This window comes from Lactuca serriola, chromosome 3 (genome assembly GCF_051521515.1).
Source record: "Lactuca serriola cultivar US96UC23 chromosome 3, Lser_US96UC23_V15, whole genome shotgun sequence".
NCBI lineage: Eukaryota > Viridiplantae > Streptophyta > Magnoliopsida > Asterales > Asteraceae > Lactuca > Lactuca serriola.
In genome coordinates this window covers 74,129,594-74,201,682 of record NC_136410.1, presented here as the reverse complement: position 1 = coordinate 74,201,682, position 72,089 = coordinate 74,129,594, and the positions used below count along the sequence as shown (strand labels likewise).

General features: G+C 37.4%; 4 protein-coding genes and 2 non-coding genes across 6 annotated transcripts; 4 read left to right on the top strand and 2 right to left on the bottom strand.

The window, feature by feature from the left end:
• The first annotated feature begins 49,785 nt into the window (after positions 1-49,785).
• Positions 49,786-49,857, top strand: TRNAD-GUC (transfer RNA aspartic acid (anticodon GUC)). The gene has a single exon. It is a non-coding gene; the product is annotated as a tRNA-Asp (tRNA).
• A 1,320-nt stretch (positions 49,858-51,177) lies between these two features.
• Positions 51,178-51,249, top strand: TRNAD-GUC (transfer RNA aspartic acid (anticodon GUC)). The gene has a single exon. It is a non-coding gene; the product is annotated as a tRNA-Asp (tRNA).
• Positions 51,250-60,306: 9,057 nt separating this feature from the next.
• Positions 60,307-61,464, top strand: ATE1 (ATPase E1). The gene is made up of 3 exons (XM_079030597.1): positions 60,307-60,449; positions 60,577-60,840; positions 61,116-61,464. Exons 1-3 carry the CDS (start codon positions 60,413-60,415, stop codon positions 61,319-61,321), a joined length of 507 nt encoding a protein of 168 aa, XP_078886723.1. The 5' UTR covers positions 60,307-60,412; the 3' UTR covers positions 61,322-61,464.
• On the bottom strand, positions 61,439-63,993 carry LOC145092636 (Dihydropterin pyrophosphokinase / Dihydropteroate synthase). The gene is made up of 4 exons (XM_079030595.1): positions 63,856-63,993; positions 63,663-63,756; positions 63,168-63,292; positions 61,439-63,075 (listed from the first exon to the last, which is right to left on the bottom strand). The coding sequence occupies exons 3-4, from the start codon at positions 63,232-63,234 to the stop codon at positions 61,619-61,621; spliced, it is 1,524 nt and encodes a 507-aa protein (XP_078886721.1). The 5' UTR covers positions 63,235-63,292; positions 63,663-63,756; positions 63,856-63,993; the 3' UTR covers positions 61,439-61,618.
• A 152-nt stretch (positions 63,994-64,145) lies between these two features.
• FLN2 (fructokinase-like protein) lies at positions 64,146-67,260 on the top strand. The gene is made up of 6 exons (XM_079030594.1): positions 64,146-64,300; positions 64,719-65,038; positions 65,113-65,747; positions 65,948-66,419; positions 66,509-66,729; positions 66,824-67,260. The coding sequence occupies exons 1-6, from the start codon at positions 64,257-64,259 to the stop codon at positions 67,019-67,021; spliced, it is 1,890 nt and encodes a 629-aa protein (XP_078886720.1). The 5' UTR covers positions 64,146-64,256; the 3' UTR covers positions 67,022-67,260.
• A 525-nt stretch (positions 67,261-67,785) lies between these two features.
• On the bottom strand, positions 67,786-69,482 carry LOC145092637 (uncharacterized). The gene is made up of 5 exons (XM_079030596.1): positions 69,027-69,482; positions 68,770-68,834; positions 68,521-68,696; positions 68,329-68,437; positions 67,786-68,248 (listed from the first exon to the last, which is right to left on the bottom strand). The coding sequence occupies exons 1-5, from the start codon at positions 69,349-69,351 to the stop codon at positions 67,943-67,945; spliced, it is 981 nt and encodes a 326-aa protein (XP_078886722.1). The 5' UTR covers positions 69,352-69,482; the 3' UTR covers positions 67,786-67,942.
• Between the last annotated feature and the right edge of the window lie 2,607 nt (positions 69,483-72,089).

The following is a 72,089-nucleotide window of genomic DNA, read 5'->3' as shown; positions in this document are numbered from 1 at the left end:
TTACACTTTGTACCCTTGCTAAAACATTAATGGAGCGTGTGTGGTTAACCAGTGTGACAACCGCCGATTTTCAGACTAGTCAAACTTAAATAAAGTCAATAAGTTGAACCGATCAACTCATCTAACCTTAGAATATTAGGACTTGCAATATGTTAGCTACTGTACAACTCGTTATTTTAATAAGAAGTTATCACTTGGAAAGTTCGTATGATTGAAACTCTTAAACCCTAAACGGGACAAGTAAGGTGGCAAAACGATAAAACACTATTGCATACCCTTTAAGGGGTGTGTAAGACCCTTAAACATGACTTAAAGAGGTTTACGAACCTTGAGTTGCAAAGCTAAACACTCAGAAAGGTCACAAGTGAAATCTCTCCCAAATCTCTCTATGTATGAGAAATCTCTCCAAGTATGTAAAATCTCTCCCAAATCTCTCCAAGTATGAGAAATCTCTCCAAGTATGTCAAATCTCTCCCAAATCTCTATAAGTATGTGAAATCTCTCCAAATATGACAAATCTCTCCCAAATCTCTCTAAGCATGATAAATCTCTCCAATTATGTCAAATCTCTCTAAGTATGAGAAATCTCTCCAAGTATGTCAAATCTCTCCCAAATCTCTCTAAGTATGAGAAATCTCTCCAAGTATGTGAAATCTCTCTCAACTTTTTATAATCACTCGGGGCATCCCGACCCTTAATTTAGTCGAAAGCCGCACAAAAACGGAAGTTTACGCGAAAAATAGCTTTAAGGAGTCGAACCCTCTTAAGGAGCCGAACCCTCTTAGGAACCGAAACCTCTTGAGAACCGAAACCACCTTCCTGAACCGAACCTGCTACGACACCTTCGGTTCGAGATACAACCTTTTGTTCCGAGATGCGAAACTGCTCAAGACCGAACCCTACTCTCGGTTCCCATCTACTTTCGGTTCTAATGGCTAGGACCGAACCTCCGACCCTGAACTTCGGATATTTGCAACTTTTACCCGGTTTTCAATATTTTTAGCGTTTTGAGCCCGTTTTTCGTGATTTTAACGCGGTATTTTCACCCAAACTTATATTTTGACATATAAGACCCCATATTTCCATAATCTAATCACATTTTGAGGGTAATCATTATCTAAGACTAAAAATATAGTGCGTAAGTTATGGAGTGGAGTGTTGACTTATCCTTTGGGCAAGGACACAAGTTACCTCCCATACCCACTCCAAGACCATCCCCAGTTACTATTCCACCATACCTGGTCATTTCATTGTCCTTTTTCCCACTCTTTTCAGCCAAGTGTCTTGACACAAGGATAGAAAGACCCTCATCTCTCCTCCCATTTCACTCACACTCCTCCAAGAAGCAAAAACTCACTCTCTCTCACTATCCCTCTCTAATCTCGAAATGTCAAGGCTGATCACAAGTTCTTCATCTACTCCTAGTAAGTAATATCACTCCTCACATGATTATTTCTCCTTCTTTCTACTTAAATCATGGATATCTTACACAAACATCGTCATAATTGTGTTAGATCTTCGAATCTTCAAGCATCTTCTAAAGTGTTCTTGAGTTGAACAGTTCCTTTCTTCATCATCCATCTTCTGAAACCAAACAAGGTGAGTTCATGCCCCTATCTTTTCATGTTTTTCTTAAGTTTTAAGGGGGTAATACAAGTTAAAACACTAAGAACACAACTAAACTCATCCATCAGCTTTCATCAAAAAGTTTAACTCCATTCACGGACTGTTTTGAACATCTTAAACTTTTTAGTTTTCAAAAAAGTATTGTATGTAAATAGTTCAGGTTTATACCTTTAAAATGACTACTTGCACATGTTCATACGATTTTTCTACTAATTATGGTGATTTTTACAAAACTGTCTATCATTGTAGCTACGAATTTGGACCAGTCAATGAATATGAACGTTTTCACACCAGTTAGCAACTTCTAAAAATCATAATAAAAATTATGAACAAACTAGACACATTTTATAAACTCTTAGAGGATACGGATCTAGTTTTTGGTTTCATATGAATTTTCTGTGATTTTCTAAATCAGTGCAAAAATGTTAAAAACGAATTTATAGTTTACAACTTTCATAACACTTGTAACATGTTGAGCAAAGTGTTAAACCTTGATGACTTCATATTTTGCATGTGTTTTCTGTTGTGATAAAATTATATAACAGAAAAATAGACATTAAGTTGTAAGAATCCTGATTATTACTAAATGAGGCATAATAAACATAGTTATGTTTTTGCTATAAATCTACTTACACAGAAAAAGGTTCTTTTACATTACAAACACTTATGATAAACTATGGTAAGTATAGTTTATGTTTCTTACATATTAAAAACAATTATTTTAAACTATAATAGTTATAGTTTATGTTTCATTAACCCGTCAAATTCATTACCAAGGGGTTTTCAGTTCAATTCACGTGAATCTGTTAATGAATAAATTTGTGAGACATTCGCTTCGTGTTACCTTCAAAGTAACAAAGTCAAAAGTCCTGTAAATTGTAACCAGAGTATCTTGTAGGGGGATCGTGATAGTTGTGTATAGATCTATATTGGGTCTGACAAACCCACACCTGAGTTGCATGCAACAGCTAGACCGGCAGGTCTGAGGTGACAAGTGTCATTTAACTTGCGACGCCTGAAGAACGTCATATTATGAGGCCGTCTAAGTCTTAGTATGGTTATAATAACTCACATGGGGTATTAACAAAACATAAGATTTATGGGTTTTACTTCTAAATTAAACGAGTTTATGTCGATTTAAACTTGCATTAATTACTTTAAGTATGGAAAAATACTTGTACAATTCGGTTTTGACTTTTAAGACTACAACGCATTTTATAAGAGAAATGTTGGATTTTTCTTGAACAAATATATCTTTTATAGAGAAAAGGATTTTATCATCACCTTAAAAAGCTTATGAACTCACCAACTTAATTTTTGACACTTTTTCAAAACTACTTGTATTCTCAGGAAATCAGTAAACAGGTAATCGGTCGCTTTTGAGGATGGAACGCTAAGGCGTCAAACATTGTATTTTTGTCAAAATAATGTAATTGCTTTAGAAACATGTAAACATATACAATGATGTAACTTTTTCAATTATATTTATGTTGGTTTACTATACTTTGAACACTATTATATTTGTTGTTGTGATACTATACATGAAGTCCTCCACCCTCGGACGTTTCCGCCATCCTAGGTTTGGGGGTGTGACAGATTGGTATCAAAGCAATGTTTATAGTGAACTAAGTATATCGAACCACATAAGATATACAAACTATAAGCACATTTGGGACTAAAAGTCTCTGATTAAACATTTTCAAATGATTGTACTTTCAGAAAGTAAACGGTTTCTTGTTAAAAGTATAAGTACATGCATACATGCTCACATAGTGTCATAACTAGGAAGAACATAAAGTAAAAGGGGAGGAGTTGTACGTTACGAGTATGCCTTGGGATATGTGGTCAAGTCGATGGATATAGCCTGATCAACTATATATGTCCGAGAAGTAGCTTGCATATATTGGGGGATAGTCATAGTGGACAACAAATCTAACAACCTAACATCACCCTATAATGAATGCGCTAAAAACCAAACATAACATTTAAAAATACTATAGGAGTATTTTGTAATTTTATATCTCGACACTTAGATTCATTTCATATCTCTTACACCCCTATTCTCGTACAGACAACATGGCGAGATTCCATCTACCTGGAGACCCTTACTTCCCTAATGAGGGAAACGCTGGATGGCTTAAGGCAGAACTCGAGGAAATGATCGAGGAGGATCCTAAGGAAGACCCCGAAGAGGTTGAGGAAGAAGAAGACCCCGGAGAGGTTGAGGAAGAAGAGGAACTCGAGGAGGAAGAAGAAATGGGGGACGAAGAAGAAGAAGAAGAACCAGAGGAGGAAGTCATCAACCCTCCTTACATCGCCAGGGTGCCTGCGAACCGTTTTGGCTACAACGGGCCCGAACCCCGTTGGGAAACAGTGATCGAGCGATGGAGCCGTCAATAACGACAACGATCATCATTTGGCGACCAACAAGGTTACTACGACCTCAGCCACAGGCGACCGGCTGACAGAGCGCTTCAAGTCACCCAGCCAATATAGAAGCTACCACTACCCGCACCAGAGACCTAGAGAGAGACTCCTACTTCAGGGACCAACTCATCAATTACCTTCTTGCTGCTCGAGCAGAAGCAAAGAAGTATCAAGAAAAATACTTGGCACTCGAGGAAAGAGTGGTTACAGTCGAGCGACGATTGGCCGAACTCCAGGGCGCATCGACCTCGTCCGAAGCACCACCAGGGACTGATCATCATCATGAGTAGAACTCATGCTACTTGCACGTCCTTGTAGAATAGGTTTATGAGTACGCGTTGGTGCTACTCTTTTTGCATGTAAGCTAACCCTGCGATTAAGTGATTACACTACTCAAGGAGCTATGTTATGCCAAAATTTTCCATTACATTGATGTAGACCTGCATAGAGGTCAAATTTTTCCTAAACGATATGTATCAAATTATATCAATGAAATTGTCATGTATTCTATTTCATTGCAAGTTTATGATAAATCTCATAACATGATAGTACAAACAATTTGCTTTCGGTGTTTCTGAGATTCTTAATGTGCACCTCCTGGTTAATTGTAACTGTGAGACGAACGACTTAGAAATGGTGAGTCCGCCTTAGTTCCTGTTCCTTGTTTGTTTGTGGACTTAGAATAGACTCATTAAGTTCAACGGCCTATTCGACCATAATTACAAAAAATTGGTGCGCATCGAGTGATCTTAGGAAAGGACCAGGCATGACCAAAGATTACCAAATTACATTTGGGTCACTACTAAATCCAGGGAGTTCGTGAGCATGAACTTTCATCATAAATCATTTCTAAATGTTTTAAGTCGGGAAATATAACAAATAATCAAATTCAATAAACTCCGACTTGTCATTACAATTGAAGACTTACCGAATTTTCGTCTTTATAACTTTTGACAGAACTATGCCACCAAGGAAAAGACCCAGACCTTTCGGCAGCACAACACCACCTCCTCCACCACCTTCTCCACAGTTTCATTTCGTGATGTTCCCGGCTGCAGTAACAGCAGTCATAGCAGCTGCAATGTCGCAGATAGGTACAAACGGTGCTGGTGGTTCAGGATCTGGTGCTATGCACTTTAACCACGGGGACAGTACGGGGCGTACAAAAGAGTGTTCTTACAAAGACTTCACGAATGGCAAACCTGATTTTTTTCAGTGGAAGCAGGGGAGTGGTCACACTAAGGCAATGGTTCGAGAGGACTGAAGCAGTTTTCGGAATATGTGCTTGTCCCGAAACGAGCAAAGTCAAGTATGCGGCATTCACTTTCACCGGTAAAGCTCTCACTTGGTGGAATGGCCTAGTTAATTCACTTACTCCTGCAGTGGCTAACTGTATAAGCTGGGAGGACTTGAAAGCTTTGATGCTAAAGGAGTATTGCCCGAGGGGCGAAGTGCAAAAACTTGAAGAAGAACTTTGGAACCTCAAGATGTCGGGCACAAACCTTGAAACTTATACTACCCGATTAGATGTCCTCGCACTCCTCTGCCTAGCAATGGTCACTCCAAAAGAGAAGAAGGTGGAACGATACCTCTGGGGGCTATCATCCCAGATTCAAGATAGTGTGTTGGCCTCAAAATCCACTACTTTTGACAGTGCCAAGGAATTGGCACAACAACTTCTCGACCATAGGGCCAGCCATGGTACTGTTACTACCACCCATGATCAGGCTAAGGGGGAGCAATAAAAGAAAATTTTAGAACAACAAAAAGAAGCAGTCGGTGCTAGACTCCACCAAAAAGCAACAGGCAGTTGTTGTCTGTGCTGCCATTACTCCTGTCACTCCAGCACCACAGAAGCAATATGCAGGAACCCTTCCCAAGTGCAATAAATGCAACTTCCACCACACCGGTGATTGTCGGGAAAGGCACTGCAACAAGAAGGGGGACACTGCTCAATTCTGTAAAGCATCAGCGCAACCCATCACTCAATTCACTAACACCGAAGCAAGTCGTGCCTGTTATGGCTGTGGGGAAATGGGGCACTTCAAACGAGACTGCCCAAAGGCACGAAACGCCAATGCTGGGGGTGTAGGAAGAGTCCTAGCTATAGGGCACGGAGAAGCAGTCAAGGACCCCACAGTGGTTACCGGTACGTTCCTCCTTAATAACTCTTATGCATGCATGCTTTTCGATAGTGGGGCAGAGAGGAGTTTCGTGAGCCACCAATACAAACATTTACTTAAACAAAATCCTCAGTCACTAAAAGATTCATACGTCGTAGAAATGGCAAACGGGAAGGCAGAGCGCACTAATGATATTTACGCAGGGCGTACCCTCACTCTAGACAATCATTCATTTAAAATCGACCTAATGCCGGTAACAATAAAAAGTTTTGACATAATCATCGGTATGGATTGGTTAAGTTCTCATCGTTCCGACATTCTATGTTACGCAAGGGCCGTTCGCCTTAATCTGCCAAGTGGCGAAACCCTTGTCATCTACGGTGATAAACCCAATGCAAACTTACAAATCATCTCTTGCGTCAAGGCTCAAAAGTATCTCCAAAAGGAATACCACGCCTTCTTATCCCACGTCATAGATAAGGAACAAGAAGCAAAATACATCAAAGACATTCCGGAGGTATGTAATTTTCCCGACTTGTTCCCAGAAGACCTCCCAGGTGTACCACTTGCATGACAAGTCGAATTCCGAATCAATTTGGTCCCAGGAGCTACCCCCGTAGCTAAAGCTCCATATCGTCTCGCACCGGCGGAAATGAAAGAGCTGTCCAGCCAACTGAATGAGCCGCTGAGCAAAGGGTTTATCAGACCGAGCTTTTCACCTTGGGGAGCACCAGTTCTCTTTGTGAAGAAGAAGGATGGATCCTTTCGTATGTGCATCAACTATCGAGAGTTAAACAAACTTACCATCAAGAATCGATATCCCCTACCCCGAATCGACGACCTCTTCGACTAACTACAAGGAGCAAGCTACTTTTCAAAAATCGATCTGAGGTTGGGTTACCACCAACTACGAGTTCAAGAAGATGATATCCCCAACACAGCCTTCAGAACTCGCTATGGGCACTACGAGTTTGTAGTGATGCCCTTCAGGTTAACAAACGCACCTGCGGTATTCATGGAACTGATGAATCGAGTGTGTTGACCCTACTTAGACAAATTCATGATCGAATCCATCGACGACATTTTGGTCTACTCACAAAGCGAAGAAGAGCATCGCCAACACCTGTGACAAGTGTTAGAGACATTGAGAGTTGAGAAGCTTTATGCTAAATTCTCTAAGTGCAAATTATGGATCCGGGAAGTGGATTTACTTGGTCATGTGGTCAGTAAAAGAGGGATACATGTGGACCTCTCCAAGATCAAGGCAATCAAAAACTGGTCAGCACCTACAACACCGACGGAAATCTGACAATTCTTAAGGCTTGCTGGACACTACCGAGATGCGAAGCTGCTCAAGACCAAAACCTACTCTCGGTTCCCATCTACTTTCGGTTCTAATGGCTAGGACCGAACCTCCGACCCTGAAATTCGGATATTTGCAACTTTTACCCGGTTTTCAATATTTTTAGCGTTTTGAGCCCGTTTTTCGTGATTTTAACGCGGTATTTTCACCCAAACTTATATTTTGACATATAAGACCCCATATTTCCATAATCTAATCACATTTTGAGGGTAATCATTATCTAATACTAAAAATATAGTGGGTAAGTTATGGAGTGGAGTGTTGACTTATCCTTTAGGCAAGGACACAAGTTACCTCCCATAACCACTCCAAGACCATCCCCAGTTACTATTCCACCATACCTGGTCATTTCATTGTCCTTTTCCCACTCTTTTCAGCCAAGTGTCTTGACACAAGGATAGAAAGACCCTCATCTCTCCTCCCATTTCACTCACACTCCTCCAAGAAGCAAAAACTCACTCTCTCTCACTATCCCTCTCTAATCTCGAAATTTCAAGGCTGATCACAAGTTCTTCATCTACTCCTAGTAAGTAATATCACTCCTCACATGATTATTTCTCCTTCTTTCTACTTAAATCATGGATATCTTACACAAAAATCGTCATAATTGTGTTAGATCTTCGAATCTTCAAGCATCTTCTAAAGTGTTCTTGAGTTGAACACTTTCTTTCTTCATCATCCATCTTCTGAAACCAAACAAGGTGAGTTCATGCCCCTATCATTGCATGTTTTTATTAAGTTTTAAGGGGGGGGGGGAATACAAGTTAAAACACCAAGAACACAGCTAAACTCATCCATCAACTTTCATCAAAAAAGTTTAACTCCATTCACGGACTGTTTTGAACATATTAACCTATTTAGTTTTCAAAACTGTATTAGTTGTAAATATCTCACGTTTATACCTTTAAAATGACTACTTGCACACGTTCATACGATTTTTCTACTAATTATGGTGATTTTTACAAAACTGCCTATCACTGTAGCTACGAATTCGGACCAGTCAGTGAATATGAACGTTTTTACACCAGTTAAAAACTTCTAAAAATCATAATAAAATTTATGAACAAACTAGACGTGTGTAAGCTTGAGAAGTCCATTTATGGACTTAAGCAAGCGTCTTGCAGATGGAATCTTTGTTTTGATGAGAAGGTCAAAGAGTTTGGTTTTCTGCGAAGCGAAGATGAATCATGTGTATATGTCAAAGCCAGTGGGATTGTAGTAAGCTTCCTCTTTTTGTATGTCGACGACATACTACTCATAGGAAACGACATCCCAACACTGCAGGAGGTTAAGTCCTGGCTCGGGAAGTGCTTCGCTATGAAGGACCTCGGAGAGGCTTCCTATATTTTGGGAATAAGGATAGTGAGAAACGGAAGTAAGAGACTAATAGGACAAATTCAGAATACTTACTTGGACAAGGTACTAAAACGTTTTAGTATGGAGAATTCAAAGAAAGGGGAGTTACCAATCCAAAGTAATGCCAAGTTAAGTAAGACTCAAAGTCCGAGTACTGAAGTCGAGATAGCAGAGATGAGCCGAGTAACTTACGCTTCCGCAGTTGGCTCAATCATGTATGCTATGTCTTCTACTCGCCCTGATGTGGCCTTTGCTTTGAGCATGGTCAGCAGATATCAAGGGAAACCTGGCAAAGCACATTGGATCGCAGTCAAGAATATTCTTAAGTACCTTCGGAGGACCAAGGAATGTGTCACACCCCCAAACCAAAACGGCAGAAATGTTCGGGGGCGAAGGACTTCAGGTAAGTATCACAACACATGCAAAATAGTAATCAAAGTACAAACAACCATTGCATTAATAAGTATAAGTTTTACATAAGTGTTTAAACATTACATATTCAAACACCAAAGTAGGTACAGTAGATGACAAGATTTGCGGTACGGTACTAGGTAGTCTTCTCAAAAGCTTCGGGAGCATACTTGCCTACTGGATTCCTGAGTATACAAGTTATTTGGAAAGAGTAGATCAACATTTAAGTTGGTGAGTTCATAAGTATTTTAGTTCTGTTAAATATACTCTAAGTTCTTTGGAAAAGTTCACTGGTTCCTCCAGAAAATCCTATGTTTCCTGAAGTGATAGATTGATAACCTCAATATCTTCCCTCTGTATGGTTTATACTAATTATATATAACCCAATATCGAATGGACAGTTAAATGGGTGTATATGCCCTAAGACCACAACCAAACAAGGAACGGGAAGTAAGACGGAAGTCACATATTTCACTGTCAATCAGATATTACTTATGTATAACTCTGATGTAAAAACTAAGGAATTATAGAATTAACCACTAAAGGTCCTTTATGTTATACTAGTTTACAGAAAGTGAATGACTAAGTTCCCATTTGTAAAAGTAGTTTAATCCTATAAACTGTTTCATTTGTAAAAGTGGTTTAATCCTATAAACTGTTTCCTTTGTAAACATGGTTTAATCCCATAAACCGTTTCCGTTGTAAGAGTAGTTTAATTCCATCAACTGTTTCATTTGTAAAAGTGGTTTAATCCCATAAACCGTTTCCTTTGTTTCTTAGTTATATCCGTTCTACAGTAAAAACCTTATTCTTAATCCTAGAAAATATTATATTATCCATAATACTGCCTTGTGGTTTTAAATGTTCAAAACTAGAAGTACAAGTATATTTACCATACTTGATTTCATAATACGTAGTTTTACTATAAGTAAAAAACTAAAAGAAGGTATATTTGGTCATGATGTAATTATCTTTTCTTACTGTTTTAAGAGAAGTATATTACTTAGTAATTTACTCGTTGCTTTATCCATGTGAGTTCTATTAACCATACTAATATGACTGATATGCCTGCTGCGACATTCTTCAGGCGTCGGAAACGATATGATATTGTTAAGTCTGTTAGATTGCGTCATGGGCTCGGTCCTTAGCCTAGTTTGAATGCCGGTATTGGGCCTGTCCAGCCGTGCATAATTTTTGTATTAGGGTTTAGTATGTAAGCTGCATGCATGCAGACTTAGAAGGGACCGCTTTCATTGTTTTTGCTTGATATTTTCTATAAAACCTAGCTCGCCTCTACAGCTGAAGTTCTTTATCGAGCTCTGTTGAGGCGTGACTTAGTTTGAATCATAAGCACATATTTGATTCTGATTTGTGTTCATTCTTATATTGTTCTTAAACTGTTTGATTTCTTTTATCGTACTTGTGAAAGATCTAATCGATCTTAGAGTTTTGAACTCATCAATTGGTATCAGAGCAGGATACTGTGTAATTCATACACACCTCTTCTGTCAAAGAAGTTCATAGGGTTTTAATTCCGCATTGATTGATATTTCTTGAGACGTCACTCTTTATTGACATATCTCATTAATTGTTGATCTAACCCTAACGAAATATAACAAGTCTGATCTTTTACAGGTTATCGATCAAAAGTATTTACAATGTCCATGGACGATTCACAAACCAATCCGCTCAATATCTCCAACAGCATAGACTCTTCAACAAGAATACCAATCATGTATACGCAAGACTATGAAGTTTGGACGCATCACTTTGAAGACTACGTGATTGGATCGGAGGACAATGGGTATCTAATCTGGGAAGCAATTACTGCAGGCTCGTTTGCTCACTCAAGCACATCAAAGATTGTTAAAACACAGAAAGAATACAATCAGCTTGTCAATGATGTCAAAGACATTCCTCGGGATGAAAAAGAGAAGTTTCAATGCAACATCAAAGCTCTGGGGATGATAAGGTTTGCGTTGCAATCGGATTCGTTTCGTTTAGTGAGTTCTTGTGCTACAGCTAAGGAGATCTGGGATAGATTGAAGGAATTATATTCCACACACGAAGATCTGGAACACTCTATCCAAACTCTCTTGTTATCTGAGTTTGGTGACTTTAAGTAGAAGCCTGAAGAAAAACTTGTTCAAACTTTCGATCGCTTTAATCATCTTTTAAGTAAGATGATAAAGCATGGAATTGAAAGGATAGTTATTGAACAAAAGGTTACGTTCATGAATGGTCTCAGACCTGAATGGATGGCTGTTGTGTCAACCGTCAAAGCTCATGAACAGTTCAAGTCTTACTCTCTGGCAAAACTGGTGGGTATTTTAAAATCCCATGAGAATGCTTTATCAAAGGAAACGAATGTGGTCTCGGGTCTGGGTTCTTTATCTCTTGTCTCCAAAGGAAAGAGTTCGGTTGAAGAAGAAGAGGAATTAGATCTTGCAGATTTGAATCTAACCGGCGAAGAATACGCCATGGTGGTGTCAAATCCCAGAAAATTCATTAAGAAGAAATTCCCAGCCAACAAGAACCGAAACTGGCAGGGTAGTTATAGCGCCGAAAGGATCAAGGAGGAACCGAAGATGGGGTCAAAGTCTGAAGAGTCAAAGAAGGAAGCTAAAGTTGGAGGAGACTCAGGATTCGGCTGCCATTACTGTGGAGGCAAAAATCATTTTGCTAAAGACTATATGCTGAGAAAGAAAGAAGAAAAGACAAACGAAGAAGATGAGGAAGCGAGCCTCCTGAGAAGATTGGAGGAAATAAAGAAAAGAAATTCTGCTGTTAATAACTCTACCATGAATGCTTTGATTGTGCATGGTACAAACAACAGTGATGAGTTTGGTGGTGTGGAGGTCTGGTCCATAGATTCTGAGGATGATGAAGTCAGGAAGCCTACTCATGGAAAGGCTATGCTGGCAAAAGCAAAACAGGCAACGGGGAGATGCTGTGTAGTGACCGAGGGTGTGTCCCAAATGAGAGGATACACAACTGACAGAAGTAACCTTAATAGTTTTACTATACAGGGAGCTGAGACTTTTAAACTTTCCGCGGGATCCTCTTTCTATGGGATGCTCTTTTGCGCTACGTTAGAAATGGACTAGTAAGAGACTCCAATGTAACCTAAAACTAAAATTGGAACCCTAGGAGGGACAACTTCCACTCTTTTTTTCACTCTTGGGGGGTTGAAGAAGAAAGAGAGCGAGACGATAGATGTTTTGCTGCCAAGCCTATTAGTGCTCAGATCAACGAATGTGATGAGTTGATCAAAAAGGTACAAAATATTATTGCTTCTCTAAAAATACCTATTAATAGTTATGAAAAGGAATTAAATAATTTAAAGTCAAAATTCTCAAGCACAAGTAGCAGTCTCACCCAAACCCGTGTCACAAATTCTAACCTAACTGATCAAATCAGCAGGATTTCTTCAAAGAATGAGGAACGAAGGATGTGGATCAAGCAGAAGGAAAAGGAGTTAATTAGATCTAAAGATGATTCTATTTATTTACAAAGAGACAATCTTAAACTTCTTAAACAGTGAAATGTTTTTTGTTTAATTGCTAAGAGACTCTATTTTAACATCACTCAGTTGTATCTTGATTGTGAAATAGGGAAGAAGATACATCGTATGATTTTACCTTTCCTTGAATTAAAGGAGGATGAAATCGACGTTGAAGCCTACAACTGTGAAAGTGTTGTATCTTCTGATGAAGTGTCTCCAGCGTATAAAATAGGTATGGACAAAATTGAGTCCTACATAAAGTCCAAGGACCATAAAGACATGCTCAAAAATCTGTTAGACGAAAATGATAGATTGAAATTGAGAGCCGAAACTATACAAAAATTTGACTCCTTGAAAGCCAATTTAAGTTCAGAAAACAAAATTGATGTTGAAAATACATCTGAACTTAATGAGGATGATGATATGAGTGAAATTTATGTAGAAGATTTGGTGGACTGTTCTGAATTAGCCAAAAATGAACCAAAGTCCCATAAGAACCTAATTTCTAAAAACTCTGTTGAGTTTGCTCGTTCCTCTACCGACAAATCCAAAGTTCTCAAAGCTAAAGCTGTTGTATACCAAAAGGTTCAGACTACCCCAAATCAAGTCTACACTGTACCGGGAGTCACTCCACAACAAACTGCAGAGTTAACTGCTATGGTAGAAGAAGACAATGTTGGGGGATGTGATGAATTCTTCTGGTCGGCCCCAATAGACAACGCAGATGAGACGAAGGGTCTTTCTCAGAAAACCTCATGGAGAGTGAAAGGTAGATACATACCTGAACCACTAAATGAGCCTACAAAGTACGATGTGTCGAGCACAAGTGGAACCAAAATCCCTTTGGATGAACCAATGCAAACCACAAGTGATACTTCTTCAACAAAGAGTGAATGTTGTGCACATACTTCGAAAAGAAAGGCTAACATTCATAGAAATCCAAAACAGGTGGTTGATCGAAAGCATCAAAGAAATATGAGATATAAGAAGAATCTCTCAGAAAGAAAACGATTTTGGAATTCTCAAAATCCTGATTTGTAAGGATTGAAAAGAAGAATAAATCAGAAGAAAACTCAAGGAACCAGAAGAGCAGTTTCGTTTCTCATCACAATACCAACCATAAGGGTAGTTTCGGTCCTTCAACTGATAGGAACCGAAAGGGTAGTTTCGGTCCCCCGACCAACAACAACCGAAAGGAGAGTTTCGGTCCCTCATCCTACAACAACCGAAAGGAGAGTTTCGGTCCCTCATCCCATGGCAACCGAAATAGCAATTTCGGTCCTCATGCCTGCAAGTCTGATCAACAAAACTGGGAATCTAATGTCTCTTTTAAATTCAATTCTCTAAATTCCAGTTCCTCAGACAAAAACCCCAGTCCTCCTAAATCAACAAAAATTAAAGTTTTCACCATTAAAAGAAAAGATGAAACAACTTTGATTAAATGTACATATATGGTTGATATTTCTCTTACTATTCCCTATCCCGTAAAAGGCTCACAAGGACCCAAGAAACTTTGGGTTCCTAAATCTGCTTAATACTTTGCAGGTTATACGTGACGAGCAGTTTGACGAAGAATGGTACATCGATAGTGGTTGCTCGCGTCACATGACAGGAAGGAAGGAGGAACTAAGAGAGTTTCGTTCTCTCAAAGATGGTGGTATTGTAAAATATGGCAACAACTCTTTTGGAACTATCAAAGGCTATGGAATGATCACTAATGGCGAGTTCTCCATAAGGAAGGTTGCATATGTTGAAGGGCTCCAACACAATCTCATCAGCATATCACAGCTGGTGGTTGGTACTGGATTAAAAGTATCATTCGACGATGAAGGCTCAGAAATTGTCGAAAAGAGCTCAAACAACATTCTGTTGAAATCAAAGCGAAAAGGGGAAAAGTATCCTTTGAATCTCAATCCTATAAGAGGTAAACCAGCAGTATGCTTACTCACAAAGGCTCACTCTGATGAAAGCTGGTTATGGCATAGAAGACTCTCTCATCTGAACTTCAAGGGCATCAACAAGTTGGTCTTAGGTGATCACGATCGAGGTCTACCAGTTCTAAAATTCGATAAAAAACATCTCTGTGCAGCATGTGAAATGGGAAAGCAGAGTCGGCAGAGTCATCCTTCTATTATCAATACTAAGGTGATAGAACCACTGGAATTACTGAACATTGATCTATGTGGTCCTTCGTCCATCGAAAGCATTGGGGGAAACAAATACATTCTGGTTATTGTGGACGATTTCTCAAGGTTTACATGGATTTTCTTTCTCAAGCAAAAGTCTGAAGCTACTCCAAAGCTCAAGCTTAAACAGATCGAGACGCAACTAAGAAAGGTAGTTCGTAATATAAGGAGAGACAATGACCTGGAATTCAAGAACAAAGATTTTGAAGGTTTTCTTGCTGAAAAAGGGACGACTCACAATTTCTCAGCTCCTTATACTCCGCAGCAGAATGGCATTGTTGAAAGGAGAAATCGGTCCCTATGTGAAGCTGCTCGTACCATGTTATGCTCCGCGTCCCTACCGTTGTATTTCTAGGCTGATGCAATTGCGGCTGCATGTTATACTCAGAATCGATCATACTTGAATAAACGGTTCTCAATTACTCCTTACGAGATCCTGAACAATCGAAAACCAAAAATGAAATTCTTTCATGTGTTCGGTTCAAGATGTTTCATTTTCAACTCAAAAGAGAACCGAAACAAGTTCGATGTCAAGGCAGATGAAGGAATTTTCATAGGCTACTTCCTAAACTCCAAGGTGTATAGAGTTCTCAATAAACGCTCGAAGAAAATTGAAGAAACATACTATGTCACCTTTGAAGATAGTTATGTTAAGAAGTTGAAACCAACAGAAGATGCATCGCAAGACATATTTCCAAAGAATGGTCAGGTTACTATCTCCATCTCGAATCTTTTCGACCAATTCATGCTCCTGTTTGATGAGCCTCAAAAGGTGATTGACTCTGAATCAACTGCAAAAGACAACAAAGTTGATAATCTAAAACAAGTTATAGACGGTGATGCTAAGAAGATGACTGAAGATCAATCTAAAGACACCGAAGGCGCAGACACAACCGAACCTTCTGTTGACCATCCTACTGTCTAGGGGGAGGGTTCCTCTACTCATCATGATCAAGGTTCTTCATTCCAGGGGGAGAACTCATCGCTAAATACATCAAGTTCTACTGAAATTCCAGCCAATGAAGGGGATACAAATGATAGTCCTAAACATCAATTATTCTTCGAGGGGGAGAACACCAATGTTGGTGATGATGACATCTTGTCTGAACTAGAGGAAGAAATCAATGTTGAACTGGATCCTATCTATGATCCAAAGTTTCCTCCACTTATCAAATGGACCAAAGATCATCCTCAAACTCAAATTATTGGGGAATCCTCAGAAAAAGTGTTAACTCGCTCTCAAATCAAAGCGAAACAGACTGCACTTTTTTCAAAAGTAGAGTTCTGCATGTTCAATTCATTCGTTTCTAAAATTGAACCAAAGACTGTTAACTCAGCTCTTGATCATTCAGACGGGGTTCAAGCCATGCAGGATGAGTTAAATGAGTTTGAACGAAACAAGGTATTGCGTCTCATTCCAACTCCTAAGGATGCTTCGGTTGTCGGTCTCAAATGGGTATTTAGAAACAAGATGGACAAAGAGGGGAATGTCATTCATAATAAAGCAAGGTTGGTGGTCAAAGGATATTGTCAGGAAGAGGGAATTGATTATGAAGAAACCTTCGCTCCCGTGGCAAGATTGGAATATGTTCGTATCTTTCTTGCGTACGTTGTTCATAAGAACTTTGAAGTTTATCAAATGGACGTCAAATGTGCTTTCCTCAACGGTGAACTTGAAGAAACCGTATATGTTGAGCAACCGCCAGGATTCGTGAAAGAGAAATATCCCAATCATTGTTATATCCTTGACAAAGATGTTTATGGCCTCAAACAAGCTCCCAGAGCATGGTATGAAACTCTCACACGCTTCTTAAAAATGTCTAAATTCAAACAAGGTTCGGTTGACCCAACCTTCTTTCGTAAGCGAGAAGGTAACCACCTTATGATAGTCCAAATTTATGTTGATGACATCATCTTTGGCTCCACGAATCCTATCTTAACAGCTGAATTCAGAAAGTTGATGGAAACTAAATTTGAGATGAGCTCAATGGGTCCAATTAACTTTTTTCTTGGATTGAACATTAGACAGGGACCCGAAGGCATCTTTATTAATCAGGAAGCATATACCAAGACTTTGCTAACCAAGTTTGGAATGATGGGAGATTCTAAAGTGAAAGTACCTATGGCTTTTGGAACTAAACTCACAGATGATTAGATCTCTGATGTATCTCACAGCCAGTAGACCTGACATCATGTTCTCTGTCTGTTACTGTGCACGATTTCAAGCCAACCCACGAGAACCTCATCTTCAAGCCGTGAAGAACATCTTTCGCTATCTGAAGCGAACCACCTTCTCTCGGCTTATGGTATCCAGCCAACTCAGGATTCTTCATTGAAGCATTTTCAGATGCTGATCTGGGTGGCTGTGGATTGGATCGTAAAAGCACCACCGGAGGATGTCAATTTCTAGATGGTAAATTAGTCAGTTGGCTATCAAAGAAACAGCCATGTGTTTCGTTATCCACTGCAGAAGCCGAATATATTGTTGCAGCATCCTGTACATCTCAAGTTGTATGGATACAAAGTCAACTCCGAGATTATGGGCTAAACATGAAGAAAATCTCACTATATTGTGACTCTGAAAGCGCAATTAGGATTTGTCACAACCCAGTGCAACACTCGAAGACTAAGCATATAGCATTGAGATATCATTTCATCAAGATCACGTCGAAGATGGTAACGTAGAAATTCACTTCGTCAGAACGACTGATCAACTGGCAGACATATTCACAAAGGCCCTACCCAAAGCAAGCTTCAAGAAGATTCTACAAGGCCTAGGAATGATGCAAGCCGAATTTGTACCGAAATTGCCTTTGCTTCCATAAAGGTTACAAGTGAAATAGAGCGAACCGAAATGAACCGAACGTTCGGTCTATTTCGGGTTCGGTCTATTTCGGGTGAAGTTCGATCATGAACCGAAATGAACCGAGCGTTCGGTCTATTTCGGGTTCGGTCCTTCTTAACTCGTTCATTTTTTTAGGCATTTCAAATGTTTTCTTGTGTACAACTTTTCATTACTTCCTTTCTACTTATAAAATTCCAAAAATATTTTTTTATCTTGCCCGCATAAAAATTCTTAAAAAATCCAAAAATATTTTTCTTACTTTATTTTTAATTTTTTTTCTAATGTTTTTTTGTTTTTGTTTAAGTATGATTCTCGATGGCAAAGTTAAGGTAGGATAATGGATTTATTAGTTAGGAGTCCCTAGAAGCATGCTGTTGTATGTTGACCAAAGCCTCGACTGATTTTGAGTGAAGCCTTAATAACATGATTTCCCATCATGTTTTCCCAATACAGGTTATCAAATTCACTCTAATCATGAGCTACCTTACTCTGCTCACATTGAGTTTTGAGTTATCTGCTTGGTCCTTCTTTTCTTTAAAGCAGAGGTACATTCGCTCCTTATACCATCTCTATCAACTTTCTCCATTATAATTCATTTCATCAATATAACCCCTGAGACTTTCAGTTTTAACCACTGAGGTTTATGGTTATACCAAGTCTGTGTTCATGATCTTAGTTTCATGCCACTATGTACTAAGTGAAACCCAAAGTTCAACACCACTAATGAATTGACGGTGAATTCAATAATTCAAGCTCTTACTTGTTACCCAATGAAATCTCTTTTTCTTTTGCGTGATCTTTATGAGCTTGCCTCTCACCAAGGCTTCTCTAACCCTAAAATATCCAGTTTAATTTTTTTTTTTGAGATTTCCATTGTTCTCTCGTCACTCTAAAGTTTATCATACCTACTTGTTCAACAGATCACAATGATCTCACAAGTACTTCACTCAGTTTCGGTCTTATTTCAAGTATCGAAATTATGAATTGAAGCGAAAGCCACCCTCTTTAAACCTTAAAAGTTGCCTTTCAAAACTTCTCAAAAAGTTATTGATCGTTATTCAATGGGAAACCAAGCAAGCACTTTAATGTCTATCTTGACTTTGAAGGAAGTGATTTTTGCCCAGAATCAATTGTTTTATGTCAGATTATGACATCACATACGATCCCTAAAATATCGTTTTATTTCTTTATCTTTTACACCCTATGCACGAAAATTTTTAATTTTCCAAATTCTAGTTCTGTTCAGATTGATCATTAAAGCACTAAAGGCAACAAAGATTCAAACGTCGTATGAAGAAACGATTGGAATAAAGTGGAAGCTGACTCAGCGGCTATCCAAACGGTTTGGCGATTTGAAAAAGTGCATTTTATGGAATGGCATGTAAAAAGGGAAACGTCTTTTCTCTCTCCTGCGTCATCTTCGGCATGCCAACTGTTCCCCCATCAACTCAGGCGCTATTTTTGAGATAATGCAAGATTTCAGCCAGATTTTTCTCTCTCTTCCTTGTACGTATAAAAGGAATTGGAACGGTACTCTCTCAACCTTTATCACCTCCCAAAACTTTCTCAAAGAAACCCGGCGATTTTCTACAACTATTCATCGTCTTCTCCAAGCTACTACAATGGCAGACTCATCATCCGTTCACGATACCTCAGTTCGTCAACCGCTTCTCACCATCAAACCCCAATAGAACCTGATCATTGATCTCACTCCATTCATCTACGAGCCCTATATGCTGTATGTGGTTGAGTGTCTCAAATACTCACCACTCGTCGACGCATTGACAAAGGTTGAAGTGGTTCCAATGTCGTGCTTATCTCTTGTCTACTCTACTGCATTCTATGACAAGATTAATGAACGGATTCTGTAACATCTCGAAATATCAAGAGTAGAGTAGAAGGGCTAAAAGAGTAAATTGGGAAAGAGTGACTCGGCGAGTCCAGGGGTGGACTCGGCGAGTAGAGTCGCGATTGGGTCGCGTGTTAAGTAGCCGACTCGGCGAGTCAGTGAGATGGACTCGGCGAGTAGACGCTGAGTGGAGAAAACCCTAATTCTCAGGGTTGAGCCCTATATAAAGAACATTATGTTTTCCTCCCAGCCTCTTTATCACCCCCTTGAGCCCCAGAAAACCCTAAATCGCGGAGAAGCACCATTGTTGAGTGGATTAGAGCTTGGAGAGGTGGTTATTGAAGAGATCTTAGAGAAGGAGAGGCTTGGAGTAAGGGGCTTTGCTTGGATTCAAGTTTCATTGCAGTTGGGGCGTTCCGTGGAGGTAATATCTCGTTCTTGGGCTGTTGTTATGTTGTTTCTTCATTTTGGGGTTTGTGGGAACTTGTCTATGGATGTAATTGGAAGTCTAGAGGTTAGATCTGAGGTTGCTACCTTAGATCTGGAATGGAGAAGGATCAGAGAGCATGAATGTCCCTGTGTTGAGTGTTGGATGAAGCTATCATGTCCCAAACCTTAGCCCAAATGTGCAAAATGCATAGATCTCTTTGGATTCACGTAAAGTTTGCCACTTTACATGATGGATGAGTTGTAGGAGGCTAGATCTATGTTTTGGATCAATTGCATGGCCTGGAGTGCTTCTGTATGGATTCAGACTGGTGGTACTCGGCGAGTCACATGGGTGGACTCGACGAGTTGCTTGAAGATTGCCTGGAACTCGGCGAGTTGTATGAACAACTCGGCGAGTAGGTTGAAGATAGCCTTAGAATCGGCGAGTCTGTTCTTGGGCTCGGCGAGTCTTGTCGAAGAGTCCCAATATTTTCTGGTCGAGTCGAGAATCGGTGAGTCAAGGGATGACTCGGTGAGTTGTGTGCGAGTGGACTCAGAGTTGTTGAACTCGACGAGTCTCGGGGTGACTCGGCGAGTTAGGTCGCGGATTGAGTGAAGTTCTAATTATGGGAACTCGGCGAGTCATAGGGTTGACTCGGCGAGTAGGGTCAGTCAGGGGTTGACTTTGACCTTGTCTTTGACCAAGGGTTGACCAGTGGTTTCCAGGGGCATTTTGGTAATTGTTGATTGTTGTTTTGAGTTCAGTGCATTGGCGGTTGTCCAGTGGTGGAGATCGTATCAGTGATCAGAGCAGTTCGGGTTATCTGTTCAGTCGGCAGTTTCGAGGTGAGTTATCCTCACTATATTAACAGGGTCTAAGGCACCAAGGCCGGCCCTTATCGGATTGAGATCCGGGTAGTTGTTATTATGTTGCTGCTTTGATATGTTTGCATCCTGTGAGTTAGGATGGTATATGCTAGAGACCTGATTGAGATCGGTATCCTGAGAGATAGGGAGATGCTATGCTAGTGACCTGTTAGGTCGATATCCTGGTTAGGATGATGATATGCTATGTGATCTGTTTGATCTGCTTGTTGACTGTGAAATGCTATATGATTGTATGTATATGTGCACATGGTTGTTTGGACTGGAGTTGGGTTGAGGCGGGTCCTGCTGCGTGCTGTAGGCCAAGATACCCAGGGCGGACCGGTTGTCCCGAAGGCCCAGCGAGCGGTCCGGATAGGCTATAGGCCCCGAAAGGGCGGACCAGACGTGCCGAGGGCTCGGGGAGTGGACCAGATAGACTGAAGGCCCGATGCGGGCGGACCAGTCATACTGTAGACTCAGAGAGTGGACCAGGTGGATTGAAGGCCCGGGAGCGGGCGGACCAATCACACTGTAGACTCGATGTATGTGGATAGACTCGGAGGGTGGACCAGGTGGACTGTAGGCCGGTGCGGCGGACCAGTCACACAGTAGACCCGAAGTGCATGGTTGTTCTGTGATCGGATATGTTATGGCATGTTATGCGTGTATGGTATTTGTGGTTGGTATTTTGGGGATATCTCACTAAGCTTTCGGGCTTACAGTTGTGGTTTCATGTTTTTCAGGTTCTTCAGGAGACTGTGGCAAGATGAAGGCATGATCGTACCGCTCCTCATGATTTCGTAGTGTTGTGATTCTGGGAACACGTTAAATGTTTTGTATTGAAAACCTTTTTGTAAAAATTTAATGGAATCGAGATGTTTTTGAAAAATTAAAATTGGTTGTATTTTTCGGTCGTTACAGATTCATTTTGAACTCCATGATGAGAAGACCTCCATCTCCAAAAATCGATTATGTGCCCTAATTGGTCTTTCTCAAGATCCATCTCTGGTAAACCCTGATTCCATTACAACTGGCCAACTGTTCTCTATGTTCTATCAGATGGGGTATACCGAAACCCTAACAACTGTAACGAAGTTCAAGAAGTCCTGCCTTCCTCCTCAATGGAATGGCCTTTTCACGCTACTATTCAAGGGACTGTCTGAGAGAAGCGCTGGTTCTGACGGTGCGAGCAAGTCATTCATGACGGTGTTGTATGGGTTGTACAATGGCATTAACCTAGACTATGGGTCCATTATTTGGCAGCAGTTGGTTCAAAGCCTGGTTTCTTCCTCCAGGCATTCTGAGATCTCATGTGGGCGTTTTTGGTCTCTCGTCACCAACTAGGCAATGGATCGTCTTCGTGTTCCAATAATGGCGGACTCCTTGCTCTCCTCTATTGCTACCTTTCACACGACGAAAATCATCGTCACTGACCCAACCAAGTTTTCACTCATTGGACCCATTCCTGAAGCCATGCTCGGCCGTATTTCAGCGTCGAGTAATGTTCTTCAACAGTACAGGAAACGTCCATCTGTTGGTCCAAGAGAGCTTATACCGGCAATGCTTCGTTCCATTAAAGAGGCTGACAAGCCAGCTAAGAGGGGTAACAAGCCTGAAACACAGAAGGAGGGACCGGTCATTAAACCAACCAAGGGGCAAACCCCCAAGAAGCGTAAATCTGATAAAGCTGCAACTTCTCAGGCTCAACTGAAAAAGCAGAAGAAGCCTGCTAGGAGACTTATTCTTTAATCCTCTAGTGATTCGGATTCCGAATATGTCCCTCCTAAGCAGAAGAACGCTCCACCTTCAGAATCTGAGAGTGAAAGCTCTGATGAAGAGGCTTCGAGCCGAGGGGACACTCCGTCTCGCTCCCCTACTCCAGAAATTCCAGTTCGTTCTTCTCCTCCTTCACCTCCAATGGTTACCATCCCAGTTTCCATCCCTCCTATCTCTCCAATAACCACTTCTCAACCCTTCACCACAATTCCTATTCCCACACCCATTTTCACAGATACAACTTCTACCACTACTACAAAACCTACATTTACTGTTCCCAATCCACCTGTAACCGAACCTCCTGTCACAACCGAACCTCCACCTTCTTCAAAAACCTTATCCCCAACACCATCTACTGAAACAACCCCTATTTTAGGCGGTGAGGACTTGGAATTTGATTCCACATATTTCAGTCCTTATCGAGTACAGAGCGATGATAATGATGATGAGCCTGTTACAAAACATCATCTCAAGGCAGTAAACGACAAGCTTGACCAACTGATTTCATCCTCTTCCTCTGGTGCCTATTCAGAGGCCGCATTAAAGGCATTGTTCTCTTCGGTCATTGCCGAACACAGTGCCACTTTATCTGCTGCAGCTAAGGCTATTGAAGCCTCCACTTCCCAATGTCAACAGGCTTCTATCGATGTTGATGCCTCTACTAAGGAGTGCAAGAATGCGACCGCAAAAGTCGATAAACTAGTTTCAGAAGCTCACTTATTTTTAGACTCTTTGCAAGCTGCTGCTGCCAAAAATGTTGAAACTGTCAACGCTTTAGTAGAGAATCTTCAAAGGTCTCTTCAATCTGAGCGCTCGAGTCTTGAAGTGGCACGCCAAGCCATTGAAGAAGCCAATGAATCACTCCATGCAAATGTCAACGAACGCTTAACTCAACTGGAAGCGGAATTAGCAGTGGAAAATCGGATTATGGATGAGCTTGACAGACGTACAGCCCAGCTCAAATTGCAAACACACAAGCTACGTACTGCTAATGCTGAGATTACTGATCTCAAGTCAGAAAGGGAGGTTATTAGGAGTTCTGTTGGCGATGTTCACTCCATCCTTCTTCATCTTATTGAGGCTCATGATCCGCTTATAACTATCATTGTCAGAAGGCATTTGGCAGAAAAGCTCAAACCGGCACTGGACATTCTCAGCCGTATCGAGGGTGTTCTGGTGACCGGGGTCCAACCGAAACAAGGGGGAGAGAAAGTGCCAAAGCAACCTCCTCCTTCTGGATCAAACCCATCTGCTAAACCGAAGGGTAATGAAGCTTCAGTCAGTAACAAAGATAAAAAGAAGAAGAAAATTAGTGAAGACGACACAAACAATGAAGATGATGTCTATGTCAAGATTCCCAATAAACCTATCCAGAAGGCTAACACTTCTGAAAAAGAAACGGAAGAAAACACCAAGAAACAGCAAGCTGAGGTAGAGCTGAAGCGAAAGGAGGCGGAGCTTCTAAAGAAGAAAAAGTCTATGTTTCCTGTGTGGACAAAAGACTCGCTTCAAAGGTGTGCAATCGATGAGCCAACTATTCTCTGGCTCGATCCAATAATGTCCTATGGCCTTGACAACTCCAAGGATGCACAGTTCGATATGCCAATCACTCTAAAGGCATTTATCTTCCACTGCTTCAACTCGACTGTTGCCATTCCATCCCCAGACCCGAAGGTAGATAGGGATCTTCTGGAGTTCTACTTGGAGTTTTCTCAACCCCAATACCTGACCTGGAGCTCAAAAAAGATAACTACAGTCAAGGTAATGAAGCCCTATTCAGCAGGGAAATTTATTAATGTCAAATTCAGGGTGACTCGAGGAACCGAAGGCTCAGTCTACCATTTTACCCTCGCTGATCTACCAAACCTCAATCCCCATGAATGGATACTCCTCAACAACATTCTTCTGTCGAATCCTCAGGAGTATCAGCCTATAATCGATCATGTCAAGCGTATGCTTGTTTGCTACATACATGAGGTAGCGAAGAAGGACCAGGAGATTGCCTCTGACATATACAAGCGAACAACGATCAAGACCATGGGCAGAGTTGGCAATGTCAATACCATGATCAAGGGGAAGATAGATTCAAAATATCACACAGTTATGTTCCTCATGGGCGAAGGTCAAAAATGTATGTTCGCTCTTGTTGACAAACACCTCTTCTCGACGACTTGTCTAGAGCATATCTTGGAGATCATTTAGAGGTGCGACTAGAACAGTGTTGCTGACAAAAATTATTCACTGACATCCTGAGGTGGTACATACAGTTCAGACATAATCTTCTCGCCATAATTCCTCGTTTGTTTAAAGTCATAAAGACGATGAAGCCTGCTCAAAGGAAATAATCTCTCGCCTCATTTGACGCAAAGGGGGAGGTTGTTGAGTCTGTTAGATTGCGTCATGGGCTCAGTCCTTAGCCTAGTTTGAATGTCGGTATTGGGCCTGTCCAGCCGTGCATAATTTTTGTATTAGGGTTTAGTATGTAAGTTGCATGCATGCAGACTTAGAAGGGACCGCTTTCATTGTTTTTGCTTGATATTTTCTGTAAACCCTAGCTCGCCTCTACAGCGGAAGTTCTTTATCGAGCTCTGCTGAGGCGTGACTCAGTTTGAATCATAAGCACATATTTGATTCTGATTTGTGTTCATTCTTATATTGTTCTTAAACTGTTTGATTTCTTTTATCATACTTGTGAAAGATCTAATCGATCTGAGAGTTTTGAACTCATCAGATATTTGACACCCAAGGCCTTCCAGCCAAACTGTAGCGAACACTAAATGTGCGGGATTCTCAGTCTCATATAGATCTATACACAAATTCACGCCCTTCCTACATGAGATTCTGGTTAATAAGTCAGGACTTAAGGTCGTACTTAGATAAGTACACCATGAAGAGTCTCACAAATTTATTGTTTCAACGATATTTACGATGTATTATTACCCTGTGATTGCTAACCCTAGTACTATGTATCGTACCCTTGTTAATGCAAACTCGGTATGATGTATTATTACCCCGTGATTGCTAACCCTGGTATTCTGTATCGTACCCTTGTTAATGCAAAACCGGTATGATGTATTATTACCCCGTGATTGCTAACCTTGGTACTCTACATCGTACCTTTGTTAATGCAAACCCGGTGTGATGTATTGTTACTTCTTTAATATGTTGTTCATATATTAAAGGTATTATACATATCCTGGTATAGTTAAATGACTTTTGGTAATTTCCTTGGAAAGTATACAATTGTGAATCATACTTGTATATTTAGTTTTGAATCAAAATTATACCTCTTATAATCTATATGTTCTATCTGATTAGCATGATTTCTTATGGATGAACACCTTTGCTCAGCATGATACAAAGGTAATGATACCGAATGGAGTAACCTTTTATACTCATATATATATATATATATATATATATATATATATATATATATATATATATATATATAAATATAATTAAGAAGGAAACAACCTTCGGACAAATACCACAACCTTAATTCCACATCCAAACAAGGAAAAGGAAATAAGATAATTCATTAGTCCTAAGCCCTTCAAATCTTATTTATATATTTATACATATATAAACATGATTTTGTAAATTATAATTTGAAATAGTTTATAAAACCTTTTTCAAAGAATTTAACGGAGTTTACATGACTTTAAAGATTTAACATGGCTTTAAGTCATTTTAGAAGTATTTGGTAATCCTTAAAAACATAAGGAAAGCCTTTGTGTGATAATTATCACATACAGTTATTAACACAATTTATATTGTGTTCAACTTGCATTCCCCCCTAAAAAGCATTTAAAAAACCATTAAAAAGGTAAATTATAGGGGTATGAACTCACTTTGATAAGTGGTGATTTGGGCAGCATTTCGTTTCTATAGATGATCTTTCTCAAAGAAACCGTGAGTTTTTGAGTAAAAATCGGGCTTTAAGCGGGCAGCACTTCGACTGGAAAGAGGTTAAATTCTCCAGAATTTCAGGGCTCCGGGGCTTGCTTCGGGTTTTAGACACGATATCGGGGCCTTGGGGGTCGTGAGAAAGTTTAGGGGGTGAAAAGGTGAAAAAGGGTGAATTTTGGGGTGAAAACCCTCTCAAATCTGAGAAGTCTCGCACCCTTTATATAGGGGTGCGAGGGTTCGGCCGAGGGAAGTGAGTCATCGGACAGCTGGCGAGGAGGTGGCCTTGGTTCGGACATCTGGTGCATGCGAAGGCGAGTCAGTAGACACGCGTCAGGAGGAGGAGCGAAGCTGGAGGCGGTTCTCGGATGCGTGTCGGATCAGGAGAGGATCGGACTTCGGTCCAATCAGGAGGCGCCATGACGACTTCAGACCAATCAGCAGGTGACACGCGAGACTACAGTCCAATCAAAAGACGCCACGTAGCAGACACATGGAAGCCTCGCATGCGAGGGTGACGTGGCCGAAGAGGGTCCATGCGAAAATTCTCGGTTTTCAACATTTCTTGATTTTCGTGCCAAAAACTTGCGAAATTCATAACTTTGGCATACGAGCTCCATTTTTGGCGTTCTTTATACGCACGCGTAGGTAAAATTATACTCCACGACTTTCGTTTAGACTTCATCGGCTAATTTTGAATATATTTTTAATATTATTATTTTTAACAGACCGGGACAAGAAATCTATTAAAAATTCATAACTTCTTCATCCGACGTCCGTTTTCGTCTGTCTTTTTACCATTGTACTACTTTTGACGAGACCTTCGATTCTCATTTAATTTGTGTCGGCTAAATATCGATCGATTTATATTTCGAATTTTTAGCTGTCTACTGCTAAACCGAAACTTAGAAAAATCATAACTTCTTCATAAAAGTCATATTTTTACGTTCTTTTTATGAACTTTCTCGGTTTAACATATTCTACAACTTTAATTTATATTGTTAAGGCTAAAAAGCCTTTTATCGAAAATTCACTTTTTACACTGAAAAGTGTTTTGACGGTTTTGTCGCGGATTTTCGATTGGTCATAACTTCTTCGTTATAACTCGGATTTCAGTGTTCTTTATATTTTTGGAAACCTTGTTACAATCTCTACCACTTGGTTATTCCCAATTACGATTATTGATCAATTTATTTTTGACCTAAATTTGACTGGTGTCACATCATCCCCCCGTTAGAGGGAATTTCATCTCGAAATTAAGTCTAAAGTGATACTCATGGACTAGGTCTAATCTTCCTTTTCCCAAGTGAATTCAGGTCCTTAATTTGTAATCCAGTGAACCTTCACTAACGGGATAAGACTTTGCTTGGTTTTTTTTATTTCCGTATCCATGCTTTTTTTATTTGTTCTTTTACAAAGTGTAGACTTTTATTTAACTTGATTTCATCGAGTGAAATAACAAGTGTTTCATCGGATAGACACCTCTTTAGATTAGATATGTGAAAGGTGGGATGAATGTTATTAAGTTTTTGTGGTAGTCTAAGTTTATAAGTACAAGACCAATTCTGGTAAGAATATCAAATGGTCCTATGTAACTTGAATTTAGTATTCCACGCTTTCTCAAGCGTATCTTGTCCTTCCGGGGTGAGACCTTCATACGACAAGGTCATCAACCTGGAATTCCAAGGGTTTTCTTTTATCGAAGTCGTAGCTTCTCTGATTAACTCAGGAAGCTTTATGTCGCTTCCTGATTCGTATTTTGTTTTTGGTAGTTTCTCGGATGAATTCCAGATCAGCGAAGGTGCTGTGTGGAAATTGGATCTCTAGCTAGTTGCATATTACCTAATTTAGTCCAGTGCATATAGGATCTGCACTTGTGACCGCAGAAGGTTTTGAATGGAGCAACATGAATGCTAGCGTGATAAAGGACTCGACTAATTGGTAAATGGGTATCCCATTCTTTACCATAGTCGATCACATAGGCTCATGACTACTCTAGTTCCTAGAGATTTTTGAGTGACTGCTTGAACTGGGAGATGATTCTATTATCTCAGCAGAGATAATAGATATTGGAATACCGTGCACTCACACGTTCTAGTTATCTTCTCTACTTGCCACATTTTTAAGATTCAAGGCTTCTTGTTGAGCCTCCTTACTTTGTGTGGACAGATTTGAATGGGTTATCATAGTCAATGATTGGCTCTACGACATGGGTACTCTTTCCGACTTAGGGTGCCAGCTACTATATTGGATTTGTCGGGATGATAACAAATTTCGAATTCGTAGTCATTTAGTAGCTCGACCCATTATCGTGGTCTTACGTTGAATTCCTCCTGGTAGAATATATGATGAAGGCTTTTGCTTCGAAGTTCATGATAAGCCTCATATTTGGCTCATCCACCATCACGTCGTGTATACAAGTCGTATATAATTTAGATTTCACAAAACGTTCGGATGGATGACTATGACCCTGGTCCACAACCAAACAAGGAACAGGAGATAGGGCGGAATTACACATCCTTCATCTTGTTAAGTCTAAATTATATACCACTCTCGTGTATACACTTAGCAGTGATAGATTAACCTAATGAGTTCTTATTCTTTATTCTTGAACTTGACTTGCGGTATAATGATTTTCCTATGAGATCTATTGGTGTACTTCGGTGGTTACTGACTTCGAAAATTACTTTGGTGCTTTTCGTTTGAAGTTTCCTGTCTACTGAGTAGGCTAGAATGGCGTGGTACCCTTCGCATGGGTACTTCTGAAGTTTTGAAAATGAGAGACAACCTAAGGGTTTGCGTTATGGATTGGAAGAATTTCATCTTACTGTTGATTAAGGAAAAGTTCTCTTACACAGCATAAGAATTTTCACATGGTAAAGGCCAGGACAAACCATGTTGAATGAGGATGTCGGAATTTTCTCGACGAAATAGATATTAAGTCGTTTTGGTAGGAATGATTACTAGGATGATATCCTATGTACCTAAGTTTTCAACGCTTCCAGTTTTATTCTGCTATTATCGCTACGAACCCCTTTTTGATTTGAAATTGACGGGTACTACCAATACGAGGGTTCTGATAATTATGAAATTTCATGAAATGATCCTTAATAGGTCTCTCTATAATCGCTTGGTGTATACAAGTCATGTATAATTAAGATTGGTAAGACTATTGACTGAGCAACCCAACCCTAAATCCACAACCAAACAAGGAATAGGAAATGAGACGGGATTACTCACTCTAAGTTTACAAATCTTAATTATAAATGACCCTTATGTATACACTAAGTCATCATAGCTTACCTATTAGGGTTTCAAATTTTATATAATTATTGTGATTTAATCTGAATGGGAGAGTAATCATAATTATAGATAGTTATCGGGGTTTGGAAACGTACCAAAATACAACAGGGTTCTTTGATGCCTTCCTGTGCATTGGGGTCAAACCCCTCCAGCTCCCCCACCATTCTTCTCTGTTGGACAGTCCCTCTTGTAATGTCCTATTTCACCACAAAGGTGACATATGGGAATGGTTCCAACATGGGTAGTTGAAGTGATGAACTCAACCGGAGTTCTACAGATGTGAGCGGTATGCCCCCCTTCAGGTTGCATCTATTGCAATGCAGCTCTCGGCAAACTCCATGATGATGGTAGTTGCACTTGCTGCAGTGTGGGAGGTTTCCTAAGTACGACGTGGTCGGTTCTAGAATAACAGGGTTGATAGGTGTATTGACTGCCCCAGTTCGTTTCCCTTTGTAAGGTTCTTGAGTTGAACAACTCTCTTTCTTGTTTTCGAACTTTCGTTTCAGGATATTAGGCTTAAGGTTCGAAGTGTCCTTACAAATAGGTACTCGTTGATGTACTTGTCCATCACCACGATCGGGGTTACCGATAGCATTAGTACTAACGTTTGCATTTGTAGCATTAAGGTGTGCCATAATAGCTGCTACAGCTGCTGTGACCACAGCTTGAAACATAGTTGCATCTATTTAAAGGATTGGTGTTTTGCCGGTGGGTTGGTTACATTCCTTCAAAGGTATGATTTTATTTCATGATAAGAAAATAAGCTCGTAAGCTACTATCGTTGTCTCTAGATGTATTCCAACCATTTGTATCTATGTATAAATCTTCCATTTTGTTATATTGTTCTTAATGATTCAACCTGCATCCCCATGATGCAGTCCTGGTAAGGTACATAAATAAGTTTCTAGAATGGTTATGAACCGAGTATCATCCGAACTAAGTTACCTTAGATTGGTGGATATCGTTTTCCAACTTTCTAAATTATTCGAAAACAATTCATAATAGTGTCTACATAAAATAGACTTATGAATTTGATAAGTAATCACTATCAATTAAGATTTCGTGATCTGATTTATTGTTATTATCCGTGACAAGAAAAGAGGATAAGCTCAAAACCTAATGTGAGTAATGAAATCACTAACTCACTAGGTTGAATCGATTTACTAGTTATTACTTAGATGAAATGGCGCTCAAACACTTTACATGAATCACACGTGGTTTTCTTTTGTTCTTTGTTCTATTCTGGGTGGTAATGATTTGTTTCCTCCTGGTATCTATAGGGTGTCCTTCTCCTCTGTAGGTATATTGAATTCCCGAGCTGTCTTACTTCCGATTCTGACACTGATCCCCATTACTTCATAATGAAGATTTTGAATCTCGGAAGTTCATGCGAATCTCTCATTGGTGTCCTTAATAGGGTAAGGGCAGTAAATGATTTCTATAGTTTATTTACTTATCATCTGTTTCTTTCTCAGAATTCTCTTAATGAAATTTTGTTGGATCCTCCTTGACTCTTCTATTGATTTCTGGAGTAACTACGTTTATCTAAGGGGTTTACACGAGAATGGGAACGTCTAAAGAATCTATGAGAAAATTTAAATTTTTACGAAGGTGGTTCTTTCTGGTCCTTCTATAATCACATGGTGTGTACCGATTATATATAATCCAGATCAAATAGACCTTTAAATAAGTAATCCTACTCTAAAACCACATCCAAACAAAGAAAAGGAATTAGAGTGAAAATCATATATTCTAAGTCTATAAAATCTCGACTATATATAACCTTAACGTATCCACTTAGTAATTATAGACTTATCAGAAAAGATCTTTTAACATTTCCCCAAAGGTATGTAAAATACCTCCATGTTATTTTAGTTATGAGTTTGATTCTTGGACTTCTAGATATAAGAGCTTGTCAAGGTTTCAATTTTCTTGTTATAGCATCCTAAAATACTCCCATAGTACTTTAATCTTTATGTTTGGTTCTAGAATTCTTCTGGTACTTAGGTAAGTTTTAGACATGTTGCAACACTACAATCACTCCCCAAACACATGTTGGTCATATCTTGAATTAATATAGTTGATCAGGCTATATTGATCCCATATATGATTACGTCACTATCTAGGTTTAACTGTAATGTCCAACCTCCAAATACTTTTGTTTTGTTCTTCATGTGATACTCATTCTAGTATATATATTCTACATGTACTTATACTTTTATAAAATATTGTTATATTTTTAAAGTATAAATCTTGGTCAGAGTGTTTTTATCCCAATGGGTTTATAGTTGTATATCTTTTATGACTGATATACTGAGTTCACAATAAACACTTCTCTGATACCAATATGTCACACCCCAAACCAGAATGGCAGAAACATTCGGGGGCGGAGGACTTCAGGTAAGTATCACAACACATGCAATATAGTAATCAAAGCACAAACAACCATTGCATTAATAAGTATAAGTTTTACATAAGTGTTTAAACATTACATATTCAAACACCAAAGTAGGTACAGTAGAAGACAAGAGTCATGGTACGGTACTAGGTAGTCTTCTCAAAAGCTTCGGGAGTGTACCTGTCTACTAGATTCCTGAGAATACAGGTTATTTGGAAAGATTAGATCAACATTTAAGCTGGTGAGTTCATAAGTATTTTAGTTATGTTAAGTATACTCTAAGTTCTTTGGAAAAGTTCACTGGTTCCTCCAAACTATATTTCTTGAGGTGATAGATTGATAACCTCAATAGTTTCCCTCTGTAGTTACTTAGTTTATACTAATTATATATAACCTAGTATCGAATGGATAGTTAAATGGGTGTATATGCCCTAAGCCCACAACCAAACAAGGAACAGGAAGTAAGGCGGAAGTCACACATTTCACTGTCAATCGGATATTACTTATGTATAACTCTTATGTAAAAACTAAGAAATTATAGAATTAACCACTAAAGGTCCTTTATGTTATACTAGTTTCCAGAAAGTGAATGACTAAGTTCCCATTTGTAAAAGTAGTTTAATCCCATAAACTGTTTCATTTGTAAAAGTGGTTTAATCCCATAAACCATTTCCTTTGTAAAAGTGGTTTAATCCCATAAACAGTTTCCTTTGTAAGAGTAGTTTAATTCCATAAACTGTTTCATTTGTAAAAGTGGTTTAATCCCATAAACCATTTCATTTGTAAAAGTATTCTTAGTTATATCCGTTCTACAGTAAAAACCTTAGTCTTAATCCTAGAAAATATTATATTATCCATAATACTGCCTTGTGGTTTTAAATGTTCAAAACCAGAAGTACAACTATATTTACCATACTTGATTTCATAATACGTAGTTTTTACAGTAAGTAAAAACTAACAGAAGGTATATTTGGTGAGGATGTAATTATCTTTTCTTACTGTTATAAGAGAAGTATATTACTTAGTAATTCACTCGTTGCTTTATCCATGTGAGTTCTATTAACCATACTAATATGACTTATATGCCTGCTGTGACGTTCTTCAGGCCTCGAAAACGATATGATATTTGACACCCTAGGCCTGTCGGCCAAACTGTAGTGAACAGTAAAGGTGCAGGATTGTCAGTCCCATATAGATCTATACACAAATTCACGCCCCCTACAGGAGATTCTGGTTAATAAGTCAGGACTTAAGGTCGTACTTAGATAAGTACACCATGAAGAGTCTCACAAATTTATTGTTTCAACGAGATTTACGATGTATTATTACCCCGTGATTGCTAACCCTAGTACTATGTATCGTACCCTTGTTAATGCAAACTCGGTATGATGTATTATTACCCCGTGATTGCTAACCGTGGTACTCTGTATCGTACCCTTGTTAATGCAAACCCGGTATGATGTATTATTACCCCGTGATTGCTAACCCTGGTACTCTACATCGTACCTTTATTAATGCAAACCCGGTGTGATGTATTGTTACTTCTTTAATATGTTGTTCATATATTAAAGGTATTATACATATCCAGGTATAGTTAAATGAATTTTGGTAATTTCCTTGGAAAGTATACAATCGTCAATCATACTTGTATATTTAGTTTTGAATCATAAATTATACATCTTATAATTTATATGTTCTATCTGATTAGCATGATTTCTCATGGATGAACACCTTTGCTCAGCATGATACAAAGGTAATGATACCGAATGGAGTAACCTTTTATACTTATATATATAATTAAGAAGGAAACGACCTTCGGACAAATAACACAACCTTAATTCCATATCCAAACAAGGAAAAGGAAATAAGATAATTCATTAGTCCTAAGCCCTTCAAATCTTATTTATACATTTATACATATATAAACATGATTTTGGCAATTATAATTTGAAATAGTTTATAAAACCTTTTTCAAAGAATTTAACGGAGTTTACATGACTTTAAAGATTTAACATGGCTTTAAGTCATTTTAGAAGTATTTGGTAATCCTTAAAAACATAAGGAAAGCCTTTGTGTGATTATTATCACATACAATTATTAACACAATTTATATTGTATTCAACTTGTATTCCCCCCCCCCCCCCCCCCAAAAAAAAGAATTTTAAAAACCGTTAAAAAGGTAAATTATAGGGGTATGAACTCACTTTGATAAGTGGTGATTTGGGCAGCGTTTTGTTTCTATAGATAATCTTTCTCGAAGAAACCGTGAGTTTTTGAGTAAAAACCGGGCTTTTTGCGGGCAGCACTTCGACTGGAAAGAGGTTAGCTTCTCGAGAATTCTGGGGCTCCGGGGCTTGCTTCGGGTTTTAGACACGATACTAGGGCCTTGGGGGACGTGAGAAAGTTTAGGGGGTGAAAAGGTGAAAAAGGGTGAATTTTGGGGTGAAAAACCTCTCAAAATCGAGAAGTCTCGCACCCTTTATATAAGGGTGCGAGGGTTCGGACAAGGGAGGTAGTCATCGGACAGCTTGCGAGGAGGTGGCCTCGGTTCGGACATCTGGTTCATGCGAAGGCGAGTCAGCAGACACGCATCAGGAGGAGGAGCGAAGCTGGAGGCGGTTCTCGGATGCGTGTCGGATCAGGAGAGGATCGGACTTCGGTCCAATCAGGAGGCGTCATGACGACTTCAGACCAATCAGCAGGTGACACGCGAGACTGTGGTCCAATCAGAAGACGCCACGTCGCATACACATGGAAGCCTCACATGCGAGGGTGACGTGGCCGAAGAGGGTCTATGCGAAAATTCTCGGTTTTCAACATTTCTTGATTTTCGTGCCAAAAACTTGCGAAATTCATAACTTTCGCATACGACCTCTGTTTTTGGCATTCTTTATACGCACGCGTAGGTAAAGTTATACTCTATGACTTTCGTTTAGACTTCATCGTCTAATTTTGAGTTTATTTTTAATATTATTATTTTTAACAAACCGGGACAAGAAATCCGTTAAAAATTCATAACTTCTTCATCCGACGTCCGTTTTCGTCTGTCTTTTTACCATTGTACTACTTTTGACGAGACCTTCGATTCTCATTTAATTTGTGTCGGCTAAATATCGATCGATTTATATTTCGAATTTTTAGCTGTCTACTGCTAAACCGAAACTTAGAAAAATCATAACTTCTTCATAAAAGTCATATTTTTACGTTCTTTTTATGAACTTTCTCGGTTTAACATATTCTACAACTTTCATTTAGATTGTTAAGACTAAAAAGCCTTTTATCGAAAATTCACTTTTTACACTGAAAAGTGTTTTGCCGATTTTGTCGCGGATTTTCGATTGGTCATAACTTCTTCGTTATAACTCGGATTTTGGTGTTCTTTATATTTTTGGAAACCTTGTTATAATCTCTACCACTTGGTTCATACCAATTACGATTATTGATCAATTTATTTTTGAACTAAATTTGACTGGTGTCACATAATGGTTTCTAGTCTTCGGTGGGAGTGATGACTTAAAGGTGCGAGGGTACAGTGACGCCGGTTTTTAGACCGACAGAGACAACTACCGTTCGCAGTCGGGCTGGTTCTTTACTCTTAATGGAGGAGCAGTGACCTGGAAAAGTTCCAAGCAAGAGACCGTAGCTGATTCAATATGTGAATCAGAGTACATTGCAGCGAGCGGAGCGTCAAAGGAGGCAATATGGTTGAATAACTTCATTGGAGACCTTGGGGTTGTGCCAGCCATAAAGGAGTCCATGGAGATTTTCTGTGATAATGAAGGAGTGGTTGCCTAGACCAAGGAACCAATAGATCACGGTAGATCTCGACATATCGACAGAAAATATCACTTTATTCGACATCGGGTGGAAGAAGGACTCCTCGTAGTAAAGAGGGTATCGTCGGAGGATAACCCAGCAGATCCACTTACGAAGGGACTGATCAGGGTTAAGCACTTACAGCACGCTAGGAGCATCGGGCTAAAGGACGATATTAGTTTAGATTAGATAGTTTAGAAAAGTGTAATAGAAAAATTGTAATTAACATTCGATGATTAAATAAAAGAGTATTATTTATTAGTAATGTTACTGTCTTATGTTAATCGTTTACCTATTGTTTCATTTTGCATGTTTTGACTTCCTGAATAATTGAATTATTTGATAATAATCGAATTATTCGAACGGTCCACGGTCAATCATATGTTGGAAGTAGATATGAATGAAGACTATCAAGAATTGGTGTGTAGAATGTCTAAAATGTATTAGACATAGCAAAGGTTTGCTACAACGTTCATGAGTGCTTATGAACTTGATTTGAGAATTGGAATAAACCAACGCTTGCTGGAATCGCTTCATGGAATTCATAACGAGTGATCGCTAGACCGTAATATCATATGGTCTTAAAACCTAGATATATGGTTTATTATTTGCTAATTGGTTGTGCACTGATAATGCGTAAACGCATCAGTAACTTGATGTTATAAAATGCATTGTTGTGTATGATTTGATTAGTGGATAGTAAATGCATATAAGTCGAAGTTTATCTGTTCCTTTTATCCTAAAAGGGTAAAAGTTATATCAGGGCCCCTCGATGATTTTATTTGACTTATGTGTCGGGCCTGGTCAGGACTGAATTGATGTGTTCAGTTAAGTTCTATGTCAAATAAATCTGAGATCGAGAAACTAACTGATGGACAATAAGTATGACTATGTTCCATGTGATTTTCCACGTGATATCTAGAACAGAGGATCGTACGATCCCTTATCTAAAGGACAGGTTACTGATAAGATCAGAGTTTGACAGCGTCTTTGAGAGCAACGATAGCTAATCGGATTAGGCTTGCATTTCTATTTACTAGACTTATCCAAGTGGGAGACTGTTGGATTAGTGTAGAAGCCCGTAACTATATTTGGTAAGTGCTTGACTCGGTTGTGCATGGTCCTTTTGGGTTGCCTTCACCATAGCAACTTGACAGGGTGATTTATGAAGAGAGAGAAGATGTTACTATATTAATATATTATGAGAATAATATATTAAAGGAATAATTATATTATTTAATTGATATTAGTCATAGATTAATTAGGAATTAATTTGGTGACTAAAAGATATTAATTAAATAAAGGGGCCTAAACTGTCAAATGTGTGATAGTTGTATTTTAGGATAGGAAACCCTCATGGATAAGGGGTGGACGAAATTATGGGAAGGATCCCATCAAGATTTTGTCCAAGGCCTTACTCCAGAAGGTTCCATGAGCTTCTTGGTGATTAAGTTGTCCACTAGGGTTTTGGTTGAAACCCTAGAAGCTCATAGTATAAATAAATCCCTTGGGTTGTAGAAATCGGCTACACTTGATTCCTTGGAACCCTAGGGCCGATTTCTATACCTCTCTCCTCTCTCCAAATCATCCTTTTGCTAGTTGGTGTTTGTAAGCCATTAGAGGAGTGACAATTGTGACTCTAAGCTCCAAGCAACAAGAGGTAATCATATAGATCTGATTTGTCACATTAATTTCGAATTATACTCAATAGATCTAGGGTTTGAAAGTATTGGATGAATGCATGTACAATTAGAGAAACCTAGATCCAAGCATTAGGGTTTGCATGTGCACATAGGAAAGTTCTTATGGCTCAAACCCATCACTATTGACATGCTTGGGTATTAGTGCATTGTTGGGAGTCGGGAGACTCATGACCAGTTGGTTTGGATCTTAAGAATAATAGAAATGTGTTTTAGTGGATGTATTAGTGATGCATCAGAAGTTTCTTGATGAATGTTCGCAATTGGGGACCCTATTTTCTTAAGGATGGTTTATTAGGGGTTTGGTTACCAATTTCGGGTATTGGTTTTGAAATCTCGAGTCATGAGGTTTGTTGTAAATGTCTCGAGTGATTTTTTCAGGCGAATGTACACCCGAGCTGATAAGGGATTCGGATGCAATGTGAAATTCTTGGATGAACCATCATTATGCTCGTGGGATCGGTGGGGTGGTGATGACTTGCCAAGAAGTCAAGCGTATATTTAAGATTTTTGGGCATGACTTCCGGATTTGGGATTTGTGGAAATTCACGATCGGAATGTTTTAAGTATTCTTTCGGCATGAACTGGTGGTGTTCCTATTCAGGGAACTAGGGGTAGGTCTGATGAATGGATGATCATCAGTCTCGAGGTATGGTTTCTGAAGTTTAAACTGATGAGTTCCCGATTTCGGGAAGTATATTGATGAAGTTGGTTCATGATTGTAGTTTTGAGAGTTTCCGGTTTGAGTGGTTTTCATTGGGAGTTGGGTCTTACAGGTTAGCTGTGAGGAAATTCTTAGTCAAGTCGCATATTTCTTGCTGAGAATGAAATCAACACCATAGAAGAAGTTAGTTGGTTGCTTATGATGTCATCCGGAGTTTCAAAAATCATGGTATTCCCAACCATTTAGAGACTCACAAAGGTTTGGGGTGTGCGATCGGATTGGGAATCCATAAGTTCTTGGTTACTGTTCGGGATGAGAGAAATACGACAACTTATATAGGAGGAATGGGGCTTGGAAGAACCCACAAGGTTTCTGAGGATGAGAGTAAGTTGTAAGAGTGGATTTTGAGGATGAAATTGTTGGATTAATGTCTAAGTCCATAACTATAATTGGTAAGACTTGACCCGACCCGGCATGGTCCATTTGGGTTACATGGCATCATGCACTTGGATAGACTAAATGAGAGAAATAAGACACTTATGGTTATTAATATATTATAAGTTCTAGTATATTAATAATAAGAATAATAAGATTATTTAATTAGTATTGATCAAGAATTAATCTAGGATTAATTAAGAGATCAAAAGAAGACTAATTAAATATATGGGTTGATTGTGTAAATCATCCATACTTATATAGTGGGCTATTGCTCCATGGATTATCTAGTTGGGCTAAAACCCATATGATACTTCATGGATGCTCCATGGTGTTCTTGTACCCATGGATCATGGAAATGAAAGGCCATGTCAATTAGGGTTTACATGGTGTAACCCTAACTATATATGCATCTTATTCTTGACCAAAATCGGCCACTAGTGAGTGTAAAAGAAGGGCTAACTGATTTCATGAGTTATGGATTTCTCTCAAGTTATTCCAAGTGTATTTGGTGTTGTGTGAACCATTTGAGGTGTCACACTTGAGGCACTAGGCACTCAAGCTTCATGAAGACATTCTACATCAAAGAGGTATGTATTCTATCTTGTTATATTCATTATTTTGTATGCTAGATTAGGATAATACCTTGGAAGTTCATATTTGCATGTATAATAGAGAAAACATAGATCAAAGGTATTTAGGGTTGCATGTACACTTAGGAGTGTTAAATGCTCAAAACCCAACAGCGGTATCAGAGCCTAGGCTTGTTTTCTTGTTATACTTGCAAAAGTAGCTGGAAAATCGAGTTTTGATGCTGTCTGCCCAGCAGACTCGCTGAGTCCATGAATGGACTCGCCAAGTCCAAGGCAAAATGCATCCAACTCGCCGAGTTGGTTCGTGCACTCGACGAGTTGAACCCCCAGACAGCATAAATTCGACTTTTTTGGCTGGAATTGGACTAGGAGCATTACCCTAAGATGTTTTTGGACTTATAAACTTGTTTTTGATGTGGTAATGTTCATGTTAATCCAATTTCAAAGATAATTGTCAATAGATTCATGTTTTGTATTAATTTAAGGTTTAGACTAATTACATGAAAAAGTTTGATTTGAATTATCTTGTTCTTATGAGTTGCTTAGATTAATAGAAAAGTTGAGTGAAATAGTTGTTTTCAATCCAAATTAATCTAAGAGTTGATTCTAAAATGTGTTTTTGTAACTTGTCCTCAAGTTATATGAAAAGTCACATTTAAGTTTCATAAAACTCATAAAAGTTGGCAAATGTTACAAAATGAAGAGTCTAGTTCTAATTAAATGGTTTTATGACTCCATAACTTGTCCTCAAGTTATGGAGGACCAAGAGTCTCTTCATTAAATAATAAATAAATAAAAGTGTAACCTTAATTAACTCCATAAGTTATAAAATAAAGAAAAGTTAATTCTTTTATTAGTTTAAAGTCTTCCATAACTTGTCCTCAAGTTATGGAACTTGAAGAGTTTTTGGATTAAAACTACTTTAAACACATAAGTTATGGAATTAATTAGTTTTGAATAGTTTCAAAACTTGCCCTCAAGTTTTGGAATTTGTAAAGTTCTGTCTTATGAATACTTTAATTCCAAGTTAGCCCTTAGAATTTTAAAAGTTAAAATTCAACCCTTATACTTTATAATATTATAAGTTAATAATATTTATATATATGTATAAGAGTAAAGTCAGTCTTACCGTTAGTAGGCCTCATTCACGAAGCCGGTCTATAAGGGGGGTATAAGGTTACTGCCTATAAAATGGCAGTTTAATGGGTGTCCACTCTCACCCACCGCTTCCTTGACCGGTGGAGGGTCGTTAGCCGAACGGGTTTGACAGGACTGTAATTCTCCCTTCATTAAAAGTATTAATGATAAATACTAAGTAACTAAACTATTAATAATACCCAATCTTAGTTACTTAGGAAAATGTGAATAAGGTGCTAATCCATGAAATTACACTTTGTACTTTGTTTAAGTCGGTTAGTGGAGCGTGTGTGGTTAACCGGGACACTAACTCGTATTTAACAAGGTAGGCAAAGGGTAACTTAACGTTTATCATAGTATCGATGGAGTGTGTGTGGTTAACCGGCACATCGATTGAGGGGTAAACACTTAAGGGTACCAAGTAATTTGCATGGTTACTTCACACCTTGTTTTGTGATCCTCGGCATCCCAATCACAAAACCTGAAGGGCACACTCGAGATTAAAACATGCCATTGAAAAGTTCAATGAATCTCAAAGATCTAGGAGTTTCAAATCCAATTAAAACCTAATAATACATTTCGTTTATCTTGGTGGAAATTGGTGAATCGTCATTCACCTACCTTCAAATATTTTATAGCTTGGATTACGGCATCCCTCTTCTAAGTTATAAAATAGTTTGTTGGGTCCTAGCCTTAATATTTCATATTGGGTGTCATATTAAGGACTTTAGATCAACTATCTTGAATATCTCCCAAAAGATGTCTGGTTTAGACATTTATGATCTTCCCAAATCTCTTGAAACAAGCTTTCCTAAATGAAGATGATGTCCCATGGAAATCATACTTCTTTCACCTCCTTCAATTATTCTCCCTAACCCACAAGTTCTTGAAAAGTTTAAGGTTACTCAAGCCCTATTGGCAAGGCAAGGTCTAGGTGTGATCACATCTTGGAGATGTAGTCACATATTGACAAGCCGGGAGAGTTGGGTGTCAAAGTCTTGAGAAAGTTGGTGGCTCAACTACTTTCTAAGTCTCATAGTGAGTTCCTTTGGGACTCCTATGAAACAGACTAAGACAAGACCCTTAATGATCTTATCCATTTGCTAAGATCAACTTCCTAAAACTTTATGGACATTGACAATGATGATATTGGATATCCAGTAAAGCTCTCTCTTCCCAATGGAAAGGGATCGGCCATAGTCAACTCGATTGACCAAATGGTAAAGAGAAAAGCTAAGTCTGTGATAGTCCCGTGTACCATCACCAAAGGGTCCATATGTTTATATTGCCAAAGGAAGGGGCATTGGTTGCGAAGCTACCAATTTACCTAAGGGTGTTAAAGTCAATAAGTTTGACTCTACTTCAGGTAAAGTCCACTATCTAACTCTGCTAAGTTTCTATTCTGAGATTCTTGATATATGATGTGACTGGGTCACATGTTGATGTTTTAAGAATCAAAGAAAAGTAAAGAAACTTAAAGAAAGAATATGTTGAATCTGATCGCGTAGATGGATTTCTATCGCATAGTTTGAAGATCGGATTCTTGAGCTACTTCTTAGGAGATATGAGCTATTGCTTAGGAATAGATAACAACAAGTTTTCATATGGATTGTAAGGTATAGTTTTTCCGCAAAGTTTTTAAAATAAAAGGAAAAATGATGATTTGATTTATTTTAAAATATCCTTACAACGGCATTTGAGGAAAAATTGTTGCTTATATGATTCCATTAATAGCAGGAGTGGAAATATGAAATTGATTCTTTCATTTGTGGTAATGTCTAAATTTACCAAATAAGGAAAGATTCTCATCACCCAAATTTCAATTGGACCGGAACTTGGAATCATGCAAGTTGTATAGCATGATGAATGAGAACTTTCAAGTATTGGAAAATTAAGACTAATTACTTGTTCACATGGATGTGTGAGTCAAGTGAAGGACTAAGGGATCGAGTACACATTCTTGTGCACTGGTCAAGTCCACCACAAAAGATCGATAAGATTATTCGTCATAATTTACTAAATCTCAGTAAATATGGTTATACTTACAAGCTTAGGTGTAATTCTGAGACATTGGAAAAGGTTCCAATGTAAGGCAGAGCGAATAAGAAGAATCAAATTAGGCAGAAGGATAAAAGTTTCTCAAATCTAAAAAGATGGGAGAGTACTTTAGTATCAGTTTTTATGATCATCTTATTGATTTAGATACCTTATCACAATTCATCCTCTAATTGCCTTCTTATAGCTAAGAAGAGGAGCTATGAATTGCTGAAGTGGTTAAATCAAGAAGATGAGTCATACTTCGTTCCAATACAAGTATTGGAGTCATACTCCAAGATTGTAATTTGAGGGACATGTCTTAAAGAAGGTTTAAAACACTTGTCAAATATAAGAGTAAAAGTTTTCTACTCTTGGACATTTGAAATTGGTAAGTTGTGATGTTTTGGATAAAACAAAGACCAACTAAGGCCAATTGTGTGAAGTGTTTATCTTGATTAGAATCCACACTATCTCTTGAATATCTGACAAGAAAGTCTTATATGTCAAGAGGACAGTGGGAATCTTAAAGGTCTTGAAAGTCTCAAGAACTAATCAAGAATAAAACATGAAGTTCTTCACTAGCACACGACTTGAGGTTTATAACCTATCGTGTTGACATATTTTGTGCCCATTCCAGTTAAAGTTGGCTTTACATATGAGTTCTTAGAGTTCTCAATTTGTTGCACAACAACTTGGAAGCAATGGCAGGCCCTTGAGCTGCCAGGTGGCAAGAAATTAAGATTGAGTTCAGTCCATATGAGTTTGGATTTGTCATTATCCTTGTCTTGTGACTATGGTTTTGACAATTCACATGGATAAGAATACATACACCAGTAAATCTAACTGTCATAAGGTTTCTCTCCGATTCATGAAAATGATGGTGAGGAAACACTTTTACTAAGTAGATTTTAGCTAGATAGCAATTGTAATATTTGCATTCTCAAAGTCGTTAGTGGAGCGTGTGTGGTTTACCGACACACTAAACTGGACTTGTGAGAAGTGGAAAAAAGGTCTAACCATTATGATTACGGCATCCCTCTTCATAATTGTTTAGACACACAAGTGTGCTATCTAAGGGAAGGTGTATGATTTTGATAAAGTTTTATCAAAAACAATCTAGTATCAGAAATCTGAACTTTGCTAAGAAAGTCAGCTGATTTATGAGTACATGTCAAAGCTAGTGGGAGCATAAGTGTTATGCTAATAATCATCATGTTAGTGGGAGCATGATAATTATGATAAGTATTGCAAGTTAGCAATGTTAATTATAGAAAACAAAAGGTTTCAATTGGGAAAAATTTGGTTTGCTATAATTAAGGGAGAGGAAATTATACTTCATCTCAAATCTAAAAGCTTAGAGTGAGGTTTTAATCATTTAGTCAAGGATATATATATGAATTTCATGTTGGAATGGCTCAATATAAGGAAATTCTATATATGGGTCCATTATTTGCGTTCTAAAATTCGATTATGATTACGGCATCCCTTTTCATAATCTGAATTATGAGAACTTGGCAAATAGAAATGGAAATATTATAGCAAAAGACTGGTTTAGTCTTTATGTGAGACATCTTGAATCGTGTCCCATATGCTTCAGATATAGGATCGATTACATGTGCTATATTCATCTTTTCTAAAATTTTCCAAATGCCTGGGGCATTAAGAAGGGAAAAGGTCTAGAATTGGATATGACTAAAAGGATTAAACAATTTTCGGGGACAATATAAGGTTTACCAAAGATTGGTTGCCCAAGGACAGTTGGAAGTATAGTGATAATTCTGGAAGTACCATATTGACATAATCTATAAGGAGGCAACTATTGTTCAGAAGTAATAGTCAAAATGGAATATGGATATGTTTCAAAGTTAGAAATTATTCAATCTGTGTAAGATTAGGAAACTTAATGCAAGAAGGATGTTTCCAAGGAACTAATCTCCTTCGGAATGCTATGTAATGGTTGTTGTCAAGTCTTTCTGACTTTGTGCATAATCATTACAAGAAGATCAATGCATATAAGTTTAGAATCTAACAGATTTCAGTAAATGGCATGAATTTGGAATTCTTGCATTTGTAGTAAGGATTTGGGACTGTGAAAGAGGATCATTGGAGTTATGTTCAATTGATCTGATTCACAAAGTGAAGATCATAGACAAACATAGTATGCATACTTGGTGTATAGCATGGCTAGTGTTTAGAAAACATAGTGTACATGCTTGGAGCATGGGACAACTATTGTTTTAAATTCAAGAATAAAGTTTATAGCTGAAACAGTATACAATGAATAATGTGTAATCATATGGTGATAAATAAAAGGTGTTTTATTTATGTTCATAGGTTTTGATAGCATATTGGATTCGATTATTATTGTTTTTCAATTTGCATATTTTGACTTCCAGAATAACTAGGTCATTGTTCTGATTGACTAAGTTATTCAAACCATCCACAGTCGGTCATATGTTGGAAGTAGATATGAATCAAGACTGTCATGGGTTGGCTTGTAGAGGTCTAAGATGTTGGACAAAGGGCTACAACACTCATGAGTGCTCATAAGTTCTGAGTATTGGATTCAACACGCGCTTATTGGAATCACTTCATGGATTTTATCACGAGTGATCATGAGACGATAATATCTTATATTCTTCAAACCTAGAGATATGAGTTGTTACTATGAGTTGGTTGTACATTGATTGCACGAAAACGCATACGGTAACTCGGTGTTATAAAACGTGCCTTTGTGTATGATTCAACAAGTAGTAGAACAAGCCATATGAGTCAAAGTTTATCCATTCCTTTTACCTTCGGGATAAAAGCAATATCTGTGGGCCCCTCGATGATTTGATGATGACAAATGGAAGTGCTCGGCCGAGCCAGGACTGATTTGATTTGTTCAATTAGTTAGTCGTCATAAATTGGAAATCAGGAAACAACAAATGGACAGAGCGAATGATTATAATCCATGTCTCAGTCCATATGATATCTAGAATGGAGGAATATATGATCCCTTATCTAATGGACAAGTCATTGACAAAGGTCAGAGTTCATTTACACGGTCAGAGTTCGACAGAAGCTTTTGAGAGCTACGATTGCCAGTCGGTTCTTGAAGTCATACGCAATAATAGTTTTAGACTTATCCAAGTGGGAGACTGTTGGATTAATGTCTAAGTCTATAACTATAATTGGTAAGACTTGACCCGACCCGGCATGGTCCATTTGGGTTGCATGGCATCATGCACTTGGATAGACTAAATGAGAGAAATAAGACACTTATGGTTATTAATATATTATAAGTTCTAGTATATTAATAATAATAATAATAAGATTATTTCATTAGTATTGATCAAGAATTAATCTAGGATTAATTAAGAGATCAAAAGAAGACTAATTAAATATATGGGTTGATTGTGTAAATCATCCATACTTATATAGTGGGCTATTGCCCCATGGATTATCTAGTTGGGCTAAAACCCATATGATACTTCATGGATGCTCCATGGTGTTTTTGTACCCATGGATCATGGAAATGAAAGGCCATGTCAATTAGGATTTACATGGTGTAACCCTAACTATATATGCATCTTATTCTTGACCAAAATCCGCCACTAGTGAGTGTAAAAGAAGGGCTAGCCAATTTCATGAGTTGTGGATTTCTCTCAAGTTATTCCAAGTGTATTTGGTGTTGTGTGAACCATTTGAGGTGTCACACTTGAGGCACTAAGCACTCAAGCTTCATGAAGACATTCTACATCAAAGAGGTATGTATTCTATCTTGTTATATTCATTATTTTGTATGCTAGATTAGGATAATACCTTGGAAGTTCATATTTGCATGTATAATAGAGAAAACATAGATCCAAGGTATTTAGGGTTGCATGTACACTTAGGAGTGTTAGAATGCTCAAAACCCAACAAAAATCTAATTTAAGTGGGAGAGAGTTTTAACACCCGTGTTCCAGATTGGTTAAGCCTTTTTGTCACCAAGGACTAAAGATGGAGTTTTGAAGAAAACTTTGTGCCACGACATGGTGCAATGATGCCCACGACATGGCTATGTTGGAAAGGAACACACGTTTTATGGAGCCACCACGGTGTGGCAACTGTTCAGGCCCAAACCCACGTACTTTAAGGGTTTTTTCCCATATTTAAGCATCTTAACCCAATAACCCCCCATTCTAGGTTATCTTCTTCAGCCTCCATCCCTTCATTTCGAAACCCTAGCCCCTCTTCCATGGAAATGAGCTTGGTGGATTGATCTTGAGGTTATTGTCCTCTTTTGGTGAAACTTAAAGAAGGAAGAAGTCCATCTTGGTGCAAGGAAGCAAGGAACAAGCTTGGATCCAATATCTTCTCCACATTTCTGAGTTATTGGAGGTATAAAGTTCATATCTTGACCTTTGTGTTTCTTTTTTCATGTTTGAGCCTATTTTTGGATGTTTTGGTCTCATTCTTGGATGCTCTTGGAGTTTGAGGAACTCCAGAGCTTGATACGGTTTTCTCATGGTCATGAACTTCTGAGTTAGTGAGAAAAATGTCTTAGCTTGAGTGTTCTTGATCCCATGTTTGAGTTTTGGTCATATTAAGTGCTTATTGGACTTATGCCTCATGATTTTATCTTTGGATGAGGTCCTAATGGATAAAGTTGGAAACTTTATCCATCAAGTCATTGAGAAGGAGTATATCTGAAGTTTTGAATATCCAAAACAATCGAGGTTTCAGACTCCGCCACGTCGTGGTCACCTTCACCATGTCAGGGGAAATGTCTGAAGTACGATTTTCTTCATTAAGTAGTTAATCCTTACAAATCTACCATTAAAGATTTAGATGAAGCAAGTTATTTTTTGAGAGTTGAATTTCTTAAAATAGAAAATGGTTTATATGTTAATCAAAGGAAATACATTTTGGATATTCTTGCTGATGCTGGACTAAATGGGTTCAAACCAGCCTGTACTCCAACTATTAAAAAAATACAACTTTGTCCTGATAAAGGTGTAATACTTGCAGATCCTAAAAGATATAAAAGATTAGTGGGAAGGGTTCTTTATCTCAATTTTACCAAGCCATATATTACCTATGTTGTGCAACAATTAAGTCAATACTTACATGCTCCAACAAATTTACATTGGAAGGATGTTGTGCACATGTTAAAATACTTAAAAGGAAATCATTCAAAAGGTTTACTTCTTAAGAAATCATCTTCACCAATAACAATTAATGCATACAGTGATTTAGATTGGGCTAATTGTACAGACACAATAAGATCTTTAACTAGATATTGTATATTTTTTTGGATCTCCTGGAAATCTAAGAAGCAAAAGACTATATCCAAATCTTCATGTGAAGCTGAATACATGAGTTTGGCTTCAACTCTGTATGTGAGTTATTATGGATAAGCTACATTCTTAAAGATTTACATGTCACATTAAATATTCATGTTTTCCTATGGTGTGACAATAATGCAGCCATACACATTACTAAAAATCCTATTTTTCATGAACAAACAAAACACATTGACATTGATTGTCACATACTGAGAGACCAATACAAATTGGGATTTGTCTCTACCATGTATATTCCAACAAAGCAACAACTAACAGATGTCTTCCTAAAAGGATTGTGCAGCCCTCAATTCCAAAATCTCATTTCCAAGTTAAACCTTAATGACATTGATCAAGGTCCAACTTGAAGGGGGATGTTGATATATTAACACATGTTCAAGATATAGTTATAATTAGTTACAACTATAGTTAGAAGCAGTTAGCTCACATTTAGTTCACTTAATCATAGTTAGTTGGTATTGTGCAGATGTATATATATAGATTTCTCATTGATGCAATTCATTATTGAGATCAATAAATTTCTTTACATCTTATTCCTCTCTCTTCAATACATTTGATTCTTTATTTTTATAAATTGTTGCACCCTTATACATTTTAAATTCAGTTTCATCAATTTTATTATTTGAACAAGCTCCAACATGTTTATTCCCGATCACTCTTTAACACATTTTCTTAAAGCCTCGATCATTTTTTTAATTCTAGCCGTTGCGTTTTTGTGAGGCTCTTTTTTTACTAAAATTCAACCCATTCTTAAATGTAACTCATGTGGCGCATTTAACAATAACAAAGTAAGGTCCCGTTTGATAGTTTCTGTCTGGGAAAGTGTTGTCTGATAAAGTGCTGTTTGGGAAAGTTTTCTGACTGGGAAAGAAACCATGCTATTTGATTGTACATCTGATTGATTGTGCTGAATGATGAAAAAAAGTAACAACTCAATAAAAAATAAATTTAAAAAAAGTTATTTAAAAAAATTAATAATCCAATAAAGAAAGAAATATGTGGGGTTTGGTGTATAATTGTCTTTCCAGCCCATTCAGCCAAAAAGATATAATTTTAGGGTTTTCTGGGAAAGACATATCTTACCGGGAAAGACCCTTTCTTTTGTGCAAATCAAACAGTCTTTCCGGTCCATTCAGCTAGAAAGATCTGTTTGGACCTGGAAAGATCTGTTTTGTAACCATTGAACAATTTTTCTTTTTCAAAAAATCAATGGATCCTTAACAAAAAGAATAGCACTCGAACGTCCTCTCACGCTATTGATTACAAAATCAAATTTCCAATTCCCCCACACACATACGCCTATGAAAATTCTAAACGATTCACCATTATTTTTTTTGCAAACCCAAATATTGAATTCAACGAGTATTTCATTACAAAACTACACCTTAATAGCAATAAAATCTAGAAGTTGTAGTGACTAAAAGTAATATTACAATGTATTACAATTACATTCTAATTTTAATTCTGTAAAATAAGAAAAAAAATGTTAGAAAAACTTCATACAAAAGTATTGCATCACACAATTTTAATAACTCTTCATTGTAATTTTTTTAGATACTTAGTTTGTCCATTATATGTGTATTTATATTTCAAACAGAATAATAATTATAAATATTGGCATTACTCATGACAAAAACAATCCGGCATAATACAGAGCTCACTATAATTTATTAAATAACGGAAAGTGAAACACGATTGTCGTTGTAGTATAGTGGTAAGTATTCCCGCCTGTCACGCGGGTGACCCGGGTTCGATCCCCGGCAACGGCGGTTTTTTTTATGTCCTAATTTTCCACTAAAACGATAACGGATAGCCAATCTCCAAGATCCAGAACTTATCTACACTATAAAAGAAGTTTCAGTTCAGCCCCTCTATTTTTTTTTTCCTTCTCATTATTTTAAATATAATTAAAAACTTGATGAGTTATTATTTATAGGTTACCAACCGGACCTATTTCAAATCCCCCAAAAGTAAACGATCTCAACACACCAAAAGCCCATTTCAGACTTGAAATTTGTCGTGTAAGATTGTCTGATTGAGACTCATCAACAAAATATCAAGACTTATAGTCTTGCTGAAGACAAAATACGTAAATTGAGAAATAGAGTATTGGTGTTTGAGTTAATTGTTTCAAAAAAGAGAAAGAGACTCTTTATTTCCACTCGTATAGTGGCAACAATGTTTCGACGTGTTGGGCTTAGGATGCGGTTTGAACTTTGAAATGTATATAAAATAAACAAAGAACAAGACGAGTTAGGGGTCTAACCCAATAATTGTAATCTTTTCATTTCATAATAACTCATAAGAGGTATTTGTAAATGGAATATGTTTGATAACAGTATATATATAAATGATACCATAATATTATATACTAAAACCAGACATAATGAAATTTGCCAAACAAAAGAAAATTAATCCTTTGGTATTAGAAATGATCTTTGTATGAGGTTATGGTGTGATAATGTGATAACACCATTAACCGAATTTAGTTACGTTGTTAATAGATTATTATGATGTTTTGGGGTGTTTACATTAGCTCTTGATCTCTCTGAGGTTCCAAGAAGTTATATTTGGTTAATGTTTAATGAAATTTAAGGCTGTTATATCTTTTCTAAATCTCTCATGGTTGTCTTCAATCTCTTTTATATATCTCTAGTACGTTGGCCATTGCTCTTACTTCTTGTTTCATGATAATTCAACTTGATGCTTAAATAATTATAAAAGAATGTAAACATATAGTTAGATGTTTATCCATGTACGTCGTTAACATTAACTAACTGCATTTTATATCATGATGAAAATAGTTAATGGTTGCTTAGATATATATTGTCATACTATTTTATATCAATTAACATTCGAAACAAATAAATTTATGGTTTCTTTTCTCATGTGTACTTGTAACAATCATGTTACATTTTGTGAAAATTGGTATAACTAATGAATAACATCCAAGAATCTTTATCCGAAGACTTTTCTTTAATAAGGTTCACTCAATCGACCACAAGGGTTTCAAGTGACAATTGTAATATATTAACTACTTATATGGATTCCAAGAATTTGTAGAATAAAATTTTCAATTAATCAAACTTGTCGTTGTAGTATAGTGGTAAGTATTCCCGCCTGTCACGCGGGTGACCCGGGTTCGATCCCCGGAAACGGCGATTTTGTTTTTTATGTTATTTGGAGCTCTTGTGTGATAAGATGAAGTTCAGTTTCCTTGTTGCAAAATGGTTACCCTGGTCCCTGGCGATACTAAAGAAGTTTCAAATCAGCCCCTGTGTTTTTTTTTATCTTACTATTATTAATTAAGGCTAATATATTTTTATAAAACAAGATAATTTTTTTTTTTTGAACAGGAGCATCATATATTACAAAACTAAACCTCTAGCAAGGAGCTAGAGAAAAAAACAAATTAAGGCCGGATTTGATTTTGTAATTATATCTTATTTTTCAATACCAATTTTTTTATGCAATGCATTTGGTAAAATATTGTATACATTTATACCACATGTAGTAGTGATTAGTAAATTAAACATGTTGCATAAGTTCATCTTCAAAGAGTTTATCTTCACTAATATGATCCAAATAAGGTGCATCAGATATAGAATCTCCATCATAATCTTTATGGACATTAATCACAACAGATTCAATTTCTTTCTAACTACATGTTCATATTTAGTATCACAAATTGAGTATTACGTCATCAATTTTTGTGCTTTTCAATCCTTAATATAGAGAATGCTTAGGAAAGCAATAAGATATGTCCTTACTGATAGCGGAATACCTTCCTTGCCTTTCTTATTAAAAATCATTGATACATATACAACACGAGGATGCCATCCATAATGGAAGTTCCTCAAATCAAGGGAAACCTAACAATACATAATTATCTCTAAGTATACAAAGATTATATACAATAAAAACAAATATCTTCCATATTTAACACACCCCCGCAGTCGAAACAGGAGGCTTACATATGTTGAGACTCGCTCTTCAAAAGGAACCAAGGGTAATCCTTTGGAAAAAAAATATCAACAATTTGATGTCTAGATGGCATGTGTAACACACGAACTTGCCCTTTCGCCACCTTCTCTCTAACAAAATGTATGTATAGTTCAATATGTTTCGTTCGTTGATGTTGAACTGGATTTTCAGTTAAATATATTGCACTGACATTGTCACAATAAACAATGGTCACCTTCTGAATTGGACAATGTAGCTCCATCAACAAATTCCGCAGCCAACATGATTCAGAAACAACATTGGATACGCCCATATACTTGGCCTCTTTGTTGGAACGAAACAAAGTAGGTTGTTGTTTAACGGACCAAGACAGCAGGTTATTGCCAAGATACACACAATACCCAGAGGTAGACCGTTGTGTATTTGGATATCCTCTTCAATCGGCTTATGTGAATGAGACAAGGGATGAACAGGAGGAGGGATAAACATGTAGACCAAACTCCAATGTCCCTTGAACATACATGATGATGCATTTTAAATCATTCATGTGTTCATTACGGGGATCATGCATGAATAAGCATACTTGTTGGACCGCATACGTGATATCTGGTCTAGTAAAAGTTAAGTATTGAAGAGCTCCTACCAAGCTTCGATAATGAGAAGTATCAACATATGGAGGACTAGACGAGGCACTAAGATTAAGTTTGGTATCAACGGGTGTAGCAGCTGGTTTGCAAGTCGACAAACTGGCACGTTCAATAATTTCAGTTGTATATTTCTTTTGAGATAAAAACAGACCATGTTGATGGCGGTGGACAGGAATCCCCAAGAAATAGCTTAATGGACCCAAGTCCATAGCAAATTTAGAACCGAGTTGTGAGATAATAGATACCCGTGGATTATCAGATGATGTTGTTAGTATGATATCATCTGCATAGAGCAACATGTAAGCCATGTTTGTTCCATTTTTATATATAAATAAGGAGTGATCCGACACGATGTGTACAAAACCCATTTTTTCATGATCAACAAAGCGTGTATGTCAAGCCCGTGGGGCTTGTTTGAGCCCATATAGGGACTTCTTCAAAAGACATACATAATTTGGATGTAACTTGTCCCTAAACCCCAATGATTGATGCATATAAATGGTCTCACTAAGATCTCCATGTAAAAAAACATTTTTTACATCTATCTGGTGAATAGACCAAGATTTGGATAGAGCAAGACCCAACACAGTTCTGATAGTTGTTGGCTTCACCACTGGACTAAATGTTTTCTCTACAGTCAATGCCAACTTGTTGTGTTTTTCCATCACCTACAAGACGGGCTTTATGCCTCTCAAATGAACCGTCATAATGCTCTTTATGAGAAAAAATCCACATAGACCGTATAATATTAACATTTGGTGGCCGTGGTACTAGTTCCCACGTCTCATTTTTCATAAGAGCATTAAACTCATCCTCCATAGCAAGTTTCCAATTCACATCGCGAAGGGAAAGACCAATATTTTTTTGGTAAGGGTGAACGAGAGACTGAAGTGGACATATTAAACGGAATTTTTAGTTTAAAATGCCATGTCAACTTCATGTAATTGGTCGAGTAGACTGTGGAATTGGAGGTGTTGGAATTTGAACAGGAGGTGTGAGAGGGCCAGACTAAGGTGAGATTGAGGTGAGATAGGAGGAGTAGGGGATGGTGAAACAAGTGGGGTAAACACTGGTGGGGAGTTTGTAGGTATGAAAACAGCAGGAGGATGAGAAGACGGAACCATGTGTTCATCGCTATACACATATGGAGAAATGGCATCATCTAAAAAAGAATAAGAAATAGATGACGTTCTATGAAGTGAAGAAAAGGGAAATTTGGTCTCATCAAACATGACATGTCGACTCATAATTATCTTATTTGTTGACATATCAAAACACTTATAGCCACGTTGTGACACCGGATGTCCTAGGAACACACACGGTGTAGATCTTGGTTGAAGTTTGTGAATAGTGGTAGAAGGAAACAGGGGAGAACACAAGCAACCAAATACCTTAAGTTCCAAATATGATGGGACTTTTTGATACAAACATTTTAAGGGAGATTTATTATTCAGAACTTTGGTAGGTAAAATATTATGTAAATATGTGGCATGTTGCAAGGCATGAGGCCAAAACGAGGGTGTAATAGAAGCATGAGCTAATAGAGTTCGCACCACATTATTAAGAGTTCTTAGTTTACGTTCTGCTTTTCCATTTTGTGAGGATGTATGAGGACATGAGAACTGAAACACAATCCCATTGGTGTTGTAAAAATCCATAAACAAGGTGCTATTGAACTCACCCCCGTTGTCACATTGTAAGGATTTTATTTTGCAAGTAAATTGTGTTTGAACAAAAGCATGAAATGTTTTAAAAATAGATAAGACTTGAGATTTTTTGGCTAGATAAAACGACCACGTAAAATTGGTAAAATCATCTACCATCACAAGATGATATCGATGACCCATGGAACTAACAACAGGCGATGTCCAAATATCAACATGAAGAATATCAAATGGCATAACAGTGTATGAAGTAGAAGAAACAAATGGTAATTTAACATTTTTCCCACGTTGACAAAAAGGACATAAAACTTTATTATCAAGAGCACTACACTGAATGTCATTATTAGACCTAAGAAATTGAAAAACTGGAGCTCCTGGATGACCTAAGCGAGCATGCCATAAGCTTGGAGCAAAAACAGAAAATGCAGAATGAAGAGCAGCTCTACTGGTGACCGAGTATAGTTCCCATGACTCTCACATATCATTAGCACGACTCCCGTCTGTAATTCCTTCACAGAAAATCCCCATGGGTCAAATTTAATAGACACACGATTATCATTGAAAATTTTTCATACTTAAACAATATTTTTTACAATGTGGGGAACAAGAAGGAAATTTTTCAAAGTGAACTGAGAATGAGGATGTTTCAGAGTTGAATGTTTGTAACCATGAATTGGAATTAAATTTCCATTTCCAACAATGAAAATCCCCAACATCCTCGAGCACCCCCACTATTGCCACCTCTTGAGGTATTTCGACGAAATTCCTAAGATCCTTTTACTTCTTGCCGAGATCCCTGTTGGTTTCCAATGGGATGTGTGTCATCCCTACATTTGTAAATGGCAGGTATCGCAGTAGGGTTACTTTGGCTTTTTCTTTACTCTTGCTTCTTCAGGACAAAACATTGATCTTTCATGGTAGAACTGTGGGAGTGGATTAGTTTGTCTATGTTAGGAAGTAAAGTGGATCATTAGCAAAAATACGAGCATACAAGACACATTATTTATGTGGTTCGTTCAAGGTGACCTACGTCCACGGGCAGGAAGGGAGTATTCTTTATTTCAAATCTCTCAAACAGAGGTTACAAGTACAGTTACACAAAGATTCTACTATTACTCTAGAATTCAAGATACGAAACGACCTAGCATGCATCACTATTTATACTTGAGGGATCAGATCTAAAACCCTAATGGGTCAAGCCCATTGGCCCATAGGACCATGAATGGTGACAACCAATCATATTCCTCCATGCAGCATCTGTTGGAACATTCTTCCATGTCACATAACCCATGAGCATCAACAACACACATGATGGAGCACCTTGTGCCATAGTGAAGCATCATGATGTACAAGTGGCACATCATGAACACTAATGGCCCAACATCCATCATGGTGGCATAGCATGGTGTATTTCTTAAGCAATACCAACTTCTGGGCATCCTTAAACGATCTTGAGCATCATAGAGGACTTCATATCATACTTGGCTAATCAGGGACCAAGATGGTCCATCTTGTGCCATGATAGAGCAACAAGTGTATGGATGATGCAACATGCTTCAAGTGTGGAGCAAGAACTTCTAGGTTGGAGCAACATCACCATCTTGGCGTACCAAAATACTCCATGGCACAACAGGGATACCTAATGGCGCAAGATGGATACCCCATAGCGCAAGAGGGGTATACTTGGCGCAAGAAGGAATGTCTTGGCGCAACAACATCCTTCTTGGATAAACCCTTTATCAGATGGCGCAACAAGGTCCCCTTGTTGCTCCATATCACTCCCAAGTGCTCCAAACCTCTTCTAAGTGCTCCAAACCCCCTTTTATATGATTCGTTCCTTTGGCACTTGATCCGTTCCTTTGTTAGACGATCCATACCCTTCTCAGATGATTCTTTCCTATGTCACATGCTTCATGAACCCCAGGTGCTCCATTGAGTTCCAAGTGCTCCAAATGCTCCATGAACACGATCCAAAATGCTCCATGAGAATGCTCCAAATGCTTGAGTCACATTTAATAGTCTCAAAAGAATACCCACACCACTATATGCTTCAGTAAGGCCAAAAACCAATTTAAGTACTAATCAATCATTATAGACAGGGGTACCCATATTTTTCAATTGATCTGCCAGAAGTTTTATTCATTGGCAGTAGGCAAAAGCATTTGGAAAATTTTCCATGACTGTGAGAGAGAACTCTTGTTCTAGTGTGACAACACGTGAGTGCTTTTTGTCTTGAAATATGTTATGCAAACGATTTCATGCCTCCATGGTAGTGGAATCTGGTTCAAGAATTGTATGTAACAAATCATGAGAGATTGTAGCATATATCTATTAAAGGACAGTTGCATCTAGGGTTAGCCATAATTTATGTTCTTCTTATGTAGATGACACCTTCTATTTTCCTGTTGGGATGATATGGTGCTAAACTTTGTGGGAACGAGCGTGTATTTTGAAGAGCTCTACCCACGTAGAATATTGGACATTCTCCATTTCGAGAGTGATGGAGATATGGTTCTTAATATTAGAAACCATGAGTGCAGGATGAAGCTTTGAAGTCATCTTAGAAGGTACGGTAGGAGGGGAAGAATGAGGTGAAGATAAAGAAGAAGATTTGGGGGACTCACTTGTCACCTTTAAAGAGCTAGGATCTGATACCATGAAAGCGGAATACCTTCCTTGCCTTTCTCATTAGAAATCATCGGTACATATACAACACAAGGATGCCATCCAGAATGGAAGTTCCTCAAATCAAGGGAAACCTAACAATACATAATTATCTCTAAATATACAAATATTATATACAATAAATACACATATCTTCCATATTTAACAATTACATGTATCCCTAGTAACTATTTGCATAAATGTAGAAACTTAGTGAAGTCCATGCCTACAAAATAGTGTTTTTAGGGTTATTAAAACCCCCTTCTGATGCACTAGTGGTGGAACAAAAACACATTGATAGCTGACATCAACCTTTAATACCACCTACCTTCATTATGTTAAAATAGTTTAAAGTTAAATAGTTATAAAATATATGTATTATGGTTTATCAAATGCTTCGATTCCATAAAACTAAGCAAGTGCTTGGAAGCTTTGATTTTATAATAAAAATGCAACAACTATGTTGATTCTTACTTTAAGCATTGAACAATCCTACATATAAGGGTTTTGTATGTTAATCGATGTTTTGTATTCTATAATTGTTCATATATTGTTACGACGTCTAACTAATAAAAAATCGAAGTAATAAAGCTACAAAGGCACCATATAGAAGCTAAGTTGGCTTAAAACCTACAAAACCGGTAATGTCGCTAATATTGTCTTGCAAAAATATTGTTGTTATATGACATATTGGACACAATTAGAAATTAGGTGACTCAATGACAAAAAATCATAAATTTGTTGCCCATTATGTCATTTCCCCTTTCTTTTAAAATCAAATGATGCATCGAACCATATGACTAACATAAAACTTTTATTTGGATATGGATCTTATTAAACTCATATGAAGATGCGCCATTAAAATACATAGATGGATTTAAGAACCCGTGAAGCCTAGTTTCGACCAAAACAATCTTGAAACTCAGCCAAATACTTGTTGTATACAAAGTACCTATGTTACATGTAGACTGGAATTTATCTTTTAACATTAATGTTTACAATAACAAATATAACACAATACGACAATGACATTCAGCTATGTTGAGATAGGTGCAAGTGGAGCAATAGACACACTATGGTAGGCTTTAGCTCCCGAGATTGTGACCATTTGGTCTCTTTAAATATATTAAAACTTCATACTTTGGTCAAAATCAACAAGTAACCGTAGTCTATAGTCTATACATCTTGTGAATTTCAAGACTTTATACAAATATTAAGGCTTAATAACTTGAAAAGGTAATAAAGTATGAACCGTGTAGAAGATTGATAACTTTTTTTTTGTTTAAGTTAGGTCACTCTAACCGGATATTTCCTATTAAATTGGTTATTTGTAGTTCCAATGAGTCTTCGATTGTCTTTTGTGTCGAACATGTCACATCCTACGATATCTACGATGATCCTCACCAACCACTTTGTGCTTTTAATTTACAGCCTCCCCCATTCCTGAGTTATATTTAAAAGGTTTTGTAATATGTTGTAAATCATCCTTTACTTTTAAATTTGGTGAAACAACAATGGTAAGTTGCAAGCAGAAAAATAGGAATTGTCATCACTCTCATCTCAAGTTTTATGGTGAAATAGAGTCGGTAATTACCACTTATAACTTGATTTGCTCAAACCACCTAAATTTTTCTTGCATGATTGCTGTGAAAATTTGGATATGTACGTTCGAGTAATCTGCTACACAACATTGTTGTGGGTGGGTACTAAAAGGTTTAACTACACCCTCCAGACGACCCATGCTAAACCCGCCCAAAGACCTATTACGTCTGGTAAATTGCAAAAGTACTAGCACTATTTTGGGTGTACAAGGTTTGATTTTTGAACTTTATTTAGGTTCGTTTCAAATATATTTTGGGCCTAGGACGAAAGAGGAAAAAATGCCCTTAAAATACACAAATTTCATCAACTATTTTTGTATTAACTTAATAATTGAAAAAAAAAATTACTTATACTAACTTCTGAATATAACATTTTCGCTTATAAAAACCTATATATCTAAAGAAAAATACTTATTTTAGCTTTTCCTCGCACCGGGTGCGGTAGAGCTTCTTAAAAGAGTACAACGAATCATGCATAGTAATGTTATATCCCCTAGATCTTCGGATGTAGTCTTTAAAAGAATTAGTTTTACCATTCAAAAAGGCTTAGTGGCACAGCTTGTTGCCCGTTTGCCATCTCACTCATTGTACGATGACAATTAACATATTATGAGGTTTCTAAACAATCACTAATAATATCTTCAAAATCGATCATGTCTAACATTATATTAATAAAGTATGTAAAATTTTGGGCCCCTTTAAAAGATGGGCCTTGGACGGTCGTCCCTATCGCCCACCATCTGGGATTGGCCTGACTTTATTTATGGAATTACACACCTCAATCGCTATGCTTCCATCTCAGAGGCATGGATGGATAGGTACTAGAGGTCTCCGCTAACCGAAAATGCCAAACAACTTTATGTGTTCATTATCCTCTCCCAATCAAGTTTGGTATATGGATTTTATTTTTTGTGAAGATCAACACTCTTAGTCCTTTAATTTTCTTGGAGGTTTTACCCTATTTTTGCCCCTTATCATACCAAACAAGTAAACAACAAGATGATTAATATGTTGTTTGTCTTCTTCAAGAACACAAGTTCTTGAAACTAACATTCATGCCAAAATTTACAGCCCCATAATCTTGATCAATTTTTATGCATACCATAGAGTATTGGGGACAATCATTCAAAGATTGGAGATGGGGTTTTGATAAGGTTAGTAGAATTAACAAAAAAATAAGCAAAAACTTAATTACAACTCTGGCATTGGCGCTTATGCTTCGTCAAAGAAGATGACTAAAGATTTGTCAAAGATGTCAATAACCACTTTAACTAGCAACAACCAATTAGTGTGATATTTATTTGAACATATTTTTTTTAATTTAAACACATATATCATACAAAAATAAAATGAAGGTGACAAATCATGTATAATAGGCACATGTTCTTACCCTTAGCCACATAATGAAAAATGGTTGAGGTAGACAATTCCATAAATAGGATTTAAGCTTCAAATTTTATGTCTAAAATATTGACAGTGCTCTTTGATTTACTCCCATGTTATATGTCTTGAAAGAAGTTCAACGTGCTTCCATCTATAGGGTACGTTTTGCCATTTTTTTTTTACTTTATTATTATTACAAGTACTTAACCCAATATTAATGAAATAGTAAAATAATCACATATATATGATTCGGTATCCCTTTAAAGGTTTTGTTATAAAATCAAATATTACACCGACAACCCTTTGAGTATGAGTTATGACACTCTTCAACCTAATATTTTTTCTTTAGTACAATTAGTATAAAACTCGGCCTCTCCGCCGTTACTGTGATCTAGCGAGAGAATGAATCAACAGGTACAGAAGAACACACTCTATGTTGGTAAGAAACCCTTCCCCCAATTTAAATTTCAAACTCAAATTGACATACAATGTATGGATATGGATTATAGATTATGTTGCACGAGTGATATATTTGATTGAACTTTTTCTTGTTGTTGGTTAATTAGGTGGATTGCCAGAGGAGGTGAATGAAACGATTTTGCATTCAGCGTTCATACCGTTCGGAGACATTAAAGATGTGAAGACGCCGTTGGATCAGGCGACGCAGAAACACCGATCGTTTGGGTTTGTTACTTTTCTGGAGAGAGAGGATGCGGCTGCTGCGATGGATAACATGGATGGTGCTGAGCTTTACGGCCGTGTACTCACCGTCAATTACGCCCTACCGGAGAAAATTAAGGGTGGTGAACAGGGCTGGGCTGCTCAACCTAGTATGTATTCGTTTCTCCTTCTTAAAACCTTGGTCTTAAACCCTAGATTTCGTTTTCTTTTTTATATGAAGATTGATACTTTACGATGGCTTTAGCAGATTAGGTTTAAAACTAATGCTTGATTAGTTGATGCAGAGACTTAGCAAGTATTCATTCTAGTTTGCTGAGTAACAAATGGCATCCATTGATGTTCATGCTTCCAAAACATAGATTTTATGCTTCTTCATATGCTCTAGCTTGATTGTATTTAACGATTTAGTGTTTTAAAATTTCAGTTTGGGCGGATGCGGATACATGGTTTGAAAGACAGCAGCAGGAAGAAGAAATGAAACGGATTCAAGCAGAAAACCAAGCATCAATGCAGGCTGCTGAAGAATTGCATAGAAAAAAACTGGTAGATGAACGCGAAGGTGAGAAAGATGAACAAGATGATCCCATGGCTATTGCTGAAGCTGAAGCAGTGAAACAGAACAATACTTAGTTTATTTTGGTTGCTTGTGTTGTATCCTAGCTAAGGGTAGTTTCATGTTAATTTTGATCAAACTTTTGAGACTATTGCTTTGTTTTACAGAAGCAGAAACTGAACATTTTATTGAAATTGAAGGAAAAAAGATTGATATGTAATTTCTCAACCCAAATTTGGACAGTTTTGATCACAAAAATTTGTATCTCATTTGTGCCCTTACAAAAACAAAACATTTATCATGTCTTCATCTACATATGGTTCAAACTCCTCTCTCAAAAACAAGATCCTGAAAAAAAAAAAATCAATAATCATTTATCTCCCAACTTGATCCAACAGAGAATCACAAAGCTTCACAGCATCCACATTATCTCCAACATTATGAACCCTAACAATATTCGCCCCACCCAAAACACCACAAGTAACAGCAGCAACAGTCCCCGGATCTCTCTCAACACCAGAAACCCGCCCACAAATCTCCCCCAAAAACCTCTTTCTTGAAGGACCAATCAACAAAGGCACACGCGACACCCCTAAACTCTTCCTCCCAATCTCCTCCCTAATCCTCTTCAACCCCATCAAAATCTCCAAATTACCCTCCGTATTCTTCGAAAACCCAATTCCTGGGTCAAGAACAATCCGCCAAGCTGGCACGCCATGTAATTCCGCAATTCTTACCCTCTCATACAACTCATCACCAACTTCTTTACAAACATCATCATACTTCACATTCTCAACATTTTGCATCGTGTGTGGGTCCCCCCTCATGTGCATAACTACATATGGGACATTAAGTTTCCCCATGACATTAAGCATGTCGGAATCCATGGTTCCGCCCGATACATCATTGACTATATGAGCGCCTTTTTTGACTGCTTCCAAAGCAACTTCGGAATAAAACGTGTCTACGGATATCATCTTTCCTTCCATTTCGGGTAATTTAAGAACCCTTTCAAGAACCGGAATCAGACGATCTAGTTCTTGTGCAACTGAGATTCTTGAAGCCATTGGACGTGTGGATTGAGCTCCAAGATCGATTATATCCACCCCTTGAGATATCATGGTTTGAACATGAGACATAGCATCCGCTATACTTTCAAACTTCCCTCCATCGCTAAAACTATCGGGAGTCAAATTCAAGATTCCCATAACCGAAGTCTTCTTTGACCAATCCCATAACCGATTGGAAACAGGTAACACTCTTCTTAACCCATCTTTTCCTATTAAAGATTCACCACCTAATTCTTCCCAAGATTCAAAGATTCCTCCTTTTTTTGAAAAAGAATGCCAGTGTAAAACCGTATCATGGTCAACATCTGACCCTAATAAGTCAACTAATGGAGCCATAACAAATGGTCTCTCAAAGATTCTTTCATGGGGAACTGTGAGGGTTTCGGATTTGATTTTGTATTTTCCGTAGAATAATATATCTAAGTCGATGGGTCGTGGGCCATACCGGATCCCTTTGGTTCGGCCCATTTCTTTTTCAATTTTTTTCAAGACTGAAAGTAGTTCGTGGGGCCCGAGTTTTGTGGTGGCTCTAATGGCTGAATTGAGAAACAGAGGCTGATCAGTGACATAAGCGGGCTCGGTTTCGTATAGACACGCGTGTCTTGTGATTTGTAAACCGGATTTCTTCATTTGTGTTAAGGCTTCATTGAAGTTATTGAGTCTATTGCCTACATTGCTACCTAAAGCAATTACTACTTCTTGTTCTTCGGAGTGAACTTGAATTGAAGTGTCTGGTGAGGAATGAAAGAAAGAAAATGATGCTGCAAGAAAAAGAATCAATAATGTCACTATTCAAGAAAAGATGCCCAAAATCTTTATAACTTCACATATAAAGATAAATTAGGAAGTCTACCTTTGTAAGATGCAAGTGCATGAGAGTATGATAATCTTGATGGTAGTATCCGCTTGCAAATATTCATTTTTTAAAAGATATAAACTTTTATCAAGTTTTCAAACTATGTGGTGAAAGGGAATCTTCTGCAAAGACAAAGTCCAAACGATTATAGAAAATTACTGTTTAGGGGTTTAACATAGTTTATAGTTATCAAAATTTTCATGAAAATTTGACGTCAAGACTTGATCTAAATCCCTTTCTTTTGGGAGAACGATGCGTATTATTTGCCAACATGATGATTTCCAACATCACCCTTTTGCAATGAAGTGATTTACTAGTCTACTAGCACATATCTTTTGAACAATCTTATTAAGTTATAAATCAGCTAGCATTAAATATCCCCTTACTTTTTTACTACAAAAGTCAAAACGTGTCCATCTATTCAGGTCAAGAACTTTGTGATATCAACTTCAATTTTTATATCAACAAACCAATAGAAACGGATGATGTTACCTCTAGAAGATTGTATGGCATAGAACTGCTTTGAAGCATTCACTTATGGAGCTTCATCAACAATAAAGCCCAAATCTAGCATTGAGATGGGTCTCTGCAAGTCAAGATATTACAGTCAAAATATATGGAACAGAGATTGAAAACTTGAACGAATCTTCAAACGGGAAATTTAAAAAAACCAAAAAGTAAGCACCTTTAACACCGTTTGCTGCAACGAGAATCGAATGTGAGGGATTCGAGAACTCATACAAACATATACATGTGTAACCCTGTGTAAGCGGAGTGAAACCCTTTTGAATGGGGGTTATTTTGTTGATATCTTTTAAGGGCAGTGGCAATCCTGTAAATATAGTAATAGTAAAAAAGGTAACAGGTAAGCCAATTTCGAGATCTAAAATTGATAAAATCTTTGAATTGACATGTCTTGTACATTGTGCAGGTAATATTGTATATTTATCTGGTTTTGGGTATTTCAGATTGGAAAAGAGGTCAAAGTAAAGCCCTCATCTTTAAACCCAGAGAAGGGGTTGGGTTCTGTGAAATGGTGGCGTTGAGGTGGGATTCTTGAAAGCTCAAGCTTTTGGTGTGTCAAAAATGGCGTCTTTCCCTTCTTTTACCCAATTTTGTTCTTTGCCCAGGTTCTCTCTCTCTCTCTCTCTCTCTCTCTCTCTCTCTCTCTCTCTCAAACACATATACATATAGATATATCTATGAACCAACATAGCCACATGCTATTTGTAAAAATAATTTAGTGATGTTAACTTGAATCGCTTGCAAATCGTAGAATTCAGTGCGAAATTTCTGAAAGTTGAGTTTTGATTTCAGTATTTTGTTCAAGTTGATTATTCGCCTGTAATGGGAAAAAGAAAGGATAAGGAGAGAAATGTAGTGATGTCAATTTCAAAGAGAAAAAGATAGCAATTCGATTATTTGTTTTTTAGCTCTCTTTTCACGAACTATAACAATCTTTACAAACAATACCATGAACAACATAAGGTTTGCATAAAGATAAAGCATTTAACAAGTTCTTACAACTCTGGATTTTGTACTCTGTAGGTGGCACTCGAATTTGCCTTCGATACCCTCAATAAATCTTGTAAAATTCCCAAATGTTAGACTGTGTAGTAGATTTGCCATTACAGCAGTTCCCAGAAGAAAACTTGCAGAAAATACATCCGATGGAGAAGAAGACGACTCAGAAAAGAAGACATCACGTAAAAGAGCTCCATCAAGAAGAAGAAAAAAAGCAGAATTAGATGTTCCAGAAGAAAACTCCATACCAGAGACTATTATTAGCAACACAGACGAAAAGACATCATTGCCCTCCGAGTCCACAACAGTTCCCGAGAAACCTCAAAGAAGAACTCGAAAAAAAGGTCAGTCTTATATTAAGAATGAGCGACAATTTTCTTGCACTTTATAAAAAATGACATATATTCTCCTTTTCTAGAAATTGCAATTGCTTCTACTTCAAGTAACTTAGAAGAAGAAGAAGAACCAGAAAAAAAGGTGACAAGGCGTACACGTGTCAAGAAAAAGATGGATGATACAATAGATCAAAGTAGTGAAACCGAGCTAAGTGAGATTGAAGATGATACAGATAACGAAAAAGATATACAATTTGATGAAAATGTTGAAGAAGATATAAGCTTTACATACTCATGGCCACCTCTAATTTGTTGTTTTGGATCCACTCATCATGCATTTGTGCCTTCCGGAAGGCGAGCCAATAGACTTTTGGATCACGAATCACATGAACGAATGAAGGACGCGTTGTGGGCCCCAGAGAAGTTTGTTAGGGCACCCGGAGGGTGTGCGAGTGATGTGGCACTGTGTCTTGCTAATATTGGGAGTAATGCGGTTTTGATGGGTAAAATTGGGGATGATGACTTTGGTCAAGCTTTGTTGTATCATTTAAATGAGAATCGAGTTCAAACTCGATCGATTCGGATTGATTCTAAAAGGACAACTTCGGTTTCACGGATGAAAATGAGCAAAAGGGGTAGTTTGAAGATGACATGTGTCAACGCGTGTGCGGAGGATTCGCTAAAAAAGTCGGAAATCAATGTTGATGTGCTCAAAGAGGTAAGTAATCTTGATTTTTCTTGAAAGAATGGTTTTGATATTGAATCTAATGACACTTCAAGATCTCATTTGAAAGTAAACATAACATTGTTAACATAAATTGGTATAATTGTTTAACCCTTCAACTTTTATCCCAAAATGTAACCAAACCGACTGTAGTTTTTGGCACCATGTTTATGATTCTTGACCTTATTTTGCAGGCAAAAATGTTTTACTTCAATTCATTCTCTCTTCTTGACAAAAAAATGAGAACAAGTGCATTGCAAGCTATCAAGATCTCAAAGCAACTTGGAGGACTCATCTTTTTTGATCTCAATCTTCCATTACCACTTTGGCATTCTCGTGAAGAAACTCAATCAATCATTCAAGAAGCATTAGAACTTGCAGATATAATCGAAGTCACCAAACAAGAACTCGAATTCTTATGTGGGATTGTCCCATCTGAAAGATTTGACACCAAAGACAACGATAGATCAAAGTTTGTCCACTACGATCCGGATCAAATCGGGTCGATCCGACCCGACAATCTTCAACTTTTATTTGTCACAAACGGGACTTCCAAGATTCACTACTATACAAAGGAGCATAACGGGTCGGTTCTTGGAATGGAGGATCCACCCATTACCCCTTTCACTTCTGACATGTCAACAGCTGGAGATGGCATTGTTGCAGGTAACCCCTCCGTGTATTATCTCTATGTTTTATTTCTGTATATGTATTGGAGCATATGTAATATATTATTTAAATTATAATGGGTTCAGGGCTTATGAGTAAGTTGATAGTCCAACCACACTTGATGACTGATAAAGAGTACTTAGTGCATAGTATTGACTATGCCATTAACCGTGGGGTGACACAACAATGGCTTCAAGCTAGGACACGAGGCTACCCTCCAAAACCGGGTATGGAAGATGATGAGTTTTTCTCAGATCCAAATGGGCTTAGAACCATCTCCCAAAAAGCATTCCGGACTCTGATCCCTGTAAGTTGATGATTTTTTGTGTTAATATATAGTTAGTTTATCAAATAATGTTGTTGATTTGATTTTGTATCTTTTCTTGTTGTGTGATGTGTAGGTTGAAGAAGAAGAAGAAGAAGTGAGCTTAGATGTGAAGAGAGATGATGGTGATGATTTGGAAGAAGATGAAGGTGCGAATGTGGTGATAGATGGTGATTATGATTCGGAAGATATAAGTGACATTGGAATGGAGGATGAGGAGCCTGTGAGGAGAGTAGTAAATCAAGTGGTTGGGGCTAAAAGGAGAGGTTTGTAGTTTTTGTTTACAAGTTTTGATTCTTCAACTCTGATACAAAATGATGTGCTTGATAGGGATTAGTGGCAGTATTTTAGCCTTAAGTTGGATGTGCAATTTTGTAGTTTGGTTTATGTTTACCTGTTGTTGTATGTGGTTTCAAAGTCTGTAAGAAGTATTTCCACAATTAATTGTCCAGGTGTAATGAAACGTATGAACGATTATCCAGTTGAAATCAACTTCAAATTTAAAGGCAAAAATGTGGAATCGATGACTAAATTTGTGTAATGCTTGTTCTTTTAAATTTGAGAGACCGAAAGAACCGAGAAAATAGATGTATATACCAACAATTTTGTCCAAATGAATAAAGATAAAGAAAAGACAATTAACAGGTATATGTTAAACTAGTTATGGTAATGTCTATCACTTTAAGCCTAAAACGTCAGTGAAACAATAAAATTATGGTTTCATGTATGTTATCATCAACAAACGATATTGACATAAGTGTTGATCACATGCACCAAACGACTATTACAAGTCCGTTGTCCATATCCATTCATAAACACATAAAAAAGTCAAGTCTACGCTTTTTGAACATAGGTAGCCATTTTGTAGTATGTTGTAGCTTATACACAGTTTCACATTAGATATACACAGTTTTCTCGATTGCGTAACTACTATTGTTTGGTTGATTTGTTGTTTTTAATTTGTGTTTGTTGGATTAGACATTGTTTTTAATTTGTGGCTTCAATAAGCCGTATTATAAAGACCTCCAACAACATACATTCATTTTCAAGTTCATAATCCATATTGACAGATACCAAAACTTGAAATACATAAAGACATGTCAAAAAGGTCTCCAATTCCATCAAGTTTATATATAATCCTTAAGCACCAAAAACAGTTACCTCAAGAACAAATTGAAGAATCCAAGTTGCACACTTATTGGTAATCAAGGTATAAAGTTGCCTGCTCAACCCTTTCATATGGAAGTTCAAGTCTCCAATCCTTTTGTTTCCTGCTCAAAGGTCTTCCTTTAGATGAAGGATCCCGATTTTCTTTCACATCAGCCAACCTCCATACACACCTCTCATATTCCACTTCAATGGCTTCCAAAAAGAACACCCCCTCCTTTTCCTTACACCTATGATCATCGTCTTCTACATACTTCACTCTCATAGCCATGTCTTTAAATCTTTCTAAATCATCCGGTATCCTCAGTAGCCTATCTGCACCTGGAGATGACACCTTCCAAGAAAAAAAAAACATAAATAAGTTATATCAAAGATAGAAAATAATTCAATGGTTGGTTATATAATAATGGTTACCTCAAGAGCTAAATCACAGGGTATGTCTCCAGTTTCTCCTGCTTTATCTAGTCTTTTCTTGTATTCATGACTGTAACTTTGAATATCCTCTATGCTAGGGCACCCATATCTGATGCAAAAATCAAGATGAAACCAATCTTGTATGTCGGATTGTTTAAAAGTGTTAACTTTTTTCTAAAATGAGAATCTTACTCGTTACAGAGTCTATCTAATCTGACATAAATGTATCCACGAGGGGAGGTTTTGAAAGCGAAGATTTCTATGTCATCACCAAACTGACGCAAGACATCTTGAGCAATGGATAGAACTTTCTCGCCCCAAGGACAGTTTTGCAGGACAACACCGCCTCCATCTCCACCATCTCCGATCTGTGAAATTCTAAATAAATTTAAGGTGTGTTTTTAAGTAGAGTAGAGTAGAAGATGAGAGAATGTGCAGTACCTTAGGCTCAGCTTCGTCTTCTTCCTCCCATAAGTCGATTGGTTCTACTTCATCGTTTGTGTCAGCTGCAAGATCGTTCATATTAGGATCAAGACACATGATGATTTAATCATACCTCTAGATAACGAACTGTATAAGCTAAATTTTCGAACAGAACTTTGATCGAACACTTGGAAGGCATGCAAACATAGATAAGGAAACCAAACTTAGGTTATTAGGATGAAAGAAATAGAGATATTGTGAGTATAGAGCATTACAATGAGGTGGTTCTTGAGAGTTTTGGCACTGGATATCTTCAGTAGAGGCATTGGCGGTGGTGGAGTACCCATGATGACTTGCAAACGAAGGATTAAAACTTGAGGAAATTTTAGGAGGACGATAAACAGAATGATGAAACCCAAATACCACAAACGAAAAAGAAGAGTTAGATTTGTGGAGGGTGAATGGACGTGACTGAAAAAGATGGAATGCAATTCGATCATGGTGAGAGGCGAAGGGAGTTGGAGAGAAGCGGGAGCTGAGGTCTCTATGCATAAGCGGAAGTAAGTTGCGTAAACTACGAGCCAATTTAGGGTTTATCATCTCTAATCCGATTCCAAGAACTGAAGAGCGAAGAGACGAAGCTCAGGCACTCTGTTACTCTATACGAGCGCAAATTGCTATTTCTGCTCCGAAAAAATGGAAAATCTTAACGTTCGAACTTCGAAGTAAATAAATTAAATCCTGCATCATCTAATATATCTGACCTATTTTATTTTTTTTAGTTGTTTTTATTTCATTCTTTAATCATTTTGATTTAATATAATCGACACATAAGAAAACTAAGTTTGCCATCTTTTGGTACAAAAAGTTTTCAAATTTCAATTTTATATATTTTAAATACAATTTTGAAAGGGATGGTTCAATATTTGGGGTTCAAGTCAACCAAAAATATAAAACCATTTAGTTTTTACTATACTTAACATTATAAACCATCTTTTTTTATTCAGACTTAGGACCGACAATAATAAACTAAAAAAATTTATAAATGACAGAGTTAATTTTTTTTATTATGTATATTTTTTTTGTGAATCACCAAGATAAAGGTTTATTAATATTGGATTAAGTTTGGAGAATATTGGACATGATAATATTGCCATAAAATTTATTGAAAAAGAGAAATTAAAGGTTGTCAATGAAAAATATAAACTCTACGAACAACAAAAAGATGAATAAATTGTAGGTATGATCAAACTTATTGGACAAACCCTAATAAGCTAAAGGTTAAAAAGGTTCATAAACATGTGGGATAACAGGACCATTTAGAATTAAGCAAGAGCGGAACTTTATTAGGGTGAGGGGGCCTACAACCCCCCTGATTTTTTGCTTAGAAGTAGCTCGTATACATTAATTTTATACATATTAGGCCAAAAAATATAAAATTTTGACTATGCTCCCCTGTTCATGGATTTTTAGAGAGACAATATTAGGTTTCAAATATATTTACATGGTATCAGAGTTGACATCTCACACCCCAGTGGCTTAGCACATCCTTGTCTATCCTTATCGAGCCTCCGACCCTGATAGAGAGTGTTAGTGTATCCCACATCGGTGCGACACAACCTTATAAGTAAAAAATGAACATTTTGTTACAGATTATCAAAAACCTCACATTGCATGACAAATATAATTATGCATGGTGTCACCGTTCCTAAAGTGTTGCATTAGTAGTGTTACGCCAACATGTATTTTCCTTGTTTAATACAACACTTCTTGCTTCATGTAACCTACTTTATGTTTATGTGTAAGTTGATTTCCATCATGAGTGCAGTTGGTTACTTGGTTATCAAGTCACGTTATTATTTAGGAATATTTCCTTCTTATAATGAGTTTTTTAGTATTAGTATGACTTTCTTTGTAAGGCCATAACTAAATTCGTTAAGTTTAATTCAAATTCATTCATTCTGAACTATTTTCTCTTCTCTTTTGGTATTTTCAGCCTTTATGTTTTTAGTTATCGGTTGTTTGTATTCCAAATATCCATCATTTATAACAAAGACAAAATTTCAAGATTCTAATACCCTTTTACCCTTAACCATAATCGAATTTTCATACAACCCTAAAGGTTCTTTCTTGTCAGTATTCCATATTATCTCATCCAACACTTGTCTTTCTACGAGATTGATTTTACCTTTTAGAATTGTTGGTGATTTGTGTCACAAATGTTATTTAAGTTTAATGGGATAAAATTGTTTGCTCAACGTTACCTTGATAAATATTAAACAAGTTAGGGTGGTGTGAAGTGCACACATGTTTATGTTTGTCTTGGTTGAAAGTACATTGTTATTTAGGTGTGAAGCCCCTGAACCAATGGAGGTCCAGGGGTAATGCCCCTGGTAGCGGGGTCTAAGGGGTAGCAACGCTTAACGGGATCCAAGGGGCAGAGCCCCTGGCTTGGGTCAAAAATTGTGTCTCAAACTTGATTTGTGATCATCTATTTAGACCCGACTTTATAGTGGTTATTTGATCGATAAGTGGTGGTTTTCTAAATGTATTATGAAAGTTTTTGGTTAATTTTTAGATATTAGCTATGTCTGAATTTTGGTCATTTTCATTTTCCGGTAAACAAGAAGTTTATAACATTCTTCCTTCAGTGTTCTCGAAATCTCTAAATTTTATCCGATTGAATATTTGATTGTACCATCGAAATATTTCAATCTAAAGTGCATCACGACTCTCAAAGAATCCAAGCAATCAGTTTACCCCAGATTTCTAACAGGATTTGTTTAAGTCCGTCGACTTTTTATCCCATAAACATGCTCCCATAATATATATTTTTCTCTAAACAATTTACAATATTATAATCATTTTTTCTCATGGTTTCTATCAAGTTTCATCTTCCATTAGACATACTCTTTTGAAAGTGAATATAATAAATCTTTTGAGTCAAAATGATTATAATGATACTTTAGATTCTTTTGGAAGCAAATAGTAATACACTTGGTCTAAAGTTGAGAAAAGAAAGGATTGCATACAATAATATCTTCCAAGAAGAACTTGAGGAAAAGACTATCATTGCCTTATGGTCTAAACTTGAGTCGATTTGCATGAAAAATAATCTCACAAGTAAGGTGCACTCGAAACAAAAGTTTTTTTTTTTTTACATAAGCTTCAAGAATGTGAAAATCTACTTACCCATATCTTTTATTTCAAATAAATTGTGTCTGATTTGGCTACTTTGGAAATAAAAAGTGATAAGGAGGATCTTAGCTTAATAACTTTATTTCTCCTTTGAAATCATATTCAAATCTTCGTGCAACTATTCTTTATAGTTGAGATTA

What these genes read in the sequence shown, in the direction of transcription:
- ATE1 (XM_079030597.1), top strand. Translation starts at nt 60,413, where the DNA reads ATGAATCAACAGGTACAGAAGAACACACTCTATGTTG. An exon ending in GAAGAACACACTCTATGTTG is followed by an intron (nt 60,450 to 60,576) that starts GTAAGAAACCCT and finishes TTGGTTAATTAG; the next exon opens with GTGGATTGCCAGAGGAGGTG. An exon ending in GGGCTGGGCTGCTCAACCTA is followed by an intron (nt 60,841 to 61,115) that starts GTATGTATTCGT and finishes TTAAAATTTCAG; the next exon opens with TTTGGGCGGATGCGGATACA.
- LOC145092637 (XM_079030596.1), bottom strand. Translation starts at nt 69,351, where the DNA reads ATGATAAACCCTAAATTGGCTCGTAGTTTACGCAACTTACTTCCGCTT. An exon ending in AAGACGAAGCTGAGCCTAAG is followed by an intron (nt 68,697 to 68,769) that starts GTACTGCACATT and finishes AGAATTTCACAG; the next exon opens with ATCGGAGATGGTGGAGATGG. An exon ending in CCTGTGATTTAGCTCTTGAG is followed by an intron (nt 68,249 to 68,328) that starts GTAACCATTATT and finishes TTTTCTTGGAAG; the next exon opens with GTGTCATCTCCAGGTGCAGA.
- FLN2 (XM_079030594.1), top strand. Translation starts at nt 64,257, where the DNA reads ATGGCGTCTTTCCCTTCTTTTACCCAATTTTGTTCTTTGCCCAG. An exon ending in AAGAAGAACTCGAAAAAAAG is followed by an intron (nt 65,039 to 65,112) that starts GTCAGTCTTATA and finishes CTCCTTTTCTAG; the next exon opens with AAATTGCAATTGCTTCTACT. An exon ending in ATGTTGATGTGCTCAAAGAG is followed by an intron (nt 65,748 to 65,947) that starts GTAAGTAATCTT and finishes CTTATTTTGCAG; the next exon opens with GCAAAAATGTTTTACTTCAA.
- LOC145092636 (XM_079030595.1), bottom strand. Translation starts at nt 63,234, where the DNA reads ATGAATATTTGCAAGCGGATACTACCATCAAGATTATCATACTCTCAT. An exon ending in TGCACTTGCATCTTACAAAG is followed by an intron (nt 63,076 to 63,167) that starts GTAGACTTCCTA and finishes TTTTTCTTGCAG; the next exon opens with CATCATTTTCTTTCTTTCAT.